This window comes from Podarcis tiliguerta, assembly GCF_965153285.1.
Source record: "Podarcis tiliguerta genome assembly, chromosome: 8".
In the NCBI taxonomy this organism is placed as follows: domain Eukaryota; kingdom Metazoa; phylum Chordata; class Lepidosauria; order Squamata; family Lacertidae; genus Podarcis; species Podarcis tiliguerta.
In genome coordinates this window covers 42,546,196-42,607,143 of record NC_139541.1, presented here as the reverse complement: position 1 = coordinate 42,607,143, position 60,948 = coordinate 42,546,196, and the positions used below count along the sequence as shown (strand labels likewise).

Genomic DNA, 60,948 nt, shown 5'->3' with positions numbered 1-60,948 from the left:
GCCTTTGATCCCATGGAGCCTCAGGGCAGTTTAGAACAATCTTAAACTAGGGTACCTCCTCTTGTACAAAGTAACACCAGTGTACCTGCCAAGTATAATTCCCCACCACCAATAAATCCAATTCTTGAGCAGTCTCCTCTAATTCACTGGAACTAATGCTAACATGATCACGTATGTTTGTACAAACCATCTTCAAGTCCAAGTCTTTCAACTAATCCCAGGAAAACATATTTTATCCTTTCCCCAGCAACATTACAGATACTAACAACTGAACTATTACTATAAGGAAAGGAGCAGAAGCAGTCAAACAAATATATTGGGAAAACCAAGAACAGCAGTTTCTAAAATTGCTATTACTACACATTCTCTTCCAGAAAGCTTTAAATCTTGTTCATAATTTAATATATTAATAATATTCAAAGGTGCATTGTGCGTTAGTGTATTCATTGGTTTTTTAAAAATCCTCTTTCTGAACAAAAGCAGCTTACGTTGAAAACAACACTCCATATTATTTGCTGTACATTTGCTTCAAAGAGGTATTTATTTAACACATAGGTTAAGAAACACTTTTCGGAGTGATATGAGCAGGCTAATAGCAATGGTCTGTATTGGGTCCCACTCCCAATAACACAGAAGAAAAATGCTGCTTACATCTAAAATAATACGATGTTGATAGTGATGACAGTCAATCTATTCCAGTGCCTCTTATTAAAATACAAGATAAAAATATTTATTACAGTTCAGAAGAACATTTAATAATTGGGAAAAATTACAAAGAAGGGAACTTGGCAGCAAATATAGCAGCGATCATTTACAGAACAAACTGCAAATTAAATGCAACCACAGTTTTAAACAATGCACTGTGCTTAGCCTATAACTTGAATGTTGCAGATGTCTGTGACATGCCATTGTAAATGTAGGTGTTATTGAAAATTACAAATTGTTTTGTAATTATTTTCACAGCTTCTTGAGCAGCAGCTCCTGTAAAACAGCAGGGGAATTGGAAGAGGAAGGAACAAAGTTAGAACTTCATAACTCAATTGATGCAATACAAAATTGTTTTTCTTCAACTGCCACTTTATGCCAGTGAACTGAAAATAGAGCTTAACAATTCCCATAACCAACTTCACTCAGTGGTAGACAGCAAACAACTTATTAACTTTAGGACATTTTTATACTACTTTATATATAGACTCTTCAAAGCAGCATACAGCAAAACCCATGACCCTGTTAAATAATATCTGTAATCACATTAATCACATAAAACAGAGTCTACAACATGTTTCTTACCTTGAACAATGTGTACACATTGGAAATATTTCAGTTTTGGAAATGATATAGATTGTTTTTATCATGGCTGAGTCAAATACACTATCTCATATCTTGAATTCTACATAGCATGTATTCCAAATACTATATATTCCAGAGACATTTTAATTTTGACAAGTAGGTTTAAAAACAATTCAAAATGAACACTTCATTGTGCACCTTCCATCTCTACAAATCTATGATTCTATTATTCTTACATAATTTTTAAAACTATGTTATTGTTTTATGATATGTCTGTAAGTTGTCATGAGATGGATGTAAAAGGAGTCATAAATTAATTAATAAGACGAGTGAAAAAACTTCCACTAGTATTAAAAAAGAGAATATAAAGCTGTAATATTTTTTCATGTCCTAATAAGTGTACAGCTAGAGAAGAACTGGTTAAAATTATAGTATTTCTCACCTCCCAAAAATGCTGCAATCATATGTGGCTCAGCAGCTCCATAGCGACAACTACACAGGAAAAACAACATTGTAAAATTTGTAATACCAAAACAAAACCCAGGAAAACTTTATTTTAATTTTATATAGTACTTACAATTCATGAACGTAATCATCCTTCACTGTTACAGGTAATCCATATTCCTGAAGAAAACTGTTGAGGCAAGATTTCAGTTTTCCAATGTCATCTTCCACTTGATAATTATAAGCACCTGGAAATGATTTTTTTAAATTGTACATAGATATAATTTTTGTAAGAGAAGATAATTTTTAAAAAAATCATATGATTTAATAAATCTTTGTAATCTAATTTGTAAAATATATAGAGGCATAATAATGGTATATGCCTCAACCACACAATTAATCTATATATTTATGAACACAGAATATTATTAAGGTTATACCCAAGGGTCACTTACGGAAATTTTCAATTTATTCAATTTATCCATTGTACTAAACACATATTTTGCTAACAGTGTTGGAAACTGAGCAATATTAAAATCAAATTTACCTGGATATCTCCCATGGTGTTTAAAGAATCTATCCACAGCTCGTAACATCAAGTACAGCACCATCTCACTATCAGGGTTATCCATATGGGAAACTTTAAGGGAAAAATAGTGTTAATTGTGTACCAATAGGCTGAAGAAAAGTGTTGCATTGCTTTTATAAAAATCCTAAAATCACCTGAACTGAAATTCAATTTTCACAAGAAATTGGTTACACAAACATCTCTGTATGGTTTGTGAATTACAGTCAACAGACATAAATGTGTTTGACCAACACTGGCCTTTGGGGACCCAAATGCTGTGATAGTGCCTACTCGCTAAGGTCTATGCTCTGGGATAAGTGCTCAAGAGGGTGGTTGCCACCAAACTTCAGCTCTTGAATGAAGATGATTATCTAGACCCATTCTTGGGTTCCAGCCCAGTTTCAGAACCAAAATGGTCTTGGGTCTCTTTAGATGGATGACCTCTGTTAGGAGAAAAGGAGGAATGAAGCTCAGTAACATCCCTTGGATTGCTCAGCAGTTTTTGATATAATTAACCATGGTATTTTGCTAGAACAGCTCTGTGGCTTGGGTGTCAGAAGACACAGTGGTTCCACTCCAACCTGCAGGGTGGATTTCAGGCTGGTAGTCTTGAGGGAGAACAGCTGGGTCTCTGTGAGATTTCCCAACATACAGTCATGTCTCCCATGCTATATAACATCTATATGAAACTGGTGAGGCCACCAGGGGCTTGAGGGCCATCAATACACTGATGACACCCAGCTTTGTTCTCCTTGGCATCTGACTCAGGTGTAGTCTACAAGTTCTTGATTGGGCTTGGATACAATGGTGGGCTGAATAAGCTGAGACTGAACTCCAAGATGGAGTGCCTGTTAACAGCTTTGGCTGATTTGTTGGCTACAGTCATTCCTGGACACGGATAGCCATGCCACAGTGACTCGTGCACTGGAAGACTCCCAGATAGACAGATAAATGACTGTAATGTGCTCTGCATGGGGCTGCCCTTGGAGCTGGTCTGGAAGCTGCAGCTTATGCAGAATGCAGCCACCTTATTACTGAGTAGATTGGAATATCAGGATGATGTTAACACTGGTCCTGAAGGAGCAACAATGGCTACCCATGTGCTACCAGACAAGATGCTTGTATTAATTTATAAAGCCCTAAACAGCTTGAGAGCTAAATATGTACCTTCTCTCCTGCTGGTGAATTAAAATCTGTGGGGAAGGGGGGAGCCCTGTTAATGTTTCCACTTAGGTATGATATCTGCTATGCAGCAACCCATTTAACAGCCTCCACTGTAGAGCCCCAATTGTGGAATATTCTACCTCTTAAAATTCATTATAAGCTGTTTTTTGTTTTCTGCTCTGCATGTATTTATATCACTATGCTGTTGTTACGTTGTATTTTAGTTCTGTTGTGTTATATCTCACCCTGGGCTCATTGTGATAAGAGGGCTAAAATGTTTTAAAATAAACAAAGGGAAGGATTGATCATGTGACAAGCATTTGAGGTTTTTTCCCTTAGAATTTTCCCTACTAAGTCAGCATGAATGGTTCATGTATGATCTACAGACCTAACAAAATAATTTCTGAAATTTGTTTTCACCAAGAAATAGCAAAAGCAAGTTGCACTTTCACTCTCCTCATCACTGCTGTAACCATTAGCATATCCCATCTATAATAAGGCACAAAGATCAAAGCTACTTTGGGGTCACACATTTCCCCGTAACTAAGATCCCAATTCCATTTCTCATGCTACAGCAGAAACAAAGGAAACAACAGAATGACATAATCCCTTTCAGGTCATTATTTCCACATCACTGTCTGCAGATGAAAACACAGTCAAAGAAGACTATAGATTATAAACTCATGTTCTTACTGATCTCATCTTTGTTTGAAGTATTCAATCCATACTCTTCAGAAAGAGATCTACACCGCACTACTTGAAGAAATGCTGAATTAGTGCCTAAATAGAGTTGGGAAGGAAGAGAGAAAAGTATGTGTAATGAAGGGATAGCATTTTTAAAAAACAAAAACAAATAGCCCTTGAAACCTAATCATTTAAACAAAAAACAAAAAAAAGGATAAACCTGGCAATTATATAAAATTCACTGAGTTATTTTCTAGTGGCTTTGTAAGGATTTGAACCTCCTGGTCCACAGAAATGCTAATGTGAGATGCTTCAAACAAAGATAGATTTTCTCCAGCCACTAGAATGACACCAAAAACTCTGTAGAGACAGAAATGTTTATGCATATACAGTCATGTGAAAAAGAAAGTACACCCTCTATGAATTCTGTTTTATAGTAAATAGTATATGTACCGTATTTTTCGCCCCATAGGACGCACCGGCCCATGGGACGCACCATGTTTTTTTTTTGGGGGGGGGGGAAATAAAGAAAAAAAAATTATTTCCCCCCCAGGCGCTTGTGGGGCCGGGAGCGGGGAGAAGCGCTCTTCTCCCCGCCACCCGCCTTCAGATCAGGTCCGGGGACAGGGGGAAGACGCGCTGCGCCTCCCAGCTGTCCCCAGAGCTTGCGGGGCAGGCATCGGGGAGAAGCGCTCTTCTCCCCGCCGCCCGCCTTCAGATCAGGTACGGGGACAGCGGGAAGATGCGCTGCGCCTCCCCACTGTCCCCGGAGCTTGCGGGGCTGGCGGCGGGGTCTCCCCGCCGTCAGTCTCCAAACCACTTCGGGAGACAGCGGGATGGCGACGTTCCGCCTCCCTCTGTCCCCCGACCTTGTGGGGCTGGCGCTGGGGCTCTCCTGAAGCCTGCATTCGCCCCATAGGACGCACACACATTTCCCCTTCATTTTTGGAGGGGAAAAAGTGTGACCTATAGGGCGAAAAATACGGTATATGTATAGGACATAGTAACAATCATCAGTTCCTTAGCAGATCTTAAAATTAGGTAAATGCAACCTCAGATGAACAATAAATGATATGTGTCATGATTTATTTAACAAAAATAAAGCCAAAATGGAGAAGCCATGTGTGAAAAACTAAGTACACAGTAACAAAGACAATGTAACACAGTATAAGCTGAGAGAAAACCATGAATACTTACAAAGTAGTTTCAGTTCTTTCTGAGAAATAGATTCTGGTGCCTATGAAATAAAGTGTCATGTTAACATGCCAATTCTCTTAACACAATTGTTTTTAAAATGTTCATTAGATGTTTGAAGTAACATTTATTTAAGTAGAATAATCTTATTAAGCAGCCACTTTCTCCTAATTCTGCATTGTCATAAGAATAAGTAGCAAATAAGACAAGAAAATTGAGGAATATTGCCCTGATTCAGTAAGACTGATAGTGTTTAAGAAAGTGTATGTTCAATATAAATTTGCTGCTTTGGTGTAAACTGCTTTCTTGTATTATCTTTTTTAAAAATGGTATTATGTGGTAATGACTTTCTAGTGGTGAAATCTGTGCTGTTGGATGAGTCACAAAAGTAAAAAGGCCATAGGGAAAGAAAGACACTGGATGCCAGCAAGAGAAAAAAGGCAGGAAAGAGGGGGAAAGAAAAAATAGGAAGAATCAAAGAACTGGCAAGGTAAGAATTAAAAACAAAAACCAAGGAGTGAGGAGCAGTTTAAACATATTCTGTTTAAAGGAAGGAAAGGAACTGGAGTGGAGGCAAAGACTCAGGAACTAGTTGATGCTTTGGTACCATGTGACCCTGCCTTGGGACAGTGAGTATGTTAGTCCACACTTTACTGGATGCCTCCATCACACAACTCCTAGGAATTAGAATCTTCCATGAATTTTCATGGCTGTAACATTCATCCCAGTCACAATGAAACAAGGAAAGTCACATGAACACTGGTGTCTTAGTTAAAGGCTCCATACCAACACGGGACGCGGGTGGCACTGTGGGTTAAACCACAGAGCCTAGGAGTTGCCGAGCAGAAGGTTGGCGGTTCGAATCCCTGCAACGGGGTGAGCTCCCATTGCTTGGTCCCTGCTCCTGCCAACCTAGCAGTTCGAAAGCATGTCAAAGTGCAAGTAGATAAATAGGTACCGCTCTGGCAGGAAGGTAAACGGCGTTTCCATGCGCTGCTCTGGTTCGTCAGAAGTGGCTTAGTCATGCTGGCCACATGACCCGGAAGCTGTACACTGGCTCCCTCGACCAATAAAGTGAGATGAGCACAGCAACCCAAGTCGGCCACGACTGGACCCAATGGTCAGGGGTCCCTTTACCTTTACCATCCCAACACAATATGTTAAGTTATCATTTTTTAAAAAATCTACTCGCAATTATCAACAGTTCTGTCGATCAAGTACAAATCTGTGAGTACAGATCATTAGCTCTTTGGACTGGGTCATTATATAGGAGCCGCTTTCCATGTTAAGATAGAGAAGGAAGATTAAAGAGAAGGAAGATTCAAAACATAACTTTCATTAGCTCACCTTGCCTAATGACTGGAGCAGCTTGGCAGCATAGTTAGCCACAGCTTCGGCATCTTTCTTAGCTTTGTCACGATATCTTTTTAAAAAGGGGCAAAAACGTAAAACTTCAGTAAGACCAATTCCAGAAATCAGTAGGCTACATCTACATCAATATTCATTCTCATGTTACAGATTGTCAAAGACAAATGGAAAGACAGGGACTGCGCCAGCTTCCTAAGATCTATTTGTTTTAAAATTGATACTTAGAAGGTCATTATTACTTTATATGTTTTTGTACCGAAACAGGAATCTCTGTACAAAACAGGCATGTGAGAAGCGGTCACTGAAAACTATCAATATTGTCATCTGCTTGAATTCACTTATCAGGAACATGAACACAGTTAAGGGAACAAATACCTTTATGGCTAAGTAGTTAGTGGAATGAGCAGCATTCTAAAGATCGTAGTCCCAGAACTTACTTCTGAGAACTGCCCTGTAAGTGAACTACAGGTAATGGTGCATTGGCAATTCGTTTGTGGCTGAAAAAAATACTATGGGGGGAAATACACATTTGGTTCCCTTTTATTGAGCTCTGAAGGAAGAAATGCTAGAGATCATGGAACAACAACAAAAATCATTCAAATCTACACGTGCTTCTATACAGCTGCTATACCCTGTCTTACACTATCGTGTCACCCATGCTGCTATTGCTAGTCCAATTGGATCACAGTCCCTAAGAAGGTGGCGGACTTTCCTTCCCTGGAGGTTTTTAAGCAGAGGTTGGATGGCCATCTGCCATGGATGCTTTAGTTGATATTCCTTCATTGCAGTGGGTTGAACTAGATGACCCTTGGGATCCCTTCCAAGTCTACAATTCTATGATTTGGGGGTGTGCGCGTTATCATTCAATATTTAATATAATATAAAGCAAAAAACAGACAATACTTACATATTTTGCAGCTTGATAAATTTACTAGAATCTGCTATCATATCTGGAATTGTGCCCCGGACAGGTAAATTTCCTCGACCCTCCTTTGCCACAAATTCCTTTACAGCTCGAACCAAGATCCAAAAGTGTGGACTCTTAAGGGTAAACAAAAATATCACACTAACTTTTTCTATTTAGATAAGTAGAATACAGTAGAAAGCTGTTTGTGTTTATTACCTGCTTTGAAAGAGTGATACAACGATCGTCACTGAAAATGTCTTCAATACAACCTGGTATCTAAAGGGGGGGGGGGGGGAGAACAAATTTAAGCAAATTTTCCAACAAAGGATTCAGTAATTATGCGGCTAGAATACTGTGGAGGAATCTTATTTTACCTTAGTAGCAGCTACAGCTGTGTTCACGTTTTTAATAGCTTCTTCAAAGTTTTCTTCATCTTCTAGGCCTCCATTTTCATTTTTTAAGATTCCTAATAGGAACAGAAAAAGCAGGACTTTAAACATAGGTGATCTTCATTATTCTTTAGAGCCAGTGTGGTGTAGTGGTTAAGAGGGGTAGTCTCGTAATCTGGGGAACCGGGTTCGCGTCTCCGCTCCTCCACATGCAGCTGCTGGGTGACCTTGGGCCAGTCACACATCTTTGAAGTCTCTCAGCCCCACTCACCTCACAGAGTGTTTGTTGTGGGGGAGGAAGGGAAGGAGAATGTTAGCCGCTTTGAGACTCCTTAAAGGGAGTGAAAGGCGGGATATCAAATCCAAACTCTTCTTCTTCTTCTTCAAATTCAAGTGACTTTGTCAGGTTCTCTTAAAAGTTGATATTTTGGGCATTTTTATGTAAATTGCCTTGAGATAGTTAGTGGCTTATAAGATTAATACATTAATGATGGTGATGATAAAAAATAGCAATACCATTTATGCATATTTTACATGTATTCTTAAAGCACAACAGAGCTCAAGATAAAGCTGCAACGCTAAACCATTGTTTAGTTCTACATAGATGAACCTCCAAAGTGAAGCCCCTGCTCACACACCTCCCATACCCCCGGGGGAAGATTTCTGCTTAGTTTTGTAGTGCAGTGTACAATCTAGGGATCCTGATTTAAAACACACAAAATTAGTTATTTAAACAAGACAACTTTATAAGCTGTATTTTGAAGTTGGTTTCCTTTAGAAACTAAGCATTGCTAGCTTTAAATATGGGCCCCTGGTTTGTAAGCAATGCTAAGCTGAGATTCTTTGAAAGTGAAACTAAACTCAGCAGCAGGATAATATAATAATAATAATAATTTATACCCCGCCCATCTGGCTGAGTTTCCCCAGCCACTCTGGGCGGCTCCCAATTGAGTGTTAAAAACAATACAGCATTAAATATTAAAAACTTTTAAATTAAATATTAAAATATTAAAATCAGGGCTGCCTTCAGAAGTCTTTTAAAAATAGGATAGCTGCTTATTTCCTTGACATCTGATGGGAGGGCGTTCAACAGGGTGGGTGCCACTACTGAGGATGAAAGGGGACAGAGTGTATGAGAGCCTGATGCTTCACTCAGACTTGTGAAGGCTCATTCAGGTAGTGCCAAGTCCTAGGTTAACTCATGAGCACCCCGACCCGCTTGATGATACAATTTTCATGATCCCTGACCAGTGGCTATATTGGCTGGGGCTGATGAGACTTGAAGTTCAAGAACATCTGGAGGCCATAGGTTAGCCGCCCCGCCCCCATATTAATATATAAAAATGTATTTTAAAATACTGCACCTTTGGTATATTGCTAATAAGCTCTTGCTTGACATTACCTTGCCTAATCATCTCTCGGAAGGCTTCCTTTTCTTTGTAGTTCTTAGGCATCTGTCCACTGTTCTAAATGGAAAAGTTATATATGTGAACTATGTAAAAACATAGAGCGGCCAACTAGCAAGGGAGTATTGAGTATGCATCTGTGTTCCAGCAAATAGCAAAAATTGTTCTTTGGGGCACTATTTTCCATATTTCTAACTATGTCTGACCAGGGGTAAGCTATCCAGGCATTGATGTTCTTTTTAATTTTTATAAAGTGAAATCTTTACTTGTTTTAACATTTACATTAAAAGCAATCATCAATATTTAACAAAAACAGCAGCAGGATCTCATGGTTAATCAAAGACGATAAATCAAGACAAGTGCAGTTGTGTACTGGTATACAGTTGTGTACTGGTGGAGCACCCAGGTACAGAATCATACAAGGTTCAATTGAACCCTATCCTCCCCCCTCCCCAGAATACAGGCCAACCTGGAACACAAATATGGCAGAAAATGGGGTCTGAATAGGGATATGGGAAGTGCATACAGACCTTCAATTGCCTGAAACAACTGCCTGCCCATGAACTTACATGTTGAAATTGGTGGATGAGGGATAAAAGAGAAGACAAGGGAATAGGGTATTACTGAATCCTGGGGGGATTCCCATTCAGGTACTTCGCCTATATGCAGCCAGATTTTTAAAAATATTTTTATTCCAAATAAATATATCTGGAGAGCACTCAACTGGTTTGCTTTTTAGCTGTATTTCTACACACAATCTGGCTGCTTAAATTGAGTTGGTCAGTAGGATTTAAGCAGCCAGCCACAAACCAGACTGCAGCCTCTGTCCTAAAACATATAATAATAGCACTTAAGCTTCTTTGGGAAGCTTAATTTCCATAGTGCTGAAAAGAAAGCACCAATATGTTAGAATATTACCATAGTGTCTACATACTTCATTATGCCATTTTTCTAGATACTTGGATATGATCACAATCCATGGAATGTGGCTGTGTTCCTGCAAATGCAAAATTATACTTGCTTTAAACAGATGAATACAGCAACCCTGAAGCAAGGAAGCTGTTGAACTAAGTACAGGTTCAATGCACCACAAAAATTCAGCATTCAACAAAAACAGATAAATTAACTGAACCACTTTCAATAAACAGGTGTCATTAACATGCTTGCAGCATAATTCTTCCAATTTGTGCAACAGATCTGAAGAACCCACACAACTTCCTCAGCTTTATGAGTTTGCATGTGACTTCGCAAGTTGCCCATTAGTGAAGACACAGAATTTTCCTCTTGGTTTAAAATCCCAACAGCATTCAGGGGTGGCCATAAAGCCTTAAATAATAATCAATGATTTAATTATTTTGAGCTATTCAATGCTTCTTGGGCTAGTTGCTGTGGTTTTATAACAAGCTTATGTTGGAAGTGTATGGAGAAGCAAACCTGTAATGAAGGATCTGGTTCAAAAAGTATGCTTAGCAATTTTTTCTTCAAACAGACCTCACACTGCTTATCTCATGGAATTCTACTGCAGCATTAAATTCTTCAAAATAAAACCAGAAACTAGAATAGGTGAATTCACTGAAAGTCTCAAACTCAAAACACTATTTTTAAAAAGAGTCTTTCGTAGGCATTAGTTACAGCCTGTAAGCCACTTCTCTTAAAATGATTGTGTGGATTGTCTCTAAAGCCTGCACCCATATTGCTAGACAGAACACAGAGCTTATACTAACCTTTTTGTCCATATGATCCAAATCATAAGACTGAATGTGCTCCTTCAGTTCTGGAAAAGGATTGTCCAGTCTCAAATCATCCAATGCATTGTCTGGGTGAGATTCCACAACTATCAAAATATTGAAGGAGATTTTGATTTGAAAGAAAAGTTGATGATAACATATTCAACTTCACATGCTATTTATCATAATGGTCCATCTAGCTCAGTGTTATCTACACTGACAGGCAACGTTTTCTAGGTTTTCAGACAGGGTTTTCTTCCAGACCAACCTGGAAATGCCAGAGATTGAACCTAGAGCCTTCTACATACAATGCAGATGCTACCATTGAGCAATGCGCCTTCCCCTCTGGAAAAACCTACTATTTGCTGGAGAAATGGCATACAATAAAAAGTAGAGGTAGTCAGATCTACAGTTTGGGACTGGATTTTACATCTAATTTTGCTACCAACAAGATGAACTACATTTCTAGATTATTATTTTTTAGTATGTTCACTCAGTATGAAACATACTGAAGTGTCTCAAAAAATCTGTCATGTTACAATTCAATAATAATAACATTTTAAAAGATGGCCATGTATAAGCTATATGGCAGAAGTGGCCAACATGGTATCTTTCTGATGCTGTTAGACTACAACTCCCATCATCCCTGCCCATACCAGCTTGGCCAATACAAGCTGGAAACCAACAATAATTGTAAGGCACCATGTTGACTACCCCAACATAGGAGAAGCTCTTAATTATTAAATGAATCTCTTACCTGGGTGTTCTTTAATAATGATTCTCATATATCCTATTAATCCATAAGTCCTACAAACTAACAGCGGAATGTTATAATTCCAGAGGACTTCGGCAAGCCTGAGTAATGTACTGAAAAATATTAAGATATGGAGTCAGATCAAGAGAACACACACAAACACACACACACACAGAGAGAGAGAGACTGCTCTATTGCAAAAAAGAAATATTTTTTCTTTAAAAGTGGTCCACAGCCTATATTTCTGTTGAATATAAAGTTAAGCAATCACAAAAGTTATTTTAACCAGCAGCTCAATATATAGTGTATCTTAAATAATTCAAATTTATTGTTTTCAGTATATTATGACAGAATAGCGAGCAATGTAGCAACTTTTTCTGAATCTTTATCAACTTTTCTGAATCTTTATCAGAGTATAGAGATGACTGAACTCCTTTCATTATCAAGATGCAGGCCACAAATCAAGCAGAGAATTCCTTTATAAGGAATGGTAGGTTAACAAGTTGATTACCACAGCAGATCTCCTTAGGGCCAAACCAAGCATTTAGAAACAAATGCAGCACTGGGAAATCAGACTGTTGTTTCTCTACTGCAAAGCAAAGGGCAGAAATAATTTATGCACATTTCCTTTGCAACACCCACTTCCTTCCCAGACACGCATTTTCTGGGTCGGGTATGGACAAAACATCTAGGGAGAAAGGTTGCAAGGACACAATTTCCACTCTTATCCCTTTGCAATACCTAAGGAACTCAGGTTTCTAGAACATCTAGTTTGGCCCTTATCTAGTGAATTTCCCAGCCAAGTGTGTATTTTTTTTTGTTTCAGTGGAATGGCAATAGCTAGAGGAAAACACAACTTAACTAAATGGAATTGTGCTCAAACATAATGGAAATCAATTGGATGTAAGCATTAAAAACAAGGATGACACACTAGCTTTCTCACGTAATTTACATATTCACTGAAAAAGCCTGAAGAATATTTGCATTTTACATGATAATGTTAATTTGATTCTTGCTTACCTCTCTGGGAGTTGAGTTGCAATCACTATATTAAACCGGCAGAAAAATGAAGGATCATTGTCCAGAAGTTTATCTGGATTCTTAAGAAAATGCATTAGACACATACATATTAGATCATAAAGCAATTGCACATAGAAATATTAAACATTAGTTTCACTTATTGGGCTAAGTGCATGAATTGCAAACTTACTTTTAATATGCACATATATGTAGGACTATGGGTAACCCCCCCCCTAAATTTAGGATTTTCCTAAATCCTAAAGATATGAACAAATCAACATCTGGAATTTTCTGTGCCTCACATTCAAGCATCAATCAAGGCATCAACCACATAAATATAGCAGTTACCTCATTCACCCTGCACAGAACAGTGATGACTGTTTGGCACAATTTGGCCAAGATTCACTGTCACATGCACACTCTTTAAAGCTGCATTAACAACTGCCAAGGTCACTCTACTTTTGGAGTAAATCTATGCTCTGCTATAATATCAATTTACACAACATGAACAGGATTTGCTATTTAAAGTGTGGCTGATGATGCCTTTTCACATCAGACCTTTCCACAGTGTGATGCAGTGATGACAAAGGGTGCTGTGGAGGAGGCAGGATGCTGTACCACTCAGCTGGCTTGGCTACCATTTCCCTTCACTTGTAATTCTCTAGTTGCATGCCATGGTTATAGGTGGCACACACATGCAACCTTCTCTTTTATACTTTTCCAATTGCCAACACTCCAGTATACACAAGGATGTTTGCTACAAACCTCTTCCACGAAATTTCCGGAGACATCGTTATTCAATTCTTGTAGTAGTTCTGTGGCGCACTGGGCTCGATTCTGTTTAAAAATAACAATTGGAAATATTAGACTGTTATGACTACAATCCTATGCATGCTTACATACTTCTCTCACAAGCTGCTCTCACAAGCGTGTTTGGTGGGGTTGCAGAGAGGGATGTTCCCTCTCCTTGTTGGCTCTCTCCTTGTCGTCCTTCTGTCAATAGGTCCTTCTGTCAACAAGACGTTCTTGTTCCAAAAGGTTTTTAGGAACTGACTGCTTTGAATGAAATGGCTGTGCTGTTTTTTTTTATTGCACTTATTTGTATATATATAGTTTTGATTCTCTATCAACATTTAATTGCTTTTAATGACTGTTTCCCCATCACATATTTTTAGCTTTTCCTATTTTTATCTGTTGGGACGCGGGTGGCGCTGTGGGTAAAAGCCTCAGCGCCTAGGACTTGCCGATCGAAAGGTCGGCGGTTCGAATCCCCGCGGCGGGGTGCGCTCCCGTCGCTCGGTCCCAGCGCCTGCCAACCTAGCAGTTCGAAAGCACCCCCGGGTGCAAGTAGATAAATAGGGACCGCTTACTAGCGGGAAGGTAAACGGCGTTCCGTGTACTGCGCTGGCTTGCCAGAGCAGCGATGTCACGCTGGCCACGTGACCCGGAAGTGTCTGCGGACAGCACTGGCTCCCGGCCTCTAGAGTGAGATGAGCGCACAACCCTAGAGTCTGTCAAGACTGGCCCGCACGGGCAGGGGTACCTTTACCTTTTATTTTTATCTGTAAGCTGCAGTGAGTGCCTGTCAGGGGAAAAGGTGTGTATTGATACTACTACTACTACTACTACGTTGGAACTAGATCCAAGGGCAGCCCCACATGCAACACATTACAGTAACCCAGCCTCAAGGTTACCTCATGGAGTGGTCAGGTTATGTACTGCTGATGAAAAGTAGTGCAGAGAAAAAAAGACAATGGAATTTGATGTGGGCTCTACTTTCTCACAGGCACTAGCATAGCTAGAGGGGGAAATGACCAAAGTTTTGTTTGGGTAGAACATGCTGACCTTTGCATGCAAGCAGGTGGCTAAGAAGGCTTAATTTTGAGTGAACTAATTAGAACAAGTCCTTCCAAGCATTTGTGTGAATTTGTAAGGGTTCTGATTGGCTCTTACATAATGTGCAATCTGTTTATCTGTATTCTAGTCATATTATTTAGTTATGTGCTGCAATTCTGTTCACTCCTACCTGGAAGTAAATCCCTTTGAACTCATTGGAAGTTACTTCTGAGTAGACATGTATGAGATTGCACTGTTAATCTCTTTATTATGAAAGAGAAAGTAAAATATATTTCACCAGGTGGGTCCAATGTACTGTTAGTTAGTTATTGTTAATCACTTTCTATGAACATGTTTCAAGGCAATGTACAAAACAGAATAAAACAGCTTAAAACAGTTAAACATACCACCAAAAACAACAACAGATAATTTTTAAAACAATTCAAAGTGGACACCCATGGCAGAGACCCATTCATTCACCTAGGAAAGCATGTTAGAACAAAAATGTATTCAACTGTTTCTGGAAAGTGCAAATAATGGGCAATTGTCATCTCTTTGTTCCATAGAACAGGGGTTGCCATACTGAAATCCCTGCTCCAAGTTACTGTGGAGTGGGCTTTTGAGATCTTTGGAACTTTAGGAGAAGTTATCCTGTAGACTACAGCGACCTACTGCATAGGTAAGAGATAAGGTGGTCTCTCAAATACTACAGGTCTCTCAAATACTACAGAGTCACTTTCCCAATACAGCACATTTAATATTTTCTTACCTGGCCAATGCTGCTTCTTTGCAGGAAAAAACTAAAAAAAGCAGAAAAAGCAACCACACATTTCAGAGTTTTAACTTGATGAAACATTTCTCGAAATAAAATATATCACTTTATGGAATGTACTCCAAGAAAACAGCCCAAACACATTTCCTCTCTCCAATAGGAATGTTCTTGTTGGAATTAATATTTTGGATTTTTGTAATTCAAGTGATTATGGCCCTATCAACAGCAGAACATTGAGACAGTGGAAGAATGCAGTAATAGGATCCAATCAGTCCCAGTGGGGCTTACTCTAACTACCAATTAATTTATCAGTGCTTACTCTAACTACCAATTAATTTATCAGTGCTTATCAGTGCTCACTTGCCAAAGGCCAACCAAGAGCACATTCCCAGTTGTTTCTGCATAGCCACATCTTTACTTGCCCCACACTCTACAACACTGTGCTGCTCAGAGCCCCACTGAATTCTTCCCACATATTTTAAATGGTAATTTTGAAATAGGCCTGGTACAGACAGAACATTGCCCAACCTGCCGATCATATAGTTTAGAGGTCAGCAGTGTCCCTATGGGTTTGCAAGCAACTCACCTCCCACACCTAAACACACTCCTTCATTTTCAGAACTATGGTGCACACATTACCTATTGCCAACATCTTCACCGGTGACTTGATTCCCATCAACAATTGTAAACGATCCAACACCTTGAAGAAACAAATAAACATGGTGCTTACTCCAAATTACAACTTTTCTACTCAATGAAAGTTGCACATTTGTTTTTATTTATACCTGGCAGAACTAAGTTTTTGAGGATCTCAGTTCCTGTGGCCGTTGCATTTATCACACAAACGTGTGCAGATTCTAAAGCTTCTTGTCCGTGGTCACCCCATAATCTGCAACACAAAAACACAAGAATCATCAACATTCCTAATTCAAATTTTGAGAGAGGATACATACAAGAAACTGATGCACTGATGAAGGATGCTTCAGAACATCACTGTTAAGTGTTGCTTCATTAGATAAGCATGGAACTGAGTATCTTAAAAAAAACAACTAACAGATGAAATGAGAAGTGGCTAGTCTTGAAAATGAAACAGGACAGAAACTTTCGTATCGTAATTAAGAAGAAGAAGAAGAAGAGTTTGGATTTGATATCCCGCCTTTCACTCCCTTTAAGGAGTCTCAAAGCGGCTAACATTCTCCTTTCCCTTCCTCCCCCACAACAAACACTCTGTGAGGTGAGTGGGGCTGAGAGACTGTGACTGGCCCAAGGTCACCCAGCAGCTGCATGTGGAGGAGCGGAGACGCGAACCCGGTTACCCAGATTACGTGACTACCACTCTTAACCACTACACCACACTGGCTCTTTATAATTATAGTGTTAGACCAAGATTGGGGAACAAATAGCTATCCTGATGTTGTTGGATTCTCAATTCCCAGAAGCCCCAGCCAACATGGCCAATAATCAGGGATAATGGGATGTATTATGGAGGACTACAGGTGTTAAGACTTTGACTATAAAGATCCAGGTTCAAAATCCCATAAAACTTACTAGGTGGTCTTGGACTATGCACCATCTCTCAGCCTCATCCACCTAATAGAAATACTATGATGATGTGGCCCTGAACTCCTCAGAGGAAGAGCACAATACAAATTTGTCAGAATGATAGGACAATTGGCTAAAAGATGAAGAAAGCTTGATTTCTAACAGACTCAAGTTAGAAAATATTGTAAGGTTTTTGAGCACTTTAAGGAGGTTTGTAAGCATTATTTGTAATATTTATACAGTGCTTAGAGCTCCAAGGAACTGAGGCTGATGTGAACATAGGTCTTCCCCTTCCATCATCACAACAAGCCAGTGAAGCAGGGTACACAGAGAGCTTTAAACCTGCACACACAGCAAAGTGCTCCTTTGGGTCAGAGGCTTTTTGGCTGTTGCTGGGCACAATATAAAAGATACACTAGAACTTGCTAGGGAAGAAGAGGCATCTGTTAAAAGTGAAGCGAGTCCCTGAGATGTATACCTGGCATAGGAAGGAGAGAGATCTCTGCTGGAGGTGGGGTGCACCTGTCCAGCGTAAGAAGTCCCCGATCACCCACTGAGCTCCATGGCCAATGGGAGATTTGAACCTGGGTTTTCCCAGTCCTAAACAACCGCTGTAACCACTAGACCCACACTGCCTTTGTAAAAGTTTGTTAAGGGAGCTGTTCGCTTTTGTTTTTTAAGCCCTAGGCTTAGCCAACAGAGAGAGGCCTTGGGCGGGAGGAGATGGAGGGCGTCCTGGCTCCGGTGCCGCCGAGGAAAGTCCCCTGAGCGGCGACTGGACCATCCTGGAGGCGCCCCTAGGAAACAGCCAGAAAAGGATCCTGCCCTGGCAGAGCCTCTCCAAGCCCCCTGCCCAACCCGCCTCCCTACAAGTGGCAACGCGAGGCGGGCCGTTCCCCCTGCGCTGCGCCCAACTAGCCCTCGTTCTTCTCCTCCTCGCCCTCCAGGCCGACCTGAGCTGCCGGTCGTAGCGCTGCTCCTTCAGGCTGACTCTGCCCTGCTGCTGCACCGTCGCCGCCATGACGCCCCTTCGCCGAACCGAGGACGGTCCTCTCCGCCGCACTTCCCCAAGCCTTCCTGAAGGGGCGCAAGAATGCTCAGCGTCCGCCAACGCGCTTGCGCAAGCCGGCAAGCTCCGCCGGCAATTCGCTGCTTTGGCTTGACGGGCAGGATCGCTCGTCCCGCCTCCTCCCGCGGCGCGGCGCTTTGCTGGATGGGAAGTCGGCCGCTGGTGCATCCGTTGCTGTTTACTGTGGGATCGGCGTGGCTTATGCGCGTAGGTTCCCGCACACCTTCCTTGGCATCCTCCTCCCAAATAAATGCGGCATCGTGGATTTGCCAGTAATATGCTATTGAATCTCACTGGAGAACAGCGGCAGCCTGGGAGCGCCCTTTCTGATAAGGAAAGTGATGAGGATGGGGAAATACACCGGAGAATGAGAGAATATTTGCTTTTATGCAGGGCGCTTCTTGTTGGACCATGCCTTCAGTGTAAATAATACAGACCAACGGTCTGACTCGAATAAGGCAGCTTCCTATGCTCCTCTGTGCAAGGTTCACATCAGGCGCCATCCCGTGTTTTATTATGTATTTCGTGCTCTCATTTTGTATTTTTCAGGTGGTGAACCGTCCTGTGATCTTCGTGTGAAAGGCGGAATACAAATTTAATAAATACTAATAATTTCCTGGTGCACATCTCCATCATTTATTGCAAAAAAGATTGCGGGGGTGAGGTGGGGAGAGAGCAGGTTTGTTGAGCAAGAACTCCAAATTGTACAACTTGAGTTTGCTGGCATGTGACCAAATCCCACCTGAAAGTAGCAACAACCTGGAAACACCCAAAATTCAGTTGGGTTACTCCTAGTGCTAAATAGGTGCGAATGGTATGTTCACCTTACAGAGCAGTCCTATGTAAACCTGTTCAGAAGTAATGAGCTCCGTGGGAATTCCCCTCTTCAACTTTAATGTTATAATGGAGAGATGATTTACTGCAAGAGAATGTTTCCTGTTTCCCAGCTTTCTTATCTCACATTATGCTTTTCTCTGGCTTTGTATTTGCCGTCTCAATACTGTACATTCTTCCCCTTTCTGGGATTGTAGCAACGGTTAAGTATTTGACATTCTGCTTATGGAAATAAAATGGCAACATTTTAAGATTTGTTGTCTTCTGTGACTACCCTATTGTAGATAGTCTGGAAGTGGATCACTATTTCATAATTCATATCAAAAGAACACTGGTACAGAAAGCATATAGGTTAAAAATATTGGACATAATCCCATTTAATGCAGTAGCTGAATTTTCTGTTGCAAATACCTCTCTCCAAGCACACACTTCTTCATATACATGTATTTGTATTCCCCCTCCTGCCCCCCCCCAGCTCTGTATGGCTTTTTGTTTATTACAATGCAATCCTGTATATGTCTATTCACCAGTAAGTCCCAGTTGGGTTTACTCCCAGCTAAATGGGCATAAAATTACAGCCTTCCTTTCTTTTTTTAAAAAGTGCATTCTCATTCTGCAACATACATTTCAAGTTACAGTCCTATTCTATTTATCTTCATACTGAATGCAGTGGCACATATTTTGGAGTAAACAATCACTTAATTTTTTTTAAAAAAGAAAAATATAACTGAATAGAAGCTAATCTCTAGATCTAATTTGTCCACCTTTTGAATGATTTTTACATATGCTTTCAGATATATAACTTCACAATAGAGAATTTGATTGGCTTCCTTTATGTTAGTGCATAACATCAATCGCAGCTACAGTTCTCATTGTAGCTCTTGAGAATGTCAGTAATTCTATTGTAACCTAAGGGCAGATACGCTGCACAAGGATAAGATACTATTTCAGAAATGTGAGTGGGGAGAATTCTTGAGTAGAGAATATTTAGCACAACCAATGGGTGTTCTGTTCAAGAGTCACTAAAACAAATGGAGGCTGGCTCTGTAGGACAAGTACAGTTATTGGGAAGTAAAAATATATTCTTTTAAAAGCGGTTCTGGAGCAATTATTTGACAGATAAGGAGCATAATTCAGTGAGATGCTGTTCTACACAAGCAACATTGAAATGTATGCTATTTCAGCCCCTTGATCATTTTAGTAGTAATTTTCTGCACTTTCCCCAGCTCTACAATGCCCTTTTTGAGATGCAGTGGCCAGGATTGTACACAGTATTCAGATATGGGGTTTATTGCACTAGTCTGACAGGGCATAATGCTAGCACTTCTGCCCTTCTTTCCAATGCTCCTTTTACACTGCAGTACCTATTGTGTGATGCAAATGTGGCTATACTGCAGAAGATCACTATATACCCCAGGTTTGTTCATGTGAACAGCGATGACATGATCATGGGGAAATTACCGTGTAAAACTCCAGTGACTTGCAAAGTTAATGGAATTGCAAACTGATTTTTTCTGGAAACACAGAAATGAGCACTTAAAGTATTTTGGAATCCACTTCTAGATTTCCATAAGTAGCTTTTGCATCATGTGAAAGATGACATAAGATGCAAAAATTAAATGGTAAAGGAACTTTGGGAGGATGGAATAAAATGCTGCCTGAATGTAGCCTAGGAATGATTGTACCATATATTTGTATAAAGGCATGATAATACCCTCAGTTTTGTTTCTGATTCCTTTCCTAATGAATTCTATGGAAGCTATGGAATTCACTAGATGTAGTGATAACTGCCAACCTGGACAGCTTTAAAATATTAGACAAAACCCATGAAGAATAAGGTTGTCAATGGCTAGTAATGATTATAGATTTAATCTTCCCTGCTGGATTGCACTTCATATCTGCTTCCTCACATATTTCAGAGGTTCCGGGTTGAATGCTGTTTCTCATTAACTTTTTCGGTTATAGTGACTTATTTTATCATGTGTCACATAAGAGATAACAAATATAGAAGGAACTAACCTTTCACTACCAAGTTAAATTGCCCCTCCAAGGACAGGCCCCAAGTGGGGGACAAGAATCAAGGTTCTCCCTTTTACTGCACAATTGTACATGTAAGCCCCATTGAGTTCTGTGGGCCTTACTCCCAAGTAAATGAGTATAGGACTACAGCCTTCTACTTGCAGGATGCAAATGACTGATGGAGCATTTTCTCTGTTTTTAGCCTAGAAATGCTTCACATGTTTCCAGGCAAAACTGTCAATTTTGGTTTTTTCCAGTTTCTAATTTTTCCATGTCAGTTCATGATTACAGTGGTACCTTGGTTTGCAACCGTTTTGGATTACAACCATGTCAAACCCTCCCTGAAGTGTGTGTCCCTTTTTTTGGATTACAACCAATTTTTTTTAGAGGCCCCATTGGTGAAAGCGCACCTTGGGTTACATCCTGTTTTGGTCTACAACCAGACCTCCGGAACGGATTGTGGTTGTAAACCAAGGTATCACTGTATAATTATTATTATTGTTAATAATATAAACATGGGGGCTCTAGGTGGTTCCATCTCCCTAAAAATTTGGGGGGAGGTGGGGGTCCTGGGAGAAAGCATTCTCTTTTGGTGACTGATGATGTATCTCTTTACCCTAGCCTTTGCCAGGTGAGATGTGTGTTTTCAAGACCCACCCTATTCCTGTGAATGTAATATGTTTTAACTCTTTTTAAGAGGCACTGACGAGATGCACTGAATCTACCTATATTGCACACAATCGTTGTTGCATCAATAGCCCTTATGGAAGACCAGCAAAATGAAAGGAGCTGTGTGTGTGTGTGTGTGTGTGTGTCATTATCTATTAACAACAACAACAATAACAACAACAATTATATCCTGTCTTTTCTCCCAAAGGAACCCAGGGTGGCAAACACACAAATAATAACAAATTAAAACATATAAAGACAATTTCAATGCAGATCCAGAAAGATCTCTACTTAAAAGGCTCAGTGGGAGAAGAGTATCTTCTGTAGGTGCTGAAAAGACAATAGAGAGAGCACCTGTCTAATATTTGCCACGAGTGAATTCGAAAGGGTATGCGTAGAATTCCAAATCCCCCATCACAAACCACAGTCTAACTGGGTATCTCTTTTTCTGGGATCATATTTTAAACAGCCCTAGTTGTACACAGTGGCCTCAGGAGCAGGAACTGCTGCTGCCTCTTTAAGAGACTGACACTGTCCCACAAGTGAGCTATTATAAAGGCAGGTAAGCTGCAGCAGCTCGGATTAAAAGAGCTGGCAGCAAAGCAGAACGAATCCGCCTGCATAATGACCGGTCATAACTGCTGGGGATATGGGCAGAAAGATGGTAGGTTATATGCAGACCCTTCCCCTTCTGCTTTGAATCCATCCCATCCTTTCTTTGCTCTTCTGCTTATTGCACTTATTGCTGTACTCCTTGCAGATGCCGACTGCATGCCACCTTTCCTAGAAAATCGGCAAAGTGCAGCAGGCACTTAAGTGGTTAACCAATAAGCAACTGTTCAATTATTGCTCAGAAGAGCCACAAGATTCATTGCCTTTCTGCATGCTGGGGTCAAAGCATGACTTGCCTTTGCAGCATCTTCTTGTAAGTTTATTCTTCTTTCGAGAAGTGCAAAGACACCAAGTCTACTGACCTTTGTCCATGACCTGTGCCCCTTTGAAGGGCCTTTCCAGATAACCTGCTGGTCAGCAATATGTACCTGCATGCCAATCAAGCATTAGTCGGCATGCAAATGGAAAATGGGGTAGCCTTTTCGTGGGAGGAAAACTGGAGAGAAAATGCATGCTCTAGCATTGATCAGGGAAAAGTGCACAGCATTAAAGCAAATCTATAGAAAAGACAGTGGTACCTCAGATTAAGTACTTAATCCATTCCGGAGGTCCGTTCTTAACCTGAGACAGTTCTTAACCTGAAGCACCACTTTAGCTAATGGGGCCTCCTGCTGCCGCCGTGCCGCCGGAGCATGATTTCTGTTCTCATCCTGAAGCAAAGTTCTTAACCTGAAGCACTATTTCTGGGTTAGCGGAGTCTGTAACCTGAAGCGTATGTAACGTGAGGTACCACTGTAAGTCCTCACAAAATGTTTGAGTAGAGGCAGGGGAGCATAGCAATTCTAGTGTTTACCATTATTTAAAAGGGCTACTTGGCTACTTCTGTCATCAGATTGTCATCAGGAGGGTGAATGAAGGTAGCCCAAAATGGCATTTTCATGGACCAATGGTGGAACACATTAGAGGTTTGCATGCATAAGATCTCTGGGCAAATGTTTGGCTTCTCATGTGAAAGGTTTTCAAATAACATGCCTGGGGAAGATGTTTGCCTTGGAGAGCCTCTCCCAGAAAGCATATATGTGCTGAACTAGATGGTCCAGCTACCTCAGTGTGAAACAGCTTCATGTGTGGTCACTGTTCAAAAAAACACAACAGTTCACAGAAAAACTGCGGGCGTTAGAGAATAATGCTAGGAAAACACAACACAGCTGCCCATGGAAGGAGCCATATTTCCAAGGCAGAGCAGCACGCAATACTTTGCATATGTAAGATTCCAAGATCCAGTCCCTGGCATCTCTGGGGCACCAGGTGGTAGGGAAGACCTCTGTTTGCCAGGCAATGTAGACAATACATTGGAGATGGAGCAATTGTCCTGCTGCAAGCACTGGCCTCTGCAGCAGGGCAGGCAGCGCTAACCTGCTTTGTGTGCAGGGTTTAGGCTGACTGGGCTAGCAAAGCAGACATCCAGTGTCACTTCAGGAACGCTTAGCCTGAGACTGAGCCCTGTATAGGAGCAAGAGTTCTCTGCTTTCAGTTAAAGGGCCTCAGCTCCGAGGGAGTGGCAGAGACTCTGGTTCTGGAGTCCTCTGAGGCAGTGTAATGTCCTCAAGTCGCAGAAGCACAGGCTCCACTTGTGTGGAAGTGCTGCTGGGACTGCAAGCAATTCCCCATCTCACTCAGAATCCTCAACCTCATCTCTTGAATGGAGCTTGCATGCTGACAGTGGGCTGTTGCCCAAGGGAAGGGGAGCAGAACAGGTGTCTCCCAAACCCACTGGCTACACAGAAACTGGGATGGTGTTTGCACACATGCCACACAAATGAAAATATTGAGGCTTTATTCCAGTTCTTTCACAGAAGTCAGGACTTTTGTGGTAGAAAAAAAAAATTATTACATTATTCCAGAATACTATATTGGTGATGTCATGCAGCAGCATGCCAAAACAATCTGGAAAAAATACACAGCAACTATGCCACTAGAAATGGTGTGTTCAGAAAAGTCCCTAGCTGCTGCAAAAGCAACACCTGGAGGGCTACAGTTTGTCACCCTGGTGTAGGCAACACTGAGTAAGATGTACCAATGGTTCTAATGCCCTTTGCCTGCCATATTTCACTAAAGTTACCTAGTCAGTAAAACAATGTTCGACTAGTCTGATTACTTCGGGTTTTCCCATATAAGTCTTACTGAGACAAGCTTTAGTTTGTCCCCTGTAAATGATGGAATGCAGTACCCCAAATCCTTCTGAGGATAACTAAAAAGCCACCTCACAATGTCTGAAGGTAAGAATGATGTAACAGTTTTCCCCTTTTTCCTTCTCAAAGGACCTCCTGAGTGGTACAAGTCCTACCCCATTGCCCAAGGAAATCATCAGTCTCCAATTGATATAATCCCCACACAAGCCATTTATGACCCCTGCCTGAAGCCCCTTAGCATTTCGTATGAATCGTGCTCATCTATCGACATCTCCAACAATGGGCATTCAGTCATGGTAGACTTTAAGGACGTTGATGACAAAACGGGTAAGTGGTGCATGTTATGTTCAGTGAGGGGGAGGCGTCAACGAAGTTCACATTTAAAGCTGAATCTGTCAAATAGGCACTTTCCGAGATAATATGAGAACTGAAATACAGCCATTGTTCAAAATTCATACTTCTTCAAAAATGCATGTATTTGGGGGAAAGTGTGCACAAAATGAATACTGTAAATTAGTGAAAATAACATCGAAAAATGCGTTATGCTAGGATTGCAAAAATATGTACAGTAGTCAAAACTGTACACAAAAATGTGCTTCTTAGAAGAGATTTGCATGAAAAGGAGAGGAAGGAACGATGTTTACTTTCCTCTAAGCCCCCTTGGTAGAGAAATGATATTAACATGTAACAAACAATTCCCTCTATTTTCAAAGTGCAGAGGTGAGTGTGGATCATTCAGGGGCCAAAATGGCACCATCCATGCAAAAGGAGGGAGGTATCAGCGAGCTTGGAGGAACTATAAAGTTTGCAGAAGTACCAAACATTATTTAGAAAAAGAAAGCCTGAATGGGAAGGTAAGAGCAAAAACAGTCCAATGAGGACACCATACACTTAAAGCCTATTGCTTCCCCCAGAGAATCCTGGGAACAGTGGCTTACCCCTCGCAGAGCGACAATTCCCAACAACCTTCACAAAGCACAGTTCCCAAGATTCTTTGAGGAAGCCATGTATGGTATAGGCATGACCACATGTTCAGAACACAGGCTGGCTATTAGAGAACAAAATGGAAAACCAATTGGGATGGAGAATGGAACGGAATACCCACACTGCAGCATTCTACTGCAGGCTCCACCTGAAATGATTTCCTTGATTGGTGATTTTCTTTGGGAAAACAGCACAAGGAGAAAGAGTTAAAGAGTTAATCCTTCCCTTCTCTTCCACCATCACACCCACAATCAACTCTCTCTATTCTTGGGGCAACACTGGAATTAGGGGGGAAAGCCAGATCAATCAGATACGTGGGACAGAGGAGAACTGCTGGGGAAACTTTGCTGGCCCGTTGAATTTGTGTCTGTGGGGAGCAGAAGTGCCCCACACTTCTTTAGTCTGTGCCTACACACTGGTATGGTGCTGCTCCAGGTTTTTTCCAGCCAGGAAAGATGCCTTAAAAGCTATAGTTACAGAGCAGCTGAGTCTCCAGTGACAGGTGAGGAACGTCCATGGTGCCATTTATCAAGTACAGTATTAAGTTGCAGCCTTTGGAATACGTAAGACTTAACTTGTGAAGAACAGTAGTAGATGCCATTCAGCGAATCCTTCATTTACAGTGGTATTTAGTGACAATGAATGGGGCTGTAATGAATCCATTCTCACTTAAGCTTAAGTAGGGTGCTTCTGTGCTGCAATAATGCATGAGGTCAAATCCATGTCTGAGTATATGCTTGTGCATTATATGACAGGGGTGGGCAACCTGTGGCCCTCTTGATGTTGAGCACCTCTGTCTGCGCCAGCCATCATGGTCAGTGGTCAGGGACATGGGCGTAGCTGGGGGGGGCAGGGAGGGGCAGCTGCTTCTCCTAAATAAAAAAAATACATAGCAAACTGAAGTTCTGCCCCCCCTAAAAAAAGGCCTGCCACCCCCCAACAAAAATCCTGACTACACCCATGGTCAGGGATGATGGGAGTTGTAGTCCAACAACATCTTGAAGACCTGAGGTTGGGGAAGTCTGGTCTGCGATATCACAAGTTCTTCTAGTGCACACTTTCAGTTTGCACTGGGTTGTCATCACTCAGGCTTGGCTCCAGGTGTGCCCTATTGGCAGGGTGGGAGTGTCCCCAACACAGAGGCGTAGCTGGGGGGTGCGCAATGGGTGCCACACCGCAGGGGGTCCCAAATTCAATCCCTAACAGGGGAAAGACCAAATTCAATCCCTAACAGGGGAAAGACTCCTGCCTGAAATCCAGAAGAGTATAGACCAGGCATGTAAAAGAAGCTCAACAACCTCAATCCTTAAAAAAGGTCAACAACTTTGGTCAACCCTCATGCATGTTCATTTCATCAAATCTAGCCCTCTTTGAAAAAAGTTTGGGCACCCCTGGTATAGACAGTAATGAGCTAGTGGTTGATATTTAGGAATCTCTCTCTAGTTTTTGGGGTTGAATTTCTTTGTGGATTTATTTAATTCATTATTTAGTTCCGCCAGTAGATGGCACTGTACTTAGGTATATGTGGATGGAATCTGGCATTTTCTTTTACTGGTCTGTTCTTGTTGAAGAGAGACTGTATCTCTTCTCTCTTTTTTGTAAGCAGCTTATAAGAAACTTGCGATGTCAAGAATATGCTACCTGGGTTTGCTTGCTTTCCTCCTCCCTCCCTGTACATTTCCTTTTCCTTTTCGTGCTGTGTCTTTTTAGACTGTAAGCCTGAGGAGCAGGGACTGTGCTTATAAATCTGTAATCAATTCTGGGAGCCCTTCTGGCAATGTGAATACCGGTACCATCTGTAAATAAAGCAGATACAGTATTGCAAAGACGTCTTCAGCGCTCACTTATCGAAAGGGAACCAAGCCTTGTTTTGTTTCACCTGGGACTTTCCCCTGTTAGAGCTATTGAGGTGGGTGGAGGGGTGTATAATATGGTCAGTTTCATGGAAGCCAGTTGCCAGTTTTCTGTCTTCTTGGTTGCAGCGGTCAGTGGAGGGCCACTGGAAGATCCTTACAGGCTGAAACAATTCCATTTTCATTGGGGGGCAAGCCAAGACTCCGGATCAGAGCACACCATTGATGGCAACCCTTTTCCTTGCGAGGCAAGTCATAAATCTTGGATGTCTTTTAAACCCCCTTTTTAAATATACAAACTTGCGCTGGGGTTGCAGAGAAAATCATAGGATGTCAGATTTCTGTGGTCTCCAGAAACCACACCAGCGATGGAGAAGCAGGGCCAGCATCAGTGCTGATTTCGGGTGAGATCTCTCCCAAAATTTCACTTGAAATCAACACTGATGGAGCTGCCACTTCTCCATCAGCAACTGATTTGGCGGAGCATGTGGTGCAGGCAGTGGTGGCAGGTATGACGGCCCAGGTGGCAGCGGGAGTGATGTCAGAGCAGCACTCTCTGTTTTGCCTCAAGTGACAGAACAGGGTGTGCTGCCCCTGAATACTGATGTTTGACTTGTCTCCCCAGCTCCATTTAGTTCACTGGAATGCTAAGAAATATGTGACCTTTGAAGAGGCAGCAGCAGCTCCAGATGGCTTAGCAGTGATTGGTGTTTTCTTAGAGGTAAGAGCCACAAAACTTGTTGCACTTAGAAATATAGAAGTGTAAGGTTGGAAGAGGATGCCAAGATCATCTTGTTCACCCACCTTCAGTGCAGGAATCACAGCTGAAGAATCCCTGATTGATGACCACCCAACATCTCTTTAAAAACCTCCCATGAAGGTTTTTATTTCTTTTAGTGGTTTTTTAAAAACTTTTTATTATGTGTGTGGCACCACCAACGTGCATGACACTGTATAAGAAGACCAGTCTTTGCCATGAGGAGCTTAGTCTAAAATTCAGCACAAGGGAGAGTATAGAGCAGCGGTGGCGAACCTATGGCATGTGTGCCAAAGTGGGAACACGGAGCCCTCACTGCTGGCACACGCGCCATTGGCCCTGTTGTTTTTTCCATTTGTGCTCACACTCCTTCCCAAACTACTGTGTGCATCCACTGCTTAAACCAGCAATTGTATTCCGCGATTGATCTGTTTTTCAATTGGCTACGGCAGTGGCTGTTTCTGATTGGGTGTAACAGCGTTCATTATTTGACCCTCGTGATTTTTTCCCTGCACTTTTTTTAGTGCTGCATGGTAGTTCCCAGCTAGTCGGGGAGTGCGCCTGGTGGGAGGGGGGAAGAGGGAGGGAGAAGGCAAAAATTGTGGCGATTTTTCTGTTCTGTCTCTCCCAAAAAAGCTCAACAACTTTGGGCACTTTGCGATAAATAAGTGGGTTTTGGTTTGCAGTTTGGGCACTCGGTCTCTAAAAGGTTCGCCACCACTGGTATAGAGGGAGAGTAAAATGAGAATGAGATGCATTCAGCTAAATTGCACACAGTTAGAGGCTCTGGCTGCGTAAATACTGTACCATACTTTTAATGCACGTTTCAAGTGCATGGCTCCCCTGAAAGAAGCCTGGGAATTATCATTTGCTAAGGAAGCTGACGGTTGTAGGTCTGTAGGAGTAAACTACAGTTCCCAGGATTATTTCAGGGAACTCATGTGGTTCAAATGTATGGTGTGTCTACAGCCTAAGTTTCAGCAATGGATGAGGTTTAAGGCAGGGATGTAATGTGGCCCTTGGCTTAATTTCTACACAGTAGCTACAGTATCTGTTCAGAGCTCTGGCAAGTGTGACCTGTCCTTCCCCCAGCCGCCTAGGAAGAGAGGAAGGAAGGAAGTGGCCGCACCCACTGCTGGCAGGCAACCCCAGAGAAGATGCAGTCCCCAAAAGAAAAAAAGGTGGTCCATCCATGATCTAAGTCTAGAGGTTGTACCACAGAAAAAATGGCTTTGAGGAAAGGAAGAGAGGGGGCAGGTGTTTTGGAAGGCAGGAAGGAAAGAAAAGAAAAGGAGAAAGAGTAGAGTTGTCCAAGACACTGGGGAACCTCAAAAGACTCTTCCCTTTTTCTGGTAGCATTTTCCAGGCACTTGTTTCAGTGTTTGAGGGGGAAATAAAACGCTGAAAAACAAAGCGGTGATAGAGAATGGCAGCTCCTGGTTTGTTGAAACTCTTCCTTTTTTTTTGCAAAATCCACATTCTTAGGCATCTCTCTCATTTTAAACTCTTAGATTGGAGAAGAACATGCCAGTATGAACAGATTGACAGATGCCTTGTACATGGTCAAGTTTAAGGTAAGTTTAAAATACAAATGCAAAGTTTGTTTTGTGTCATGGAAGACTGTTCAGAAACTCCAATTGGTCTAGAATGTGGCAGCCATGATGCCAGTGGGACTGGGTTGGTGGGGCACACAGGAGAGATCCTTCTCAGTGGCTGCTCCCAGACTTTGGAACTCTCTTCCTAAGGAGGCCAGATTGGCTCCCTCCTCATCGTCCTTCTGCCAGCAGGTGAAGTCTTATTCTAACAGGCTTTGGCGAATTGACTGTTTTTAAGGAAAGGCCTTTTAATAGCGCTGTACTGTTTTTACTATCTGTATTTTAATCGACTTGTTTTAATTCTATTATTGTTTAATTGCTTTTAGACTATTACAGTATATTTTGTTTTTAGCGTTTTGTATTTTATCTATGTGGTTACAATTTGTGTACGCCACCTTGAGTCCCAGTCTGTGGAAAAGGCAGAATATCATTATCATCATCCCATTACACCTACCCCATACCCGTTGCATTGGTAACCAAATCATTTCTGTGCTCAGGGTACTTCAGACTGTCACTGTTTTTGGGTGGGATTCAACCATACACCAACAAATTCAGCTTGTGCAACAAATCTGCTTCCTCCCCAAAATAAATCTTGATCAACGCTGATGTAATTAAATGACCTCTGAAATTAATATGATGCAATGCTTCCCATAAATATCTCCCCACCTGGAATTTTGCGAAGTCCGAGTCTTACATGTTAACCACTACACCATGATGACACGTCATGTATTTTTTTCAGTTCCCTTCTCCTTTGTAGCTAAATCCAATATTTGATCAGCTATTGGACAAGAGCAATAGCTTTGCTTTGCTTTTGCAGCTTCCAGAAGGTTTTGTAAAAACAATTTAGTTTGTACCTTTAATTTCTACTTTTAATTTTCTAAACCATGCCCATGCTTTTCTCAGGGAACCAAAGCCCAGTTCAAGTCTTTTGACCCAAGCAGCCTCCTGCCCTCTTGTCTCGATTACTGGACATATCCTGGATCCTTGACAACACCTCCTCTTAATGAGAGTGTGACCTGGATAGTGCTAAAGGAGACCATCAGAATATCTGATAAACAGGTAAATCTTGGGTGGCAGAGGGTGAGGGGCTGTCCTTTTTTTGCACAAAAGCACCCATGCTGTCTATTCTTCAAATCCTGGACACCACACACACAAAAATGCTATTTTATTTACGAACATATGGGGGGGGGGACCCAAGAAGGGAGAGAAGCAGCCTTGAAGTTTCCCATCAGTCGTTAGCACCTGGACAGCAGACTGTCATGGCACCTGGTCACAGTCTCCCTCTACAGTGAGATAGATTGCATTTCTGTGTTAATTAATTTATTTCTATAGTTGCAGCTATCAATTAGGATATGCAAATACTATGCAAATCTGTGTCCTCTTTGGTCCACTTTTTGGGCAACATGTAAATTGCCATCCTAAATCCATTTGCGTTTTCCTTTCTTCATGAGCTCTGGCGCGACTTAAACAAGTAATATCAAGTCCCCTGAATTTACAGATGGAGAAATTCCGTACCCTCCTCTTCACCACAGAAGAAGATGAAAGAATCCAGATGGTGAATAACTTCCGTCCCGCTCAGCCTCTTAAGGGAAGAGTGGTTCGTGCTTCATTCAAGGCTTAAGGAGGTCTGCATGCATGTAGGAGAAATAACAACTGAACATCAACACATCCAAAGGGCTTCAATATCGGCAAACAGAAGAAAATGGATAATAGACCTGCAGCTTAGAAAACCGTCTCAGTGGAACCCTTGAAAATCCAAAGTATTGGATCTTAGCATGGATTAAATGAAAATATACGGTAATGTACCGTGCCCGTGCTAATCTGGGCTCCCTTCCTAAGTACTGAAAATTACTTTCTATTATTATTTTTCAAAATAATACCTGGGACAGTCCTTATTTTGCAGTTAGGTCTCTTGGAGCAAACTCCTCAATCTGTCATTATCTTCCAATGAGAAAAATGGTGGGGGTGTTGTGTAAGGTGTCCTGGGAACCTTTCCCCCCCAAAGGGTGGGATATAAACCCTTAAATAAATACAGTGGTACCTCGGGTTAAGTACTTAATTTGTTCTGGAGGTCTGTTCTTAACCTGAAACTGTTCTTAACCTGAAGCACCACTTTAGCTAATGGGGCCTTCTGCTGCCGCCGCACCGCTGGAGCCCAATTTCTGTTCTTATCCTGAAGCAAAGTTCTTAACCTGAAGCACTATTTCTGGGTTAGCAGAGTCTGTAACCTGAAGCGTATGTAACCCGAGGTACAACTGTAATTAGGCTTTGGAAGACAGGGGGTGGGCATGGTCCTTATTGTAAGAATCATCTTATTGCATCTGTTTGATGGACACAACTACAAAATAAGTTTCTAGCCTTCAAAGTAGCAGAGAACAGTGTATTGAGGGCACATCTGAGGGCTCAGAGAGCAAAAGGTGCCTTTGGCACTCACAGCATGGGGTTCTGCTCCCTATAAAGCTACTTAAAGCAGTCCACTTAAACTTTTGCAAACACTAGATTCTGGGAGAAGCCAACGAATTGCAACTGGAAGAAACTGTTCAGATAAAGCATATAAATCTGGCTGTTCTGATATGATGAGTTCCTCGCTGAATTTAGGTGACTAGGTGTTTCAGATCATTGTAATTCTACTGAACATTCTGTTTTATTCATAGTATAAGTAAAGGTCCTGGCTGGAACAAAATGTTGCATTGCGGAGCTCTCCTGTTCACTGCACCTGTCAGCCAGCCAACCAGCCATGCCCTCCTCCACAACGCTCCATTCCACTTCCCCTCCCACCCAGTTTTCTGGTCCATTTCACTTCCAACAGTTAGTCAGCATTCTGTGCCCACTCAGCATGCTCAGTCCTCATTGGGATTTCTTTGTGTTTTCCTCCACCCAACAAGCAGCAACACCTATGGCTAAGGATATAGGAGAAATTTAATTCAGTGTACATTTAAAGCTGAATCTATAAAATTTGCACTTTCCTAAACAATATGCATACTGAAGCACAGCTAACCTTTGAAATTCACACTTTTCCAGATGTTGTGACGCAGTTCTCCAACCAATAAAAATGCATTTATTAGAGGAACGTGTGAATGAATATGATGGTATCAGTGAAAATAACATACAAAAATGTATTATATTAGGGAAATTGCTTGACAAAATGTATATGCTGGTCAAAACTGCATATAAAAGTGTGTGTTTTTAGGAGACATTCACACTAAGATGCTGATGAATTTTAATGAGGATTCTTTTTAAAATGGCAAATTACTGCAAAAGGTGGATAACTGAAGTTAAGACTGGGAAAAAAGAGAAGCTTAAAGAACCAAAACTGACAGATCCTTCCATCCCTCCTTAAAGCCTCAACATCAGAAATAGAAGGAATGGTGAATGCAGGCAGATTCAGATGTGGAAGAAGGGACTCGCCAATGAGCAGCTGAACAGGCATAGCAGACACTGCACTGGCACAAAGTTGTGCCACACTAGACAAAAGGATTAATGTCTCCTGGTCAGTTGACTGTCACAGTCCAAAGATAAAGTAGCAGGAAAACTTGGGAAATTGCAATGAAAAGTCTTGCAGTTTTTCTGATTAGAATTAACAGGACACCAGGGGCAATATTTTTTTATAATCATAGACATTTAATAGTTGTGCTCTTAGGTATTCTTATAGCAGTGAGGCCTATAAAAAGCAAAAGGAAGTTTTGCTTGACTGAAACTATGGGTTGCTTTGTTGCTCTTGACTGAACTCCATTGCCCTTCATGGTACATATATTTTTGTTCCAATCGATCCTCTTCAGAGTTGTACCTGATGTATTATAAATCTGACTTTGCACAATAAAATAAAAAAAGGTTCAACCTAATTGTAATCTACCCTCACTCATTTTCCTGCTGATCTATAATGTTGATGCTGTGATATATTTCCGAAGCTGCCCTCTCTTCATCAAAATAAATGAGAAATGGGGGAGGGATTCAAGCACATACCGTGAATTTAGGTTTGTGCAGTTGAAGTGGATTAAAGTGTTCTGCTGCTCTAGCACAACAAATTCACTTTAACAAATAATCTGACTTTTTGCCCTTTGGAAACAGGCAAGAAAATGCATTGAAAGGTGTAGGATGAACAAATAACTAACAAGAAGATGCAGAAACACCTGCAAGCATATCAGGAGGAATAAATAGACCTGCTGGGTCTACCTGACAAACTGTGGAAACAGGAAACACAATAGTACCTGCTTAACATCTTCCTAAAGGAAGATGGGGAGTCACAAAATTGCAGGCAGACTTTCAGGCTGTGCCCACACCAGACATTAAACACATTCCGCCAAAGAATCCTGGGAACTGTAGTTTGTTAAGGGGGCTGGATATTGCAGTTCTCACAGTAAACTATGTTTCCTAGTATTCTTTGGGAGGGGTGTGTGCTTTAAATATGTAAGCAGCTGTAGTTCATATTTCTGTCAATAATGTTCGTCTCATAAAGAACCCTCTTAATTAAAGTTCTGAAGAACTGCAGGGCTCCCGAGTTAGAAAATCTCAGCTTTTTTATGAACATGAAAAGATGCCTTATACTGATTCATTCCATTGTTCCATCTTGCTCAGCATTGTCTCACAGCCTTTCTTAACCTTGTGTTCCCAGATGTTGCTGGCCTACAACTCCCATCATCCCTGACCACTGATCGTGCTAGCTAGGGATGGTGGGACTTGTAGTCCAACCACAGCTGGGGACCCAAGACAGAGAAAGGCTGGACTCCGTGCTGACTGACAGTGGCTCTCCTGAGTATCAGGCAGGGATCTTTTTCATCTCTACCTAGAGATGCTGGGGATTGAAGCTGGGGTCTTCTGGGTGTAAAGCACATGCTGTTCTACTGACCCATGTCCTTTCCTACCATGCTCTTTTCACCCTTGTTCCCCTAGGCTCCAGGCGGTCAGCCACTGTCTCTGCTATATAGGTGACTTCTGTATACTGGAGGTATACAGCAAGTACTAACTAATAAAAATGGATAATGAAAAAGCTAGTTTGCACATGCCATCTAGTGGCCTTGGTTGACCTAGGCAGCAATTTTATGCCCTTACAGTGGCACTTCTAGTTATGAACTTCATTCGTTCCGGAGGTCTGTTCTTAAGCTGAAACTGTTCTTATCCTGAGGCACGCTTTCGCTAATGGGGCCTCCCACTGCTCGCGGCATCTGGCGTGCGATTTCCGTTCGCATCCTGGGGCAAAGTGTGCAACCAGGAGCAGCTACTTCCGGGTTAGCGGAGCTCGTAACCTGAAGCGTTCGTAACCAGAGGTACCACTGTAGTTGAGAGTAAGTCCCCATGTATGCAATATATTTAAAACAGCACCATACCACTTTAAACAATCATGGCTTTCCCTCCGAGAATCCTGGGAACTGTAGAGTGCCCTTTGACCATGCTGCCTGGGGCTGATGGGAGCTGGGAGTCCAACAACCCCTAGGGGGACACAGGTTCCCCACTCTTGCTTTCTGAGGATAGAGATCAATCCAAATTGGGGTTGTCTAAGAACCTCCTTTGTTCCTGAGAATTCACAGCTGGCAATTCAGCTAGCTGTACACTTGTAACACTTGAGACAATATTGAAAGTTGCTTTTGAATCCTTTCATGTGCCGAGAGTTGAAGGAGGTGTTGCTAGACATGCCGTCTCTCTTGTGGCACAACAAGCGATCATGTGGGGCGCATTCCAGGTGTGACTGATCAGGAAATGGGTGCAAGTGACAAAGTACAGCGAGGCGACTTGCACCGGTGGGGTTTCAAAGTTGCACAAAGGTTGAGAAGATAGATACAACATGAAAGCAATCCAGAGGCTGCACGATAAGGCCATATGATAAGTCTCTTATCACATAGCTCCTTGTAAAGGCTTTCAGCAACACCCTTCTTCACTTCTGAAGGTATTTCAGGTCATTCTGGATAATAATAAAAAAATACTGTGCTGTTCCATAGGCAACACTTGCACTTCTAAGTTCCCAATGTACTTGCTGGGAAATGAGGACTGTTGAAATCTTTGAGGGTTCTCTTTCAGTAGGGATGGCGCAGAAATTCAGTTCACATTTAAATGTGAACTTACCTAACTCACACTTTCTGAAGCAAAATGTGAACTGAAACACAGCCATCCTTGAAAATTCAAAAAGGTTTCCAAATTTTGCAGTGCAGTTGTCCAACAAAGTAATGTGTTTGAAAATGCATATACTAGGATAAAGTGTGCATTAAAATGCTTATGTTAATGAACATAATATACACTGTATATTGCATTGTATGAGGGAAATTTGCTTCGCAAAAATATGTCTTTTAGGTAGAATTACATGCAAAAGTGTATGTATTAGGAGAAGAAACCAGCACTGGTTTCATGAAGACTGTTTGAAAATAAATCCCATATTTTCCGCTCTATAAGACGCACCAGACCACAAGATGCACCTAGTTTTTGGAGGAGGAAAACAAAACAAAAAAATATTCTGAATCTCAGAAGCTAGAACACCAAGAGGGATCGCTGCGCAGTGAAAGCAGCAATCCCTCTTGCTGTTCTGGCTTCTGGGATAGCTGCACAGCCTGCATTCGCTCCATAAGACGCACACACATTTCCCCTTACTTTTTAGGAGGGAAAAAGTGAGTCTTATAGAGCAAAAAATACGGTAAATTGCAAACTGATGTGGAAATGTGGAGAACTGAACCTAACATTGTAAAAATGTAACATTTCAAGACTGATTGTTTCACTCATCCACAGCTTTAAGTAGAAGTAACAGAAACTGGTCACTGAATCATTATTACCAGGGTTGAGGTGACTCTCAGCTATGTCACATAATGAGTTGTGAACCGGCAGTGACAGAAAGAGATACTGGGTTTGTGGTGGATAGCTCAATGAATAGGTTGGATCAGTGTGCAAGTGGCTCTAAAAAGGTGGATCCTATGTTAGGCATCATTAGAAAAGGAATTGAAAATAAAAGTACCGATATCATAACGCTGTTACTTGGCTGGACTGTGTATCAAGCTAGAAAAAGAAAGTTATGGGAATAGCTGCCACTATGTCAGCTGCCACTATGTATATGAAGTGTGAATACTTTGATGAGTAAAGGAAGGTAAACAAGTTAATACCAGAAGGGTACGTAGCTGGTGCATGAAAGGACAGGGAATTAAATTTACGGGACTGAAACTAAAATTAAAGGGCAACTCAGTAGTGAAGGAAAATAAAGTTGTATTTTGACCACTGGCACTTAGATGCAATATCTTGTCCCTTCTGTATTTACTCTGTTTGAAATTTGTTTGCGTTTCTGGGACCACAGGATTTGCTCTCTGTTTTTTATTCTCAAGGTTCAAAGGTAGATTCTGCTCTAGTAAAAGTGGATAATGTTTTGCTGTGACCTATGGCTGGCACGTAGAGCCAGCCTGTCTGGGTTGCCCATTCTCATATTTATGGAAAAATTGGCCTTGTGCATTTATTAAAATACTAATCTGTCAGTAACTGAGTGTGACTGCAAATTTACAGCTAGAAGTGGTACTGGACGTATCCACTGCCTGCAGTAGGGAGTGTGTGGCACTGTGGTCTAAACCACTGATCCTCTTGGGCTTGCTGATCGGAATGTTGGCGGTTCGAATCTGTGCAATGGGGTGAGCTCCTGTTGCTCTGTCCCAACTCCTGCCAACCTAGCAGTTCGAAAGCACACTAGTGCAAGTAGATAAATAGGTACCACTGTGGTGGGAAGGTAAACAGTGTTTCCGTGCACTCTGGCTACATTCACAGTGTTTCGTTGCACCAGAAGTGGTTTAGTCATGTTGGCCACATGACCTGGAAAGCTGTCTGTGGACAAACGCCGGCTCCCTCTACCTGAAGCGAGATGAGCGCTGCACCCCATAGTCACCTTTGACTGGACTTTACTGTCCAGGAATCATTTACCTTTACTGCCTGCAGTAGGGTATAGAAATGTGGCGATAAATGACTGCTGGAAACTGTTCCTCCTGTTTATTTAACATTTATCCTGATTTACTTGCACAAAACGTATGCAAAGGTTAGACTGCATCAAAGCTATACAGTACTGAGCATTTGTTATTATTTGTTTGGGGGAGGTAATACAAACCTGTCCAATTTGCACGGTCTGAAATAATACACAAACAAAAACACAGCCATCCTTCAAATCTTGCACTTTTTTGGATTTTACAATGCAGTTCTCCAATGAAAAGATCTATACAAAAAATGTGTATGCTAGAGTAAAGTGTGCATATACTGGTGGAAAAAAATGCATTCTTTTAGCAAAAACTGTGCACAAAAGATATGTACATTGGGATAAATGCACACTGAAAGGCTGATGAATTTTCATGGAGACATTAAAAAAATATTGCAAATGTGGAAATGAGGAGAATTGAACAGAAGATTGCAAAAATGAGAAGTGGAGATAAATGAAAATGGACAGATTTGCCCATTCTTAATCCTGATTTGCATTCAGGGTTTTTTTTATAAATGTTTGAGTTCACCATTTCTTCCTTCTACACTTTTCAGTGCATTTAGAATTTAGGTTTGTTGTGTTAGGGCAACAGAGCATGTTAATCTGCTTTAATTGCGCAAACCTAAATCTACTCTGTGTGCATAAATCCTTTCTGCAAAATATTGACAGTCTGGAGGCTGCATGTGTCCATATAGCTGTTGGCTGGCCAGATGCCAAAGAGGGCAGGGCCCCTGCACTTTCAGCAGCTGTGTAGATATTTGAGCCTGTGTAGCTTGTCATGTAAGCTGCACCCATTGAAATTTCCCCTCCTCCACAGTTATTAAAAGTGCATGAGCTCTGTCCTCTGTTGCTTCTGCTTGCCTCCAAGGTAGCAGTAATTTAGGCTGCAATCCAATACAAATTTACCTAGCAGTAAATGCTGTTGAACTCACTGGGATTTACTTATGAGAAGACATGTATAAGATTGCATTTTTAGAGTTTCATCTCTCCCCCACCCCCTGGCACTGCCTTTGAAATTGTTAAACGAGAAAGTTAGGGTGTGTGACTTAGGGTGGAGTAGTGTTTAACTAGTTTTGTCCTGGGCAGAAATATTTCAATAGATTGGTTCTTTCAAAGCATCCTCCTCCCTGTCCTCTTTTTTTAATGCATAGTTTGATATTTTTTCAAAACAACTGTACAAATAATGCAGATGACATGTTTATATTTTTATTGAGGATAATGTGGGAATATAGTTATTTGCAAAAGGTAAGTACAAACAGATTTTTCTTGTCTAGCAGAGCGCTTCTTTTTTACATTGGGCTTGGTGGATATCTTCTTTTATGAACTACACAACCACCCTGCCACAAAAGTTTATTTACTACGGTATTGCCATTAGCTCCTGAATTGCCTTTTGTGTTTTCCTGAATATGATTTATTACATACTTATGGAAACGGGAAGGGGCCTTTTTGGATGAGTAACGTATTTTTCCTTGTATAACACCGCTCCATGTATAAGACGCCCCCTATTTGGGGGGACTTCAAATTGAGAAAATGGGGGGAGATTGCCCGGAGTTATTGAGCTTTTTGGGGGGAGAATTGCCCAGACAGCGTCTGTCCCCTTGCCCGCCCTATTGCCGCAGCAACTGCCAATCAACACCAGTCCTTGCCGCAGCCACCAGTAACGCAACCTATAGCCAATGACAATCTCCAGCTCACGGCAGCAACCAATCCCACATCCCCAAAATGCACTAACTGTGTATAAGACGACCCACAATTTTGAACTTAATTCTTTAATAAAAAAACCTAGTCTTGTACACGGAAAAGTACAGTAAGTTGATTAATTCCAACAAGCTCCTGGCTGTCTGTTGTTTTGTGCTTTGTTTACCTTGCTCAATTTTTAGTTGAAAAGGCATGATCCTAATGAGAAATGAGTAAGTAATCTATGTTTCCTGAACGCTGAGTTTACTTTTAGAATAAGATTTTATTGTCTGAGCAGAACCCCTGCAGGTGATACTAGACTTTGCTAATAACCCAGGATTAGTGTGCTGATCTTTACATTAAGAATTAAGAAGTTGGAATATTTATTCATCCCTTTCAGGATATGTCTAAGATTAACAACCATCATCAGGGTCAATATAGTTCATTTAAGGGTATATTTTATATCAGGTTATGCCCCTTGGTGGGGCCCCTGCCAGCTTAACCCTCCAAGGCCTGGGGGAAGTGTACCCGGTTGTCTCCTGCTCTGCAAGGTCCTGGTTTAATGTCAGATCATTGCCCTTACCAAATTTACCATCCTGCTCCATATTTAAATATGAGTGTCTAAAAATCGCGACTACGCAGGAAAACATTATGTGCCCAACTTCAGTAGAACAAACATCAGATCTCTGAAGATGTCAGAATTTCTGTGCACTATGGACTGTATCAGTACAAAATTTACATTCAGTGTTAAATATGGGTATTGGTAGTTTTATGTAACTCAAGGTTGTGGACCAGGAGATGTGGATGCTTTTGCCAGTGGATGTTTTTGCCAGTTTGGTGCAGTTTAGGGCTGCCATACGTCCAGATTTACCAAGATTTCCAAGGTAAAATTGACGTCTGGGGTGAATTTCTGAAAGGCAGTGCTTTTTTCTGGATCTTAGGCAAGGTTTTTACCTTTTGAAATCCTAGTTGTGATTGGAAAGTTTGTCTTAAAAAGGGATTTGTTCCAGTTCCAATACCTTTCTCATGAGGTCAACCTGGCAAGGCTTGCTGGGGCAGGTTGTTGAAGAAACAAAAGTTGATAATGGCCTGGTTTGTTTGATAACGGCAAGCCATGACAGTGCAGCCTCTGTATCTTTTGGGGTAGGATTACTGTGAGCCTGGTGTAAACAATAGAGAAATGTGCCTTTTGCAGTGAGCTTGAGAAACGGAGGTTGCCAGGGAGATGGCGGGCAGGGGCAGGATACTGGAAGCTGAAGGGGAGGGGTTGTTTGCTGCAAGTGCTGCTGGGAAGGATGGAGAGCAGAACTCCATGTGGGGACTGAAGGGCAGCAGCCATGCTGGCTGGCTGAAGCAGGCTGTTACAGAGAGACACGGGGATGGCACTTAGGATGCCTCTGAATCCAGTGCTGAGCTGCTAGGAAGGACAAGTCCTTCAGGATGTGAACACTCTGTAATCCCTCCGTCTAGGTGCAGGTTGTATATATGTCCAAGCAGGTCATATATCATAAAAACACCACAGTCTTTGTTTTGCCTCATTGCCCCCAAAGGGAACACAGACCCTGGCAAGCATGCCTGATACCCTTGGAATCTTGCACTGCTGATGGAGATGGGGTGGCGAGTTATTACTCCTTTTTAACTTCTGTGTGCAGACAGCCTTGAAATCTCCTCTCCAGCCACCTTTCCCCTCCAGTTCCTACCTACAAATCTTTTTTGGAATGATGTGTGCTTTTCATAGAATTGCCCTGCTATTAATTGAGGTTAATCACAGAGACTTATCTATTTTCGGACAGTTCACTTCCAGTAAACTATTTAAGGGAGTAATCTGGATTAACAACATAGTATAAATGAATACTTTCGTGGAAATCAGTTAGGTAATAGCCCAGCAGGTGAGAATACGAGCTGTGAGCCAGGAAGCTTTTGCTTCAAAATTTTGCTTTAGTCATGAACTACTAGGCAGATATAATGAAGTCACTATTTCTCAGGTTCAACCCCCTGTCTTCAATATGGAGATAATAAGGCCTGCTCCACAAGGGTGTTATAAGGGTTACTAAATACGTGTTTGCATTGCATTCAGGAGTAATACCTGTGGCTCTCTAGATGTTGCTGAACTACAACTCCCATAACTAATTTATTTATTTATTTATAATTGTACTGCAATTAATTCATATAAAAATATCAAAGTAATTTACAACCATTATATCTATACAATAAAAACCACATAAAGTGTGAAACTCACTTTATGATCAGCTAAGTATTACAGATGATGTTTTCATTATTAATTAAGGTAGCTATATTCAGGGTTGCAGCCTTGGTTGAGAATTCATTGGTCAGTAAACTTTTGCTCACTTCATGCTGATAGAAATCTGGTTCTACATAGGCACAAATGATTTCAGTATGGAAATTGGGGAGATGACATATAAGATGGTGGAGAAAGTGAACTGGGGGATGATTTTCTCTCTCTCCCTCCCTCTCATAACACTGATGGGGTTCATCCAGAGAAATTGGCAAGAGAAAGCACTTCTTCACACAACACCTAATTAACTTGGGGAATTTGCAGCCACAGGATGTGGTCAGCTGGCTTAGAAGGCTTTAACAGGCTTAGACAAATTCATGGAGGATAGAGCAATCAGTGGTTATTTTCCACAATAGCTAAATGGAAATATCCCAAAGTAGCAAAGGTTACTGGGGGAGGGCGAGGATGTAGGAGAGCTTTGGCCCCCTCACCCTGCTTATCATGCTTCCTAGAGGCACCTGGTCAGTCACTGTTAGAGCAGGATGCTGGACAGAGACTTTGTACATCATCATCATCATTATTCACAATTTATTCTTTTAGCAATTATCAGTTCTCAACAAAACTAAATCAAAAAATCACCTCATATCATGTTACGCAAATAAATGTAAATTAACATAAAACTGAAATATTTCTTCTAAAAAATTCAAAAGCTACATGAATTTGCTTTTGCAGGACATATTTCCTTAACTGTATTGTATAAAAGCCAGCCAGTTTTCCTAGAATGTGTTTCTGTATCCACTTGCCATTTTTGCTCTGAAACAATATTTTTGCCATTATAGCCAAATCCCAAACATTATTAAGCCATTCTTCCCAGTGAGGGAGTAATGTAACTTTCCAGTTTTGTGCCAATAACATCCTTGCAGCTGTTAATAAATAGGAAATTTCCTTTTTTAAAAAATAAGATAAATGACATATAGTTCAGCAATATCAATACAGGATCTAAGAGTATTTCATATATCAATATTTTTGTCATCAATCTAATAATCACCTTCCAATATCTTTCTGAATAACTACATGGCCACCACATATGTCCCATTCTCCGTTTTGCACACCCCCCCCCAACATATTGTTCGGAGTTTGGTGGAGGTTGAAGAACTGGTCAGGCAAGTTTCTTTGAATACAAAGACCAGCTGGCCACTTTAGTGCCTGGATCAGAACTTTAAAGGGATGAGCTGGGTTAAAATTAGCTGTGTCTACATGAGCTATCATAACTGTTGTTACTTAAAGTTTTCAGCGGTGGTCCCCCACTTGTGGAATGCTCTCCCCAGGGAGACACACTTGGCACCATCTTTTGTTAAAGGCACCAACGACCTTTCTGTTTGCCAAGGCTTTCATTCCTTACTTTTTCAGGGATAGGATCTGACTTCTATCTGTTCTCAACCTGTGGGTCCCCAGATGTTGTTGGACTACAACTCCCATCATCCCTGAGCTCTGGCCTTGCTAGCTAGGGGTGATGGGAGTTGTAGTTCAACAACATCTGGGGACCCACAGGTTGAGAAAGGCTGGATGGGATCTGACTTCTATCTGCAAATGTGTTTTTTAGGCCTTTAACTGGTTTAACTGGTTTTTAATGTAAGTTACCTTGAGTCACTTTTGTGAGAAAAGTTTTTAACAAATATAAACAACAGCATCATCATTAAGTGTTTGCCGATAAGAGGACAACATATTCATGCTAGTCACCAGACATTCGGCATTATCTGAGATCAATCTGTGGGTAAAAAAGACTTCCAGCATTTATTAGACTTGGTCTGTCCTCCAGGTGACTTTCACACAGTACACTTCGTTCATATCTATTGTCTGTCTGCTTGGGGCAGACAGCTATTGGAATGATACAGGTCAATGGGCAGGCACTGCGTGGAAGAACTTTTCATTGGAGCTGGAGATTTTACAGTGATATTTGGGTATGTTTCTGCCTTATGCACCTCTAAAAGAAATGAAGGTTGTTTAAGGTAGTTGTTCTTATCTGTGCTGTGGCTTTATGCGACAATCTCATGCTGTACTTTTTAAAGGAATGAATATAGGAAGCTGCCTTACTCAACTGCAACATGTGATCCATCTTGCTCAGTAATAGAAGTGGGAATCCAGGGTTTCAGGCAGGTGTCTGTCCAGCCTGTCACAGAGTGAATCACTTTTGGAAACTGGGGTTATTAGGCTGTGTTATCGAAAGTGTTATAATTGTGTGTGGCTTGATGCACAGCAGTATTTCTGGAAATAAACACAAACTGGACTGCCGTCAGCACTAATGAATTTCTTTGCACACGAAAAGAAAGAAAAAACACTTTGCACTTTTTGACTGATTAAATTTTTATTGTAATTGTATCATATAACAAAAGTGGTTTGTTAAATGACAAATGGAAGAAAACAGAGTGCATTGAAAATGTCCTCTTACCTAAACATCCTAATATGCAATAACAAAGTGTTTTGTTTGGCATAAGCTTTTGTGGATGAGAGTCTACTTCATAAGTTGCGTGATCCTAACATACAGCTGTTACAACAACAGTATTTTATTATCTGGTGATCTGTTACTCATACATTATTGGTTGTATGCAACTCTGAGTAGACCCATTGAAATTAATACACATGACTAACTTAGGTCAATTCATTTCTATGGGTCTACTCTGAGTAGAACTTACTTGGAATGACCCCAGTTAGTTTTGATGTGGCTCGTGAGTGTCCATTGCAATTTCCAGGCAATTTCCAGTTCCATGTTGCACTGCAAAGAGAAGGTTAAAGAAATATGTAAAATGCACAGGCCAGAAGCAAACAGGACCATAGTACAGGATCAATGCTATTCTACCAGTTGGATTTATATGCTTTTATTTTATTATAAAAAATAAACTATTCTCAAATGGATAATATATTTTATGATTTTTGCCTGTTATCTTTACAGATAGTAAATAGACTTGGCCAGGAAGTGCTCCTGTCCTTGAGGAATGAGCTGAACACTTACTGGTAACTGTCACCACCAACATTTTATATATGTAGACAGTTAGTTACTGTTTAACTCTGTAGTATCTTAAGTTTGCTCCTGATTACCAATACTATGAAATTCATCACAAGAACTTCAGCCTTGGCTACGTGCAGTAACTACCATTTGCAACCCCAGCCCTTTTACTATCTAAACCTGATGATTGTTTAGCAACTCAAGTTGTGTGGAGTAGGAGTGAAAACACCTTTCCACATGGTTGCACCACATTGTCCGCTTTTAAGCAGCTGCTGCATGACTACCACTCATCACTGAATACACCCACAGAGGATGTAGAATATGTGGGTAGGAGCTTCATGCTGGAATGATATCTCTTTTTAAAAAACTAAAATTAAAATGCACACGCTTATAGTTAAAACAGAAACAAATGAGCAAGAAGGGTAAACCAAAGATTAGTATACTATCAATATAAGGTTTACCCACCCTACAATGCTTAGTGATGAGATCTTTAAGTTACATTAAAGGGTAAAAAGTCATGAGGCCAAAACTTTTCTTTATGCTAAATTTTACGCAAAAAGGCACCACGGACATTTACAAATGTTGGATGTCATGGAAAAAACCATGTTGCAATTTGCAATATTTGCAACTGTCTCTGTAATAAAGTTCAGACTGGGGTTTTTCCATCATAACTACCAACATCCTTTTCCTCTCCCTTCTTCCTCCCTGCCTTTACTGAACTTTTGAATTTCATGTCTATTTGACCTGTTTATCTTCACACCACCAGCACCCATTCTTTCTGAGGATAATACTTCACGATGTGTCAGAAAGTAAAAATGCCATGCAAAATTTGTTATGTATTTATTACACTTAAAGCCCACCCTTCCTTCAAGGAGCTGAGGGGTGCATAAGTGGTTCTTCCCTTCATTATCTCCTTACAGCAACCCTGTGAGGTAGGCCAGAAGCAAAGATAAAGAAACGTGCCCAATGGCTGGGTGGGGATTTGAACCTCCCTCTCCCAATCTTCTCTAACCACATCACGCTGCCTTGGTTAGTTTTTAAGCTGCCACAGAATACTCATCGCTTATCCGGCCTGAAAAAAAAGCTCTGGTGGGTTTGAAAGTTTACTCTCTCCTTTGTGACCTTTGAGATAACACCCAGAAAGAGGCCTTGACACTGCAATCTTTAAGGTTAAGACTTTCCTGTGTGCTGTGGCTTTTTAATGGCGATGCATTTATCTTCATATATATATATATATATATATATATATATATATAATTTTAATGTCCAGTACCACTTTAGAGACCCACTAAGTTTGTTCTTGGTACTGTATAGGCTTTCATGTGCATGCACACTTCTTCAGATTTGATGTTTGATTTTTAGCCACTGTCTTTTGGGGTTTTTGTTTAACCATTTAGTGTTTAGCTTTTATTGCATTTTCTTTTTATTGTACACAACAGAAGAGGAGCCTATTGGCTCCGGCCAGTCACACATCTAGTTCAGCATCCTGTTATCACAATGGCTACCTAGACGCCTCCCTGGGAAGCCCACCAGCAAGCAGGTGCTGGGCTCGAGGGCTCTGACTTCAGCATTTTCCAGCACCTCTGACAAGGGGAGAGCAGACCACAGCCACCAGAGGTTTAGTAGCCTAATGGGGTCTGGTTTGGATAGCTGAGCCATGTCAATAAGAGTATCATTAGGGTCCCCCTAATGGGAATTAAGGCGGCCACCGTCCTAAGCACAACTTTCCTTGCCCCCCTCTTTGCTCCCGAGTCCTAATGTTACCATTAAGCCTCTTAAGAGAGAAAAGCTGGCCTTTCTATGGCAAGGCGAAACAGAACATCCGCTATAACGCACACCCCAGGCCTGGCGCGAAGCAGGCAACAGGTCGCTGGTGACCCGTATCCTTCACAGCCGTGGGAGGGAAGCTGGGCGGACGCCAAGCACCTGGGGCAGAGTCGCTCAAGGCCGAGGTGAGCCGAGGACGCGGAGGCAGCAGCGTCAAGGCAGAGAGGAGAACCTCGCCGCGCTGCAGACGCCGGGCGGCGGATCACCTCGCGTCAAGCAGGCGAACAAGGCGCGGCGACGGACTGGGGGGCGGGCGGGGAAGGCGTGAGGCGACCATGGACTGACGGGGCAACTGGCATGAACGGCGGCGGCCCAGATCCCTGCCTCTGCCAAGCCAAGCGGGTAAGGGGGTGCTTGGTGTCCTGCGGGAGCCGAGGAAGGAGACGAGCTGGGTTTGGCTGCGGAAGGAGGAGGGGCCGAGCCTCCAGCGTCGGAAGCAGCGGCCGCCTTTGCCTGCACGCTTTCCTGCTGCAAGGAAGCTCCGTTGAGGAAGGTCGCTGGGGCTTGGGAGCAGACGGGCGTCGGGTGGTAGTGACAAGCCCGGAGTCTTAGGTATAATAAGCATACGGCCACAGCCACACCCTTCAAGGGGGCTCCCTTCCGAGGAGAAGTAGAAATGGCCAGGCTTGTGCAGGGCTGGTAACAACGCGGTTAGGAAGCCCCGTTGAGCATAGGCTTACAACCGGTGCCAGCGCACAAACTTCACAAAAGCTAGCGGGTTTTACTCCCGAGTAAGCGTGCCTAGGACTCGCTCGCCCCGGCCGCGGAAGAGGAACCTGCACATGTTTTAAAGCTGCGATCCGGTGGACGCTGAAGCCAATAGGACCTGTTCCTTAACTTCACACGTTCACATTCCAAAGGCATTCAGGGAGCAGGTTCCCGCGCCGTGCACTTCTTGCGCCCGCGCGCCCCTTTTTCCGGCAGACCAGCATGGCTGGGCGGGGACGGTCCGCGCCTAACACGCGCCCCTTGGCTCCGCCACCGTCGCCTCACGCCCCTCTCTGCAGCCAATCGCTGAGTGTTCTGGGGGAGGAGCCGAGCTGGTCCTCCCTAAAGTCGTCAGCTTGTCTTGAGTGTGTTACGGGCTGAATTGTCCAACTTGTTCTCCGTGTAGCGGAGAGCTGCCAAATGCCCAGGAGAGGGGGCGGGGGGAGGGAACCAAAGCAAAATGAAATCTATCGGCGCGGCTCGATCTTGTGTCTATCAGAGGTTTCACTGATGTGTAAGAAGTCAGCAGGTAAAAACGAAACGCTGTTTATTTGCAATTCTTACCTGTGATACATTTCAGGATCAGATTTTCTAACTTCGCCACCTGTTAATTGCTGCCGTAGATCAAACGACTGTAAAAGGAACCGTTTTGAAAGGTGGCAACCCGATTCCAAAACTTTCCAAAATTTTCTAGAATGTCAAACCGTATTCTTAGGAGCTCTCTTAACATTTGATTTCCCTCCTTTTAATTTTACTAAAAGCATAGTCCCTGGTCAAGAAGCGAAGAAAAATACCTAAATTCTCAGGAGCCAAAGTTTTGGGGTGATCTTCTACTGTTTAAAAATTCTAAGAGGTAGGTTTATACTGTTTCTGTACTTCTCCCAGCTCCGGCCTGTTTAGCAGTGGATTTAGGAAATGTTCATTTATTCTGTTTTCAGGCTTTGATCTTAATGGAGGGACAATGTCTGTGTTTTATTTGTGTGGATTAGTATAAATGTGAATATATAAAGCTGCTATCCTAACCTGGGAGAAAACCCAACTGGATTCAATAGGACTTTATTTTGAGTCGCCACAATTAGGATTGTGCTGCAAGTGTGTAATCTTGTCATGGAGGAATGGCTGCTCTGTCCTTGCTTAATTTGTTCCTCCTTCATTTTCTTTTTTAAAAAAAACTTTTGTTGGAATTTTTTTTACTTTGTTGAACTTGCTGATAGCTCTTTGGCAACATGAGGAAAAAGTAAACAGACGCCATTGCAGCTAAACTGCAACCAAGAAGAGAACCACTTTGATCAAGTTCCAATGTAATATTACCTTGGCTGATCTATTATGCAAACAATGTGAAGTTTATGGTGATAACAACAGTATTCTGGCAACATGCAATTTTGCTGTAACTGGTCTTGATATTAAATAAATTTGTGGCATAATCCCATTAATGTTTATGCAGAAGTAAGCCCTATTAAATTCAATGGTAAGTGTGGATAGGATTGAAATCTTAAATGCTGTTCATTTTTGGAGAATTGGCATTGAGGGTATTTGATTCATTGGGAATCCATGAGGATTCACAGTGTGCTAATCTTCCCTTCTCCCCTTATTGGGGGTGGAGAGAGACAGATCAGGGAATGTTGAGAATTGGCATTGAGGGTATTTGATTCATTGGGAATCCATGAGGATTCACAGTGTACTAATCTTCCCTTCTCCCCTTATTGGGGGTGGAGAGAGACAGATCAGGGAAGGTTGATGGTAGCATAGCATAGGTGGTTGTCAGACTGCCCCCCTCCCACTGCGCCATGAGCTCTGAAGCTGAGCACTGTAGCTCTACAGAGGAGTGAAGTTTGAAGTTTCAGAGGTGACTGTGTAATTAAGCCCCATTCTGAACAGGGCAGCAGGGGAAATTGGATTATCTCTTTCTTTATGCTGTTTCGGATGGTTCCTTTTCTGTTGTTGAAGGATTGGGTTAGGGGGTAGAATTGGCCTCTAGGGCCAATTTCTGCTTCCACCCCTATTGCCTTCATTAAACAAAACTGGTCTCTCCATGGGTTTAGTAGTTTACTCCTCTCACATTTTCATTGTCAAAACTTTTATCTTCTAACATTCTTACAGGAAAGCTTTTAAATATTTTCAATCTTTGAACTTCTTTCCCCAGCAAGGAAATAAAAATCCTACAGCTTAGAAATCCTAAGCTGTAGGTAGCTTCGTTCAACTGATATACTAATTGGCATGGGACCACCAAGTTTGCTGTTAGAGGAAACAAGAGCTTCTGTTCTGAAAGCAGTTTATTTTGCATCCTTCTTTTTTAATCCCCTTATTTATTTTGATTTTCAGCAGGTTTAGAAGCAGGACGTTACCTATGTTCAGAAATATAGCTGGGACATGTATTATTAACAAGGTAAATAAATGCCAGATGTTTTGTATCTCCATTCTCTTTGGTTATATAAACAGAAGGAAACCATATTGATTGTAGGTGGGAGAAAGGGAAAGTGAAGAAGGAATAAGGAAGTGGGGGGAGGAAAATAGTAAAACAAAGAAACAAAACACCACACATCCTGAAGCAAAGTTCTTAACCCGAGGTACTATTTCTGATTTGGCGGAGTCTGTAACCTGAAGTGTATGTAACCTGAGGTACCACTGTAGTGGGTGGGCCAGTCATTATTGGCAGTGTGGAGGTTAAACTAGCGCACCCAAATTTTGGCTTAAATGTTTGAAAAGAGATGGCTCTGCTCTGTGACTCTTTAAAATCATCAGCCTTGCCATCAGAACTGGAGATGGTGCCAGTTTATTTTAACAACTCTGAGCATTGAGTGTCTTCTTTATTAGTGCACCTTTCCTTCTCTCTTACCTGCAGAAGGGGTGTGTGTGTGTGTGTGTGTGTGTGCGCACACACACTTAATGGATTTCTTACCTTTCTTCACCATAAGGTCTTGGGGCATTATTGTAACAATATTAAAATCAGACAATTTACAATCAGAATAATTAGGTGGATTAGATGATAGATAGATAGATAGATAGATAGATAGATAGATAGATAGATAGATAGATAGTGTCAGGAGTCCCACAGCATGCTGCCCTGCCATACTAGAGAAACTACACATGGTTTGTAGGTCCAAGCTGGCAATCCTGCTTCCTCCAGAATGATCACTGCCTCATGTTACATCCAGCCTGGTCAAAGGAACCTTGTGTTATATATTCACAAATGCAATATATCATGAGCTGTTGATGAGGCATTTATCTGACACATGTAATAGTTCAGGGGCTGCATACCTTCCTGTGCTTAGTTAATAAATTACTTGGAAGGCTTATTAAAGAGAAAAATGTGATTGGTAAAGGGAGTGCAGGATTTAACGTTCTGATTCTGATTATGTTGATAGATAGATATTGATTGTCTTCTTTATTTCACAGCTCCTTAAAAAAGACCATTCTTGGGAAATGCCCAGCTGTTACCCAGGATAGGACAGTCTCCCGATTGTAAGTGCATATCTGGAAAATATATTTTTTAAAAATTATTTTAAAATGTGTTTTTTTAAAATCATACATGTAGAAGTTTTCTGTCCTGAGACTACCCTTTTACAAGCAATAGGACCCCAAACAAAGTCAGTACCTTAAGCATGCACATTTGTAGCCTGCAAAGCCAAACTCCGCTTCAACAACTGTGTATGGTGATCACCAGAAGTTTAATGAAACCTTTGTTTTTGCTGAATACATGATAATATAGACACGGAGTCACCAGGCACCTTACGTAGTCCTTCATATTTAGTTAGTGGACTGTGTTTGGTTTGATGTGTTTGGCAGAGGTGTGTCTGGTACCTGAACTGTACAGCTTCCAGTGACTGTTGAATACACACCTCTTTACCCTGACTTTTGACACTTGAGGTGTATATTTTTAGGAACCACTTTATTTTGGTGATTGTAAGTTGCTTTAAACTATTTTTGATACTGTGTTTTAATGTTGTAACCTGTTCTGGGGCCTTAAGGTGAAGGGCAGGTAATTATTAATAATAACAATGTGTCATAAGCTATGTAGGCTTGCTTCAACTCTTAGGACTGGAAGGACAATAAAAACCGTATTTGATTTTTTTTTTCCAAGAGAAGAGAGAGCAAAGAGGGGAGGGAAATCACAAGCCAGTTTCTGACGCTTCTGTTGTGAGTACAGCCAAACACGTAACTACAGCTGCATTCTAGATTCATAAAGCAAAACTCTGGATACTAGATATATTCAGTAAAAAAGAAAAAAAAAAAATAACAGAAGAACATTTTAATAGTTTCAATGTAGCTGCCTGTTAAGCCAATAAAGCTCAGTGTTTTGCCTGCTTACCTAGAAAGAGAAGTTTGCATTCATTCTCCAAACCAAGAGGTGTTTAACGTGCCAGACAGTTTTTGGATGGTTTTTGGATGGTGAGCAATGACCAGTAGCAATTCCAGTTATGTCAGCGGTGGTGCAAAGGAGTTGAACAGAGTGTAACAGAAAACTAAGATTAGAGCAACCTTAACAGCTCTGTTCCTGAAGAAAGCCGGTTTGAGTGATAGTTTCCAGGGCTACTGGCATTCTTTTCCACCAATAAGCTAAGCAAACCCCCTTTACTGCCACCTCGACACCATTCCTTGCCCCCTTGAAAGAGTTAGAAACAATCAGTGGGCTCTGTAACCTATTCCAAGGCTTATAAACTCAAGACAGTGCTTTTGTACTATGCAGATTGAGCATATACTTTCATTAGGCTAACTCATGATTGTTTCCAAAACTTCCATACCTGCTTATGCTGACAGAGTGACCTCAAACATATTGACTCTGAAAATGACCCATTGTTTTTAGTGAGACTGCTTAGTCTCAAGTGGGTGTGCATAGGATTCCAGGTAGAGAGAAGCTAGTGCAATAGAATGTATTACTTTGCTTAGTTATTTTGCATATTTCATGCTAGCAATAGGATTAAGCAGAACTTCTGATCCTTCTTGGAATAATTCCACGAGGTATTACAAAATAGGTGTCATGTCTGGGGGTTAGTTCAGTACAAGTCCTCTCAACCTGAATGTACTTCAGTACATTCATAGCCATTGAGAGTAGATTCCGATTGGAAGATAGCATATTTCGGATATGAAACAACTCTGCAAAGGATTGGACAATGCGGAATATACTTTTGGCATGTAGCCTATCCCTTAGAAATAAACAATCCTCAGTGTGTTGGCATTTGAAAATGTAGGGTTATTTCTAAATAAATGTGCTTTTAACATTAGCATGCCAAGGTGCATTCCACAACATCTAAAGTTGTCGGTTTCAGAATCTGCTTAACTTGCTACTAAATTCTAAATTTATAAAATGCACAAATTATTTATAAATTTATGATTAAGTTACAAAACAAATTATTTATTTATTCTCAGTGGCCTCTTGGTATAAGTCACAGCATGGATGTTAACATGAAGCATTGTTGCCTTTAAAAAAATATTAATAGCTTTATTTTTACTTGTAGGCTTTTCAAATTGTCCTGCTTTAAAGCAGAACCAGTTCTTAAGATGTCAAGTACTATGACCTCCTGGAGTATCATCTCGGCAAGAAACATTATATCCTCTTTGCATGGAAAAGGACGCTTGTATTCCAGGTGCTTTTCGAGCCAGAACAAAGTAGCATGGAGGGGTTTGCTTGCCAAAGACTCCTTTTCTTCTTTCCTGTCAAGTTGCAGTTGTGGCTTCACTGTGAGAAAAGCTTTCAGACACACCTCCACAGAAGAAGAAGACTTCTCCTTCCACCTGACACCATCACAGATAAATGAAATCTTAAGGGCTAATGAGTTGTCCTATACAGTACCTGAATTTGATGGGAAGAACCCGAGCTCAGTGTTGAAATTTGAGAGTAACCACTTGGCTGCCAACGCCCCGAGTGAAGACCGTAGAAGTGCAGCTACATGTTTGCAGACCAGAGGGATGATGTTTGGAGTCTTTGATGGCCATGCAGGCTATGCTTGTGCACAGTCGGTCAGCGAGAGGCTGTTTTCTTACATTGCTGTTTCTCTTCTGTCTCAACAAACACTTCAAGAAATCGAGTCTGCCATGGAGTCCATGAAACCAGTTCTGCCCATTCTGCAGTGGCACAAACACCCCAACGACAGGTTCTTTCATGAGGTCGCCCCAATGTATTTGGAGCAGCTCAGAGTTTATTGGCAAGACTTGCTGAACCTGGACATGGAGCCATGCCATACTAAGAAGGATGCACTGATCTATGCATTTAAAAGGCTGGATTCAGATTTCTCTTTGGAAGTCCAGGCTCCCACAGAAAATGAATTGGTAAGGAACATAGCCCTTCAGGTGGCTTTCTCGGGTGCAACAGCATGTGTGGCTCACATCGACAGTGTTAATTTGCATGTTGCAAATACTGGTGACTGTAGAGCAATTCTAGGGGTTCAAAATAAAGATGGGATGTGGTCCGCCCTCCCTCTTACTCAAGACCACAATGCCTTCAACAAATTGGAAGCTTTAAGGTTAAAAAGTGAACACCCGGCCTCTGAAGAGGACACTGTCATTGTGAACAACAGGTTGCTGGGAGTTCTTATGCCCTCCAGAGCTTTCGGAGATGTCAGATTTAAGTGGAGCCAGGAACTTCAGCAGAGTGTGCTAGGAAATGGTTGCAACACGGAGGCTTTAAACATTTATGAGTATGCACTGCCAAACTATCATACGCCTCCTTATTTAACTGCAGAACCTGAAGTCACGTACCACAAAATAAGAAAGCAGGATAAATTTTTAGTGATTGCTTCGGATGGGCTGTGGGACATGTTGAGTAATGAAGAGGTGGTCAAGCTTGTTGCCACGCATCTGCTTGGAGACAATGCCCAGAAAACGCCACTTGCTTTTAAGAAACCAGCCAACCTAGGTTACATGCAAAACTTCCTTCTTCAGAGGAAGGGCAGGCACATCCGCTCCTATGACCACAACGTGGCTACCCACCTCATCCGAAATGCCATTGGCAATAATGAATATGGAGAGATTGATCCAGAGAGGCTCATGGCAATGCTGACTCTTCCTGATGATGTAGCACGGCTATATAGGGATGACATCACGGTTACTGTGATATATTTTAATTCAGATATAATTGAAGGTTACTACAGAGATAACGAATAATGGACTTGTCTTTATGAACCGTACATGTTCTGTGGACCACTAGGGATTAAAAAAAATATATTAAATCCCTAGCAATACCATTGTGCAGAAACTCCCCCTATCTTGTCTTCAGAAGTCTTATAGTGGCTCTTTTAATGAAGAATTCATGTGAAAATTCTAATAGCCTGCTTTGATTAGAACAGCTGCCCCCAAGTATCTAGACATTTTGGGACTACCAACTTCTATCATCCCCAGCTGGTAAAGACCTGCTGGATGGGGCTGATGTGAATTATAGTCCAGAACATCTGGAGGGTCCCAGGTGGGGGGGACAGCTGGGGTAAAGCAATGCAAAATTATTTATTTTAGTAGAACAAAGATTGTAAGACATCCTGGGCAGAAAGGGCATCCTTGTGCCAAGGTGGATGAGAATGAAATATGCTGCTTGTTAATCAAAGCCATAAACTCAAGTGGCCAAATATCATTGCCATTGAAATTTATGGCAAATTTCTCTGTAAACTGAGAGCACTTACACTCAACAATATTAGAAAAATGAGCTAGATTGGTGGACAGCACTTTTCCTTTGAAGGCTAAGTTGCAAGATAGCCATGAATGCAAATACTGTATGGCAGGTGAGGAGGGGCTTGGTCTAGGTGTGCCCCCAGGACTGATTGTTTCCATGGGAAATACTGCTAGGTACTATTCTGGTACAAGATTTTTTGAAATGCATAGTAGCTGAACAAAAGGGGCACTTATTAGAAAACAATATTTCGCTGAGACTCACTTCCAAACCAGCATGTTAAATCCTTTGCATTTATTCCTGTAGGGAACATTTGTTTCACAAAGCAGTGCAGCCATTTAAAATAAAATGTCAGTTTGATTGGCTCTCCTACTCGGCTTCCTGCAGTGCCCTATTTAAAATATGAAAACTTGCTTTCTTCTTATTCTGACTGTGAGATTGTTTATGCACTAGACTAATTGCTGCTTGAACGCATTTATACTGCACCACAGGGATTCAAATCTCTTGCTGGCTGCTTCTGCTGCCATAGTACCAATTGTATCTGTGCCTCAGAACTTCTCAAGCCTATGGAAATGTTGTCCTTTTTAAAATACCTCAGATGCAATTACTACTTTTAGTTATGTTGCACCCTTGCAAAGCATATGGCTGAGTACTTCTAGTTTTCAGAAAGTATCCTTTTAACGTGTCTGATCTGCTATCAGTGCAACTCACGTCTTTTGAAAAAAATCATTACCAGTGGAAGCTAACTATTTTTGGCTCGTTGGGGAACGTATTCTTTTAATAGCTTAAAAATTATACAATGATATTTTTTGTTTCTGTTTTAAGAAAAGATGGCTGAAGTTTTGTTTGTAGGCTATATGGAAATGCAGTCTTGAATCTGCATACAGTGCTCATTGTTTTATGCGTATTGAATCTTCGTGAAGAATGCTTCCTAAAGAGCCTTTATTTAGAGTTCTGTATACTGTAGTTTGAATCCTGCTTTCAGATAAGACTTTACCTTACCAACTGCTCACTTGAAATCCAATTCATAGTTAACAATTGCATCCTTCATTCAAAACCATCAGATAAAGGCACATTTAATACATTTCAGTCTATCGCTTAAAGAATACAATGGCTTTGTACTAGGCAATGAACAATCACACAGGTGGAAGTTTCCACTCTGTGAGTCAAAATTGGGACTTGTTTGGAGGCCACATCTGACAGTACAAATTTCAGGAGTAAAGCCCAAGGAATTAAAATCTTAAATGTCATGCTCTGTACAAAGAAATGTGGGCAGGTTGGGTGAATGGCATGACTTAGTTTTGATGTGGATTAGAAATAAGTTTTGTCTCTTTCCAAGTGATATAACTTGAGGCTTGCAGGAATGCCTTAACTGAAAGCAGAAGAAAGTGAGTAAGAGGAGAACTAGGAAGGAAGGAAGTGGGTGGCATTCACAACATGTATTCAGTTCTGTAGAATTTTAACACTTTTTATTTTGGAATCAATTTCTAAAAAGTATCTTGTAATTCAAAAGTTTGCTTTTTCTGCCAGCACTTTAAAACCAAACTACTGTGCCTGGTTTTGCACACAGACAGGACTTAAATAATAAAATATTGCTGGATCTGAATGCATGTCTAGGCATTACTTAGCAACGGACCTGAATATTGTGTAAGATCTCCATCAAATGTGATGTTGAAGTGTATTAAATGTGCCTTTATCTGATGGTTTTGAATGAAGGATGCAATTGTTAACTATGAATTGGATTTCAAGTGAGCAGTTGGTAAGGTAAGGTCTTAGCTAAACTAAAACTAACTAGAAGTAATATCCTTTTAGTAGATGCAGGTTCTAGCTTCAAGTACAATCTCTAATACCTGAGTAGAAGGGTTTTCTTATCATTTTAGTCAATTGTGCATAAGTAAGATTGCTACAAATGAGGCTCTTTCATGTCAGCTTCAAAAGAAATGGTGTGTGTTATTTAAACACACTAACCTTTTAAAAAATGTTTACGAAGATTGTGTTGAACTGTACTTGTTAACTGGCAATTACTATTTAAGAGACCACATTTGTGGGTTTTTCATGTAAAAACAGACTTAGCATGTATTTATAACTGCTGTATGCCTGCTATAAAAATTTAGAGTGTGAAAATTAATACTTAGAAAGTGTTTAACAAATATGCACATTATGCAGTTGGCTGCACATTCTACTCTTTCTGTAGCTGCAGCAATACAGTTGATTGCCATTAACTACTGTGCTTCTGAGGGAACTTCTGAATTTCCTCAGGCTGCTGTTACTTTTCAGGAACATGTGACATTCCCAAGTGTCAGAATGACACTTCATTCCATGTTTTTGTTTTTGTTTCTGATCTAAACACAATTCCTAGCTGGCTTACCCTCCTGGTGTATCTGACCCATTGAATCAGTTCAAAGCACCTCTGCTAAATAAATGTATGTTTCTGTTCCATCAATTTGGATCATGTCCGGTCCCACCTGAAGTCCTTTGCCTGTTATTTGATTCATGCCTGTTTCTTTCTCACTTGCCCATAACTCTGTCACTGACAATATCCTACCCATTAAATTTCCTTGCTTGCTCCATCTGTTCTGTAATAGCTCCTCTGTGATCAAGCCCCTGTCCTTCTTGTGCTCCTGTTTCTGTGACTTCTGTCATGCTATCACCTATCAACAGTATAAAACAATGTCTTGATTCACACCTAATGCTACACCATGGTTTATTAAGCTAGAGTTATTAAAACATGGCTTAGCATGTGTTAATCCTGGCCAGCGGCTTAACTGGTGTTTCTACTACTAACAAACTACAATCTTAAACCATGCTTTATTGTTGGCTTATGAACCTTGCTTTGTTTTAACTATGGCTTGCCATTACACAGCAGCCTTAACTATGGTTTGTTTGACCACCATACACCCCCCCAAACGCTAGTCAAACTACAAAGGCACAAGGCAAGAGCAACATTGGAGAAACAAACCACAGTTTCTTTGATCATGTGTGGGACAAACCATTGTAAACTTGCAGTTTGTGCAACAAACCATGGCTTAAACTAATTGTAGCTTAGTGTTATGTGTTAACCAGGCCAGTGACCTCCTTGTTTGACAAGCCTACTTCCTGTCTCTTAAAGCCTTCCTCAAAACTAATTTTACCAAACAATTTCAAAAAACATAAGCTGGTCCATGTTGCCCAGTGTTGTCTGCTCCATCAGTGGTTTTCTAGGGTTTTTCCCAGCCCTCTTTTGAGAGCACTTTTAACAGAAGAGATGCTGGGGATTGAACCCAAAACCTTACACAAGCAAAGCATATACTGTACCACTTAGCTATGGACTTTTCACCTCTGTTGTCTTGCTCTTCCCCACCTCATTTACTGCTTTTCTTGGTCTGTTCATGATCTTTTCTCCATTTCTGTATACTGTAGTGTCTTTATTTCACAGTATAAATTCTATGCAAGGACGTCATTTTTGTGCTGTATACACCTAAATATTTAGTCATGCAAGCAGATATAGCATAAGAAAATAAGAGCAGCCCTGCTGCATCAAACCAAAGGCCCATCTAGCACAAACAGGGTCCAACCAGGTACTTCTGGGAAGTTTGCAAACAAGAAGAGTGCAATTGCCATCTCTTGTGTTGTGCCTGGTATTCAGAGCCATGCTATGTCTGATACTGGAGATAATATACAGCCATTATAACCAGTAACCATTGATAGCCTTGTCATTCATGAACCTGTCCAATTCTTTAAAAAGCTGCCTTAAGTTGATGCTCATTGCTGCATCTTGTGGCAATGAATCCCAGAGTTTAACTATGTGCTATGGGAAGTACTTTCTTTTGTCGGTCTCAAATCTTCCAACATTCAGCTTCATGGGGTGACACAAGGTTCTAATATTATGAGAGAAGGAGAAAAACTCCACTTTCTCTATACTGTTCATACTTTTAACGCACCTCTGTCATGGCCTCATTCACCTTTTTTTCCTAAACTAAAAGCACCAGATGCCGTAACCTTTCCTCAGCTGTATACACATCATACATTGAAAGCACCAGACTTTCCCCAAAGATCCCCTTACAGAGCTTCAGTTCCTAGCACCCTTGACAAACTAGTTTCCTGGATTCCTTGGGGGAAGCCATGCACTTTATATGTTCTTTAAATGTATGGTGTGTACACAGTCCTCATAAAGAAAGAAGTTCCAGACCCCTGATAATTTTGGTTGTCTTTTTCTGTATCCTTTTTTCCATTCTACAATATCTTTTTTGAGATGCAGTGACCAAAACTGTACATTGAATTTTAAGTACATAGATCTTTATAAAGGTATTGAGATAATGGCAGTTTTATTTTCAGTCCCTCAGAGACAGGTTTAGAGGAACGTGACTGGTTCAGTCGCACTGGGTGCAGAGCCTAGAGGGCACCACAACTATTATTTAGAATGGAGCATGAGAGGCAGGGGACAAATGTTGGCGTTGCACAGGGTGCCACTGAAATTTGTGACCCCAAGGTCCACCACTGAATCCCTTTCCTAATGATTCCTAGCGTAGAATTCAGTTCACCTTTTCTTCACACCTGCTGCATATTGGCTCAATGTATTTATTGAGCTATGCATTACAGCTTTACAGTTGCTTTCCTTGTTAGTCACAACTGGTTCAGATGGTGACACTAAGCTGCATAACTCCAATTCTGCAGGGAACAGGAGTTGCACAATTTTCACAAAAAAATGTTTCCAGTATATTCTGCTCTCGGAATCCATTGTTGCTTAAAATCAACTAGGAGAAAAGGTTATATTTTCAACAACATTATGTAGCAAAGAACAACAATTCAAGTGTAGAAATCAATATTTATCAACTTAATTGCAATACTGCTAATGTGCCTGTTGCAACGGGAAATATATTTTATGTAAATTGCGATTTTAAAATGTTGGTTATTATACTGGTGGTATTAAGCTAGAATGTTAGTGCTCTGGTTTGCAAAGCTGAAGAGAAAATATGATTAAATGTGAATACTTAATATATTGACATACTTTTCTAAATTGTAAATATTGTACATTTGGGAATAAAGGTATATAATTGGGACACAATGTGTTAAGAAATGCATTTGACTGCTTTGTTCAGTGTTTTGTGCCTTATTCTGATGGTGATGAAATGAAAATCATTGTAATATACTTTCTAATTAATGGTTCTGAATTGAATGGATATGAATCATCCTCCTAGCCTGCCTCATTTACAAACCACTTTTAAAAAAATGTAACAGCTTGAAAGCCAAATTAGGTAGAGAATGAGATCTTTGGCCTTTCTTGCATTAGATTACCACAGAGAGAGAAAGAGAGAGATTCTCAAGAGAGGATAAACATGCAAAACCGCAATAAAAACCCAAAAGCAATCACAAGAAGGGAACAACTAGTTGAAGCTATGCTACAACCCAGAATAGGAACAGCTAATGTCAGGGAGAGTGGAACTCGTTCTGTTCTTGGGATTCCAGTTTATATGCTTGCTTTGCGCAACGAAGTCTGAATGTCAATGCAAAAGTAACTATACTAGTCTCTTGAAAATTTTGTCTACAGGTGTCCTTCAGTTTTCATCATGCAATGACTGAATAAGAATGTGAACTCAAAAGAACTGAAGGATCTTAAACCCCGGTGCTTGATCCTAACACTACAAGCCCAGGCTGTGCTTTCTTGACAGTTATTCAGCATTGCTTCACATGTTCCAGAATTCAGTTCTCTGATACTAAAAAGAGATTCTGGGGCTGTTGCATGGTATAAGGCTGCTTTGGCCCCAGCTTTTCACACCTCCCTGAGAGTTTGCTGCAGGAATGTCCTGCATCCATAAATATACTTCAGTACACATATGCATGGGCATTTCAATACAGCCCTGCCGCTCAGTGTCACTATAATATGGTTGTGGGCCTTACCATCCTATTATGCTAAGGGAAGAGAGACCATTTTGTTGTTGTTTGCATAACTTGCTAGTTGATGGTGGAGTTGAACCTCCATGCTTAACCTAAATGGTGAGAACAGAAACAAGCAGTTTGTGCTGTCTGAATTTGGTAAGGCAGAGCTGGTTAATGAAATGCAGTAGGAAATGGGTGAGAAAGGTGTTGGGAGCAGCCGGATCTGTTTGCAGCTGCCCCATGTGGTGCATCACTGAATTGCCAGAAGAAGTTTCTCAGTAGTAATGGGGGAATCTGTCATTTTCATATTCGCTTTTTCCTCCAGTCTCCAGTTCTCCACATTTCCACATCAGGTTGCAATTAATTTTTTTAAAAGTCCTGATGCAAATTCATTAGTATTTGAGTGTGGAATACATGTGAATGCAATTTGGTCTAACTAGGGTTGCCATATTTCAAAAAGTGAAAGTTGA

The 60,948-nt window shown here is 41.3% G+C and overlaps 3 protein-coding genes and 1 long non-coding RNA gene across 12 annotated transcripts; 3 read left to right on the top strand and 1 right to left on the bottom strand.

Moving 5' to 3' along the window:
• Positions 1-522: 522 nt before the first annotated feature.
• On the bottom strand, positions 523-18,317 carry NAE1 (NEDD8 activating enzyme E1 subunit 1). The gene is made up of 20 exons (XM_083452508.1): positions 18,019-18,317; positions 16,309-16,412; positions 16,163-16,223; positions 15,521-15,551; positions 13,681-13,752; positions 12,916-12,995; positions 11,899-12,008; positions 11,139-11,248; positions 10,349-10,411; positions 9,411-9,474; positions 7,994-8,085; positions 7,836-7,895; positions 7,620-7,753; positions 6,692-6,767; positions 5,348-5,387; positions 4,160-4,246; positions 2,282-2,374; positions 1,868-1,982; positions 1,733-1,782; positions 523-981 (listed from the first exon to the last, which is right to left on the bottom strand). Exons 1-20 carry the CDS (start codon positions 18,300-18,302, stop codon positions 872-874), a joined length of 1,836 nt encoding a protein of 611 aa, XP_083308634.1. The 5' UTR covers positions 18,303-18,317; the 3' UTR covers positions 523-871.
• On the top strand, positions 18,296-19,223 carry LOC310683085. The gene is made up of 2 exons (XR_014514279.1): positions 18,296-18,341; positions 18,684-19,223. It is a non-coding gene; the product is annotated as an uncharacterized lncRNA (long non-coding RNA).
• A 3,040-nt stretch (positions 19,224-22,263) lies between these two features.
• On the top strand, positions 22,264-33,491 carry CA7 (carbonic anhydrase 7). Its single transcript, XM_083452009.1, has 7 exons — positions 22,264-22,320; positions 24,590-24,787; positions 27,427-27,545; positions 27,923-28,018; positions 29,566-29,628; positions 30,553-30,708; positions 31,148-33,491. Exons 1-7 carry the CDS (start codon positions 22,281-22,283, stop codon positions 31,268-31,270), a joined length of 795 nt encoding a protein of 264 aa, XP_083308135.1. The 5' UTR covers positions 22,264-22,280; the 3' UTR covers positions 31,271-33,491.
• A 13,095-nt stretch (positions 33,492-46,586) lies between these two features.
• Positions 46,587-59,666, top strand: PDP2 (pyruvate dehydrogenase phosphatase catalytic subunit 2). 9 transcript variants are annotated; one of them, XM_083452517.1, is made up of 5 exons: positions 46,599-46,659; positions 47,787-47,878; positions 49,348-49,411; positions 50,422-50,487; positions 52,482-55,357. In XM_083452517.1, the coding sequence occupies exon 5, from the start codon at positions 52,525-52,527 to the stop codon at positions 54,124-54,126; it is 1,602 nt and encodes a 533-aa protein (XP_083308643.1). In that variant the 5' UTR covers positions 46,599-46,659; positions 47,787-47,878; positions 49,348-49,411; positions 50,422-50,487; positions 52,482-52,524; the 3' UTR covers positions 54,127-55,357. The 9 variants fall into 9 exon arrangements, 8 of the variants coding, with proteins under 8 accessions (XP_083308644.1, XP_083308643.1, XP_083308647.1 ...); XR_014514249.1 differs by lacking the exons at positions 46,599-46,659; positions 47,787-47,878 and adding exons at positions 47,262-47,554; positions 56,418-59,666 and having other exon boundaries at positions 52,482-56,292; XM_083452515.1 differs by lacking the exon at positions 46,599-46,659 and adding an exon at positions 47,262-47,554.
• The last annotated feature ends 1,282 nt before the right edge of the window (positions 59,667-60,948 follow it).

What these genes read in the sequence shown, in the direction of transcription:
- NAE1 (XM_083452508.1), bottom strand. Translation starts at nt 18,302, where the DNA reads ATGCACCAGCGGCCGACTTCCCATCCAGCAAAGCGCCGCGCCGCGGGA. An exon ending in GGTGAAGATGTTGGCAATAG is followed by an intron (nt 15,552 to 16,162) that starts GTAATGTGTGCA and finishes TGCTTTTTTTAG; the next exon opens with TTTTTTCCTGCAAAGAAGCA. An exon ending in GAAAGAACTGAAACTACTTT is followed by an intron (nt 4,247 to 5,347) that starts GTAAGTATTCAT and finishes AACTCTATTTAG; the next exon opens with GCACTAATTCAGCATTTCTT.
- CA7 (XM_083452009.1), top strand. Translation starts at nt 22,281, where the DNA reads ATGACCGGTCATAACTGCTGGGGATATGGGCAGAAAGATG. An exon ending in GGGATATGGGCAGAAAGATG is followed by an intron (nt 22,321 to 24,589) that starts GTAGGTTATATG and finishes TCCTTCTCAAAG; the next exon opens with GACCTCCTGAGTGGTACAAG. An exon ending in TGATTGGTGTTTTCTTAGAG is followed by an intron (nt 28,019 to 29,565) that starts GTAAGAGCCACA and finishes TTAAACTCTTAG; the next exon opens with ATTGGAGAAGAACATGCCAG.
- PDP2 (XM_083452518.1), top strand. Translation starts at nt 52,525, where the DNA reads ATGTCAAGTACTATGACCTCCTGGAGTATCATCTCGGCAAGAAACATT.